The 72,089-nt window shown below is 34.4% G+C and overlaps 4 protein-coding genes across 7 annotated transcripts; 1 reads left to right on the forward strand and 3 right to left on the reverse strand.

Moving 5' to 3' along the window:
* Window positions 1-318: 318 nt before the first annotated feature.
* On the reverse strand, window positions 319-18,348 carry LOC116123051 (polyadenylate-binding protein 7-like; the record flags this gene model as incomplete). The annotated part of the gene is made up of 8 exons (XM_031408842.1): window positions 319-447; window positions 540-680; window positions 1,161-1,237; window positions 1,337-1,423; window positions 2,002-2,098; window positions 17,611-17,699; window positions 17,819-18,063; window positions 18,149-18,348. Coding segments are annotated over 8 exons (1,065 nt in total), but the record flags the coding sequence as incomplete, so codon positions are not given.
* A 1,768-nt stretch (window positions 18,349-20,116) lies between these two features.
* LOC116123052 (aspartic proteinase-like protein 2) lies at window positions 20,117-25,876 on the reverse strand. Its single transcript, XM_031408844.1, has 10 exons — window positions 25,452-25,876; window positions 24,895-25,024; window positions 24,521-24,771; window positions 24,192-24,419; window positions 22,535-22,697; window positions 22,258-22,331; window positions 22,069-22,165; window positions 21,517-21,577; window positions 20,799-20,870; window positions 20,117-20,578 (listed from the first exon to the last, which is right to left on the reverse strand). Exons 1-10 carry the CDS (start codon window positions 25,688-25,690, stop codon window positions 20,403-20,405), a joined length of 1,491 nt encoding a protein of 496 aa, XP_031264704.1. The 5' UTR covers window positions 25,691-25,876; the 3' UTR covers window positions 20,117-20,402.
* An 8,327-nt stretch (window positions 25,877-34,203) lies between these two features.
* Window positions 34,204-37,599, reverse strand: LOC116123044. Of its 4 annotated transcripts, none has more exons than XM_031408833.1 (9): window positions 37,434-37,599; window positions 37,273-37,313; window positions 37,129-37,192; window positions 36,800-36,976; window positions 36,248-36,319; window positions 35,054-35,077; window positions 34,785-34,960; window positions 34,571-34,689; window positions 34,204-34,401 (listed from the first exon to the last, which is right to left on the reverse strand). In XM_031408833.1, exons 1-8 carry the CDS (start codon window positions 37,560-37,562, stop codon window positions 34,572-34,574), a joined length of 801 nt encoding a protein of 266 aa, XP_031264693.1. In that variant the 5' UTR covers window positions 37,563-37,599; the 3' UTR covers window positions 34,204-34,401; window position 34,571. The 4 variants fall into 4 exon arrangements, with proteins under 4 accessions (XP_031264693.1, XP_031264692.1, XP_031264695.1 ...); XM_031408832.1 differs by having other exon boundaries at window positions 36,788-36,976; XM_031408835.1 differs by lacking the exon at window positions 35,054-35,077.
* A 13,977-nt stretch (window positions 37,600-51,576) lies between these two features.
* On the forward strand, window positions 51,577-54,259 carry LOC116123056 (MDIS1-interacting receptor like kinase 2-like). Its single transcript, XM_031408848.1, has 3 exons — window positions 51,577-51,974; window positions 52,084-53,670; window positions 53,821-54,259. Exons 1-3 carry the CDS (start codon window positions 51,581-51,583, stop codon window positions 54,201-54,203), a joined length of 2,364 nt encoding a protein of 787 aa, XP_031264708.1. The 5' UTR covers window positions 51,577-51,580; the 3' UTR covers window positions 54,204-54,259.
* Window positions 54,260-72,089: the final 17,830 nt, after the last annotated feature.

Consider the following 72,089-nt stretch of genomic DNA (forward strand, 5'->3'; position numbering starts at 1 on the left):
TTCTTGCTACCCAGTTCAGCCTAATCACTTCCAGTTTTCAGCCACTGTTTTTCATCATCTCCAGTCGTCAGAATGAAAACAAACACTACCAACAAAAATCCCTTAGCCTCTATCACTGGGCCCATGAAAGACTAGTCCCAACCGGACACAGACTCGAGCCCGATTGGGTCCAGTCCCTGCCCACTTTTAGATTTATACAACTAATGAAGAAAGATTCTAATTTTAGAAATTTTTAAGTGTTATTTGTTGAATTAGAAATTATGAAGTGCCCTCTTCTTCCATGACTAGAAGAGCTTCTTCTACTTGCCACTTGTGAAGCTAAAAATTATGTTCTAAGACTCGAGCAGCTTCTTCCACTTTTGAAGCTAATAATTCCAGAGACTCTAACAGAACAACAAGCTTGAAATTATCAATCTCTAGAAGCATTCCTATTATCTTCGAAGAATCCTTTATAATAAAATAATGATTCTATAATAGAAAAAATAAATTACTTTGAGAAAATAAAGATATAACAAATGATCGTTTAATGCTATTTATACCTTGATTTTCTTCACAAGTGGTAAGAGTCTTTCCCCTAGGATATCCTTTCTTTTATTGGGTGAAGCTGCACCAAGCAAACTACTTATATCTTCCGATAAGCGCGATTCATTTGTGATCAGCTTGGCTAAGTGAGTATTCCTCTACAACATCCATAATTAATAGCACATTTTATAAGGAATAAAATAGCATATTAATAATACAAGCAACACAACGTTATATTCATATAATGAAATTAAATAATTAATATCTGTAATGGACCATATAAACTATTGTGCATTAATGGCAATACTAGATAATTACCACCATTTCTGTTTATGTTCATCCTTCTAGTAGATCTAGGAACCCGCAAAATCAAGGTTTAGTCTCATTAAAAAATATAAAGCCAAGTGTTATATATATATATTACCATTGGAAGTGGACGAAGAGGAGGTTGATTGTGGCTCGTCAATGGAGCAAATCAATTAGGTGATCTCTATCCGGTGAAGTTTGGGGGTTGGGGTTGGTAAACTTGTACTGGTGGTAGTGGTGGAAACGGTAATCAACCGTGATAAAGCTGATTGTTAAATCTAGTAAAAGAGATGATCAGAGGGAGGTCCTAACATTCGTTGCCTTGCATATACTTGTTGCAAATATGTTTTTCTTTCCTCTTTACTTTGAGCCTTTGCCACATACGATGTCTTTCCATGGAATATAGATCCTACAAACAAAGTCAAGATCACATTAATGTAAATGAAAAAAAATAATAATAATAATGAAGAAAATAACAATAAAAAACATCAATAGTATATGAACATACCATTAAGTGTGTTAATGGCTTTGAATATGATGGCTTCTTCAGGGTTCGAGAAAGATATGAATCCAAAGCCTCTGCTGATTCCTTTATCTGTTCGCATAATTTTAGCAGAAGTGATAGTCCCACAATGACTAAAATATGCTTTCAGTTGCATATCATCAACATTATCATGGACGTTTTAGCAATATAGATTCAAACCCTGCATTTATTGGCAAATATATATAAAGCATGTTAATAAAGATCATTAGAGATGTCTTTGTAATTAACACTGACTTAGTCTTAGTTAGTTGAGCTATTATTCAAAGTGTAAATATTCAAATATATTTGAATTGGTCCTAGGATATTACTTAGTCTTAGGATATCTTATTTCAATATTGTATATATACGAAGCTTATCAATGAAGAAATGTGCCATTTTATTTCAACATTCTTCTTTATTATGGTATTAGTGCTAACTAATCCAATTCCTCAACTGATTTTTTTTTTTTTTTTTTTTTTTTTATAGTTTTCTGCCATTTTCTTACTGCCTAATTCAGCCTAATCACTTTCAATTTTTAGCAACTATTTTTCATTGTCTCCAGCCATCAGATTGACAACAAACACTACCAGCAGCAATCCCTCAGCCTCTACCACCATTCACAACACCAATAACTCCCACAAAACACTCACTAGCATCAACGTTGCAACTCAAGTTCCTCTCAAACTTACAAACAACAACTACATCTCCTGGAAGGTACAGTTCCACACTCTCTTCATCGGTTATGACCTTCTCGGTTATATCGATGGTTCAAAATCATGTCCAACAGCCACCACCACCCAAAATGACACCACCACACCAAATCTAGACTATACTATCCAGATTTGACAAGACCAACTGATTCTTAATGCCATCATCAGCACTCTATCTCCAACTTTAATTCCATTTGTTGCTCAATCCAAAACCTTTGGGAAGCCTAGACAATCCTAGCTAATACATATACAAAGCCCTCTGATGGACGTATTAGGCAAGTAAAAAGCCAATTCAAGAAGTTTATCAAGGGACCACACAGTGTCATCGAATTTCTTCAAACTGTCAAAGCTTGTGTAGATGAACTCGTTCTCCTTAGAGCTTCAGTTGACACTAAATATCTCATGAAGAAAATTCTAAACGGCCTCAGTGATGATTACAAGGAGTTGGTGTGAGCCATGCAGGCCAGAGATACTCCCATTGCCTTTGGCGAACTCCATGAGAAATTACTCAATTTTGAGGCATCCCTTCAAGAAACAAAACATGAGCCATATTATTTCCCAACTACAGCCAATCTGACAAGTCGTACCTCTGTAGGCTAGAACTTGTCGCCCCACTCAAGTAACAACACCATGGGCTAGCGCCCGTCACCTAATTCATGTAACAACACCACGGGCTGGCGCTTGTCGCCTAACTTTGCCACTCACCCCCCCATGTCGACAAACGCTAGGCCAAATTCAACTCCAAGAGATCATCCTCCCTGTTGTCCATATCTTGGTCTTTGTCAAATTTGCAAGACTCGGGGTCACACTACAAAGAGATGTCCATCTTTCCGCTTAGTACCGATTCAATCGTCCAACAACTCCAATTTGTCCACTACCACCACACAATCATGGCAACCACAAACTCAGTTTGTTGCCAATCTTACCAATACTCCATCGTGGCTCTTAGACAATGGTGCTTCTCACCATGTCACTTCTGACTTGAGCAACCTATCACTTCATGCACCATACACCGACACTGACGACATCATGATTGGAGATGGCTCAAGTCTTTCTATCACTCATACTGGTTTAAATTCTCTTCAAACTCCTTAAACAACTTTTACCTTAAATAATGTTCTTTGTGTACCAAGCATGAAAACGAATTTGATATCAATCTCTTAATTTTACTACAACTCAAATAATGTTTCAATTAAATTCTTACCATCTTCGTTTTTTGTGATGGAACTTCACACCGAGACAACGTAGTTGAAGGGACACACTAAAGATGGTTTATATGAGTGGTCAGTATCCACACCTTTGCTTGCTTTTTCCAGTATTAAAACCATCTCATCTGAGTGGTATCATAGATTAGGACATCCTTCTTTTCCAATTTTAAAGTATATTGTTTCCAGCTATCACTTAAGTTTATCTTCTTCCATGTCATCTGAATTTTCATGTAACGCATGTCATTGCAATAAAAGTAATAAATTATCATTTTCCCAATCTACTCTTGTCTCCCCTCAACCACTTGAAATCATTTCTCTAATGTCTGGACTTCCCCAATGATTTCACATGATGGATTTAAATACTATGTCATTTTATTGACAATTTCACTAAGTATATATGGCTTTATCCTCTCAAACACAGATCTTAAGTCAAAGATATATTCATCATATTTAAATCCATAGTGGAAAAACACTTCAACAAAAACATCATTACACTTTACTCTAATAATGGTGGAGAATATATCGCTCTTGCCACTAATGGTATATCTCATCTAACTACTCCACCTCACACACTCGAGCACAATGGTTTTTCTGAACTACGTCATCTCTTCATTGTTGAAACCGGTCTCACTTTTCTCTTTCATGTTTCTCTCCCTCTAATATATTGATCTCACGCCTTTACCACTACCGTTTATCTCATCAATCACATGCCTACTTCCACACTAAATCTCTCCTCTCCTTATGAAAGATATTTTCACAATACTCTAAGTTATTCCAAACTACGAGTCTTTGGTTGTCTATGTTACCCTTGGCTTAGACCCTATACCTCTCACAAACTAGATCTCGTTCTACACCGTGTGTCTTTCTTGGGTATTCCTTAACCCAAAGTGCTTATTTATGTCTAGATCTATTAACTTCTAAAATCTATGTGTCATGGCATGTTAAGTTCATTGAGTCAATTTTTCCCTTCACATCTCTCTCTAGTCAATTCTCTCGTCCTCAAGCTAGTACCATTACCACTTGGATTCCCCCACCAATTAAAATTTCTTCTACTACCGTGATATCACCACTCACTACACCATCTGAAGTTGAAGCTTCCTGGTCGCCCCATTGTGATTTTCCATCCATAACCACCTTGGCCGGCTCTTCACCTACTACAACCTCTATTCATACTCAACCTACTTCCAATGAGCCAACACCAACCCATAACCCACCAATGCCCCAACCACCTCCTACTCAGTCTATGACCACCCGAGCTAGAAATAACATTCATAAACCAATTCAAAAGTTAAATCTCAATACATAACTCTCCCCATCCAATGACTTAGATCCAACCACTGTGACCCATGCACTCAAATATCCAAAATGGCATCAGGTCATGTCTGAAGAATATGATGTTCTTAATTCCAATGAAACCTAAGAGCTAGTGCCTCCTAACTCTCGTCACAATGTTATTGGTTGTAAGTGGATTTTTTGAACTAAGCGTAATTCTAATGGTTCCATTGACAAGTTTAAAGCTCACTTAGTTGCAAAAGGCTTTCATCAACATCCAGGAGTTGACTATCATGACACCTTTAGTCTTGTGGTCAAACCCACCACTGTTTGTGTTTTTCTTACACTTGCTGTGAGTCGTGGGTGGTCTCTCCAACAACTAGATGTCAACAATGTCTTCCTCCAAAGGCATCTCTCAAAAGTTGTATATATGTCTCAACCACTAGGTTGTATTGATCCAGATCATCCTTCCTATGTTTGTCAACTTTGGAAAGCCATTTATGGGCTCAAGCAAGCTCTTCGCGCTTGGTATCATGAACTTTACACATTTCTTATTGAATATGGTTTCAAGATTTCTCATGCTGATACATCCTTTTTTGTTCTTAACATTGACGGCCACATCATCATGTGTCTCCTCGTTTATGCTGATGACTTAATTATCACTGGAGACAATGATGAGTTAGTCAATCAATTTGTGGCTCTTCTTGCTCACCGGTTTTCTCTCGAGGATCTTGGGTTGCTAACCTATTTCTTGGGTGTGGAAGTTGTTCCAAATAAGCATGGCTTGCTTCTTTCTCAACGATGTTACATCTTGGATATTCTAGCTCAAACACATATGAGAAATACAAAATCCGTTCTCACGCTTGTGCTGTAACACCCCACTTGAAATACGTAGCCACTATTTAAGGTATGGCCTAAAGGGTTACTGAATTACCCCTAAATGAGCTTGTAGCTTATTCATGTTGTTTGGTTGGCCCTTGGTTGAGTTTATGTTTTGGGTTGATTGAGTGTTTACCCTGGAATTGATCAAGACTTAGTGGATTTTAAAGTTGCAGTCTTCGCCGGGGCGAAGAATAGTCTTTGTCGCGGCGATGTTTGCTCCGTGTTTGGCGATGTCGGTTCTGGAATGTTTCACCGGGGCGACGGGAAGTTCTTCGCCGCGGCGACGAGACGGCAGAAAAGTTTCTTGAGGTTTCTAGAGAATTCTCCATAGAGATAAAATGACCATTCTACCCCTAATTAGCAGGAAAAGTGGGGAGTAAAATGCAAGGAAATTTCATGGAGAATAGTGTAAAATGGGGGTCAGTTTGTAAAGAATTAAAGGATAGAGGTGGAAATTTCAAGAAAGAGTAAGGGCAAAATGGGAAAGAGTGTTTATTATATGAGCTAATAAGGGTTGAGTTCTCAAAACCCATTCATTTCACCCATTTCCACCGCCTCTTCATCTCCCATTTTCTCTTAATTCCTCACTCAATCTTCCAAGGGATTTTTGAGAGTTTTGAGTTGGGATTTGACAAAGATTTGATTCTAAGCAAGAAGAGGTAAGAATCTCTACTCTAGATATGAGTTTTATTTATGTAAGTGTTAAGTTCTTACTAAGTTTATGCTTAGAAAATGAGGGAAAACTAAGGTCCAACAAGAGTAGAGAGTTTTAGTGGAGACTACTCAAGTATGAGGTGAGTAAATCCAACTCAAGCTAAAGCTTAAGAAATTCTTAAGTAGAGATTTATTTATGCATGTATATATGATGCTTGTTGAGAAATTAAGTAGAGATATATGTCTACTTGTTGATAAATTGAGTTGAGAAGAGTATTTATGTTATGTTTGTTGAGTATTTCCTTTATGGGAAGTGTTAATGTGTGATGAGTTTGAGACGAAGTTGGAGGAGATTGAGTAGATATTTTAGGAGTGTTCTTCTATTATAGGAACCATGTCTATAGTAGGGAGTTTCCTCCCATTTTGGATGGTTAAAAAGAGAAGGAGAGTTGTAGTTAGAGAAGAGTTTTTTTTGTATGCACATGAGTTGCTTGATGAAATGCCTAAATGAAAACATGTTACCAAACTGCCCTGTCACAGCCGTGACTTTCTCAGTGATTTTTGGGCATTTTACGGATTGAACTGGGTTGAGACCAAAACATCAAAGTTGTAGCCCTATTTTTAAACTTTAAAAAACCTTAGCAATCCGATGTGTATAACGCAAGTTATGCCCTTTTTAGTGTGACCTGTGCAGAATGACGATTTTGGAACAACATTACATTTGGCATTTCAAAAGTGCATTAATGAGTATGAACCATCCATATGCATTAATTGTGCATTGAGAAGTAGCTTAAGAAAGAATAGAGAATGTTGAGCATGAGCTACATTATGAGTACTAGCTTAAGAGTAGAGAATTTTGAGTATAAGCTATACTATGAGTAATAGTTTGAGTGAGAAAGAGTAGAGAATGTTGAGAATAGCAACTCTTAAGAGTAAAGAGAATGAGAACACTCTGATAGTAGAGAGAAAGAGAGATTGAGCACTAAAAGAGAGAAAAGTGCTACATAAGAGAATAGAGTAAGTTGTGTGATGGGGAACCTGTGAGTGACGAGTAGAGTCACGAGAGTGGGTGCTTTGTGATCCCCAGCCGTGCCTCCAGTAAGATGGGGCCGTGACATTCAGAGAGAGAGAGAATACACTCACATGGCCAAAGGTTCCGAATCCATGCATGACTAAATCCGATCGGTAGCGAAATGAGCGGAAGTCATGTAGAGTGGTAGCGCCCAGCCGTGCCTCCGGTCAGATGAGGTCGTGACATTCCAATGAGTAAGAATGAGAAAGAAAAGAAATAGAAAGAATAGAGATGAGAAAAGCTAAGAGTTAAGCTATATCATGAGTACTAGCTTGAGAAAGAGATGAGTAAACATGAGAAAGAATAAGAGAGAGATAAGAGCATACAGTAGGCTATGCGATGGGGAACCCGTGAGTAATGGGTAGAGTATTTCCGCATGTACGCCGCATTGAGAGAGCGGCATGAGTATGAGATAGAGAAGTGGTGTAGCCTGTGAGAGTGCATGCGGATGAGGGTTATACCCGAGTACCCGAGAGAGAGATTATACACTCACATGGCCAAGGGTTCCGAATCCATGCATAACCGAGTCCGATCGGCTAAAATAAGGAGAAGTCACGTAGAGCGGGAGTGAGTCCCGACCGTGCCTCCGGTAAGATGAGGTCGTGACTACTAAAGAGAGTTAACAGAAAAGAATTATGAGAAAGAGAAACGGAAATGAGAATGAGATAATAGAGAGAATTAAAGAATGAGAAAGCTTGAGAAAGCTTGAGAAAGCTTAAGAAAGAATGAGATAGAATGAGAGAGTTTGAGCTAGTAAGAATAGAGAGTAGAAGAAAGAAACATGCAATTCTTTTGTATTAGTTGCATGTACATCTCATACATGCATGCACCATGATTTCTTCCATGGTTAGTGAGAGTATGACGAGAATAAGAGAGAGAACCATGATTTTTCCTTCATGGTAAGTATGATGAGAACAAGAGAGAACCATGATTTTCCTTCATGGTGAGTAAGAATAATAGAAGAATTAGAATAAAGAGAAAGAAAGAATAAAAAGGGCAGAACAGAGTTAAAGGAGAATAAAAGTATTAAAAAGAAAGAGAAAAACAATGAGAATTAGAAATAGAAGAACGGTAGAGTAAGGAAAGAACCAAAGAGCGAGTTGCGGGGACGGGTAGTAGAGGATTTACTTACTGAGCATTGTTGTGCTCACCCCGTTGTTCTTCTCTGTTTTGCAGGAAATAGGAGCAGCGGCCAGATGGACGTCGAGGAGCGAAGAGTATTGGCACCACTGTCCACCAACTATGATATTTTGTATTAAGTAGAAAGTTTTTAATACATATCCTTTTGTATTTGTAAAGAATTATATTTTATGAGTAAAGGAAATTTTGAGCCCACTATTTTTCATATGCTATGTATATCTATAATTTATATAGTATGTATTATAAGAATAGTATTAGAGAGCAGGTGTTACATGTGCCGACTAGTCCTTCTCTCATGCTAAACTCTGGTTCTTCCTTGTTTGATCTTACTGAGTAAGTCTCCAATATCTTTTACTTACACGGCCTAACATTGCCTTTGTGGTTAATAAGCTCTCTCAATACATGCACCGGCCAACAACTAAACATTGGGTCTTTGTCAAACGTCTCTCACATATCTTTGTGGTACGATGAATGACGGCTTACAACTTTATCATGATTCAACTTCGCCATTACATGCCTTTTCTAATTCTGATTGGGCCGACAATAAGGATGACTTCTCCTCTATAAGTGCTTACATGGTGTATCTTAGACGAACTCCAATTTCATGGAGTTTTAAGAAGCAATGCATTGTTGCTCGCTCATCCATTGAAGCTAAGTAGCATTCAGTTGCTTCCACTACTGTTAAGCTTAATTAGGTATGTTATCTTTTGAATGATCTTGGTGTTAAGCTTGCTCATTGTCCGGTGATTTATTGTGATAATATTGGGACGACTCAAATTCGTTCAAATCCTGTGTTTCATTCGCGTATGAAGCATGTCACAATTGATTTTCATTTCATTTGGGATCAGGTCCAGAATGGATCACTTTGTCTAGCGCATGTCTTTTCCGAGGATCAACTTGCAGATGCCCTTACCAAGCCTCTTCCAAGGGCTCAATTTTTATCTCTCAAGTTTAAGATTGGACTCTTTTCTCGAGCTCCATCTTGAGGGGGCATAATAGAGATCATTAGAGATCTCTTTGTGAGTAACACTAACTTAGTCTTAGTTAGTTGAGTTATCATTCAAAGTGTAAATATTCAAATATATATAAATTAGTCCTAGGATATTATTTGACTTAGTCTTAGGATATCTTATCTCAATGTTGTATATATACGAAGCTTATCAATGAAGAAAGTGTGTCATTTCATTTCAACCTTCTTCTCTCTTACATACATCCATAAGAAAGTGATGATTGAATCATTTTCATTACCTTTTGGGAACGCTTTTTAAACATTTGGATGAACTTGTATCGTTCCATACGTGTTTTGACAAACTTGAGGAGGCGGAAAGAAATCCTGCTGACGACAAAAGAAAAATCATCCATGCGTTGAACGATTACAAGAAACTTGATCTTACCAAAGAAGAACTTGAATTCGATAAAGTAATTACCCTATATATGTGTGTGTGTGTGTGTGTGTGTGTGTGTGTGTGTGTGTTAAACTGTAGGTCTATTATGGATATCATATCTGGTTAATAGATATTGGATATGGCCCAAATAAGATTGAGGTCTAGACTAAGAGCTTCAGACATTTCGAGTTTGGGTTTGATAGTCTAGGCCCATTTTAGCCCTTTAGTCAAAATATCTAATCTGCCCACCACATTAACAAAATAAATTTATATTATTCGATTTTCAATGATTTTGATTGGATTATTAGAAATTCATTCAAATAAGGAAAATAACTTTTATTTTAAGAATGTATTTTCATATAATATTACATTAAAGACAACAACATATGTAAGTTAAAGAATCAACTAATATATCATTAAAGCTTGGTGTTCGCTTTTATAAATGGGAAGTATACTTCTTTAGTCTCCATCTTTTATCGTAGATAGGGGTATAATAATATTTAAAAAAAAAATATTAACAATGGTTCATATTTATACTCAAGAACTTTACAAAGTATTTACAAATATGTTCATTATTTTGCTCAAGATTTGAAATATTTTAATATCTTTTATTTGTATAAAGTTATAAGTTCTAAAAACATTTAAGAAACTAATATAAACATCTTATTTGATTAAGGGGGTGTTTGTTTGAGCTTATGAAAATTAGCTTATAAGCAACAAGAAATTAGCTTATAAGCATTTGAAATTTTAAGCAATTACGTATTTATTAAATACTTATAAATGATGATAAGTAGTTAACTTGTTTGATAAATGTGGTTTATAAATATATTTTATTATAAATGACTAAAAAGGGTACTACATTAAACATGTATACTATAGAATTTTAAAATTAAATAAGGATAATATGGTAATATACTGGTCAAACCAGTTTATAAACAGAGTGCATATAAGCAAAAAAAAAAAAAAAAGTACCTCCCCCCCCCCCCCCCCCCCCCCCCAACTTATTTTTTTTTTTACTTATAAGTTCAACTTATAAGCTCAAAAAAGTTATAACAAAACATGTCAGTTTAATTTTAGAGCTTATAAGCTAGTTTGACCAGCTTAGAGCATCTCCAAATGACTCTTTATACTACACAACTCTTTATTATAAAGAGTCTATCCATAAAAACAAGAGTTCAATATGCTCTTATCTTTAAAATATAAATTAGAGAGTGAATTTGCTCTCCACATTTAGAAAATTAAATGTCACTCCTATCCTAATTTTAATTAATAAACTACAGGTTCCTATATATTTTATTTAATTATTTCTCTTCCATTAAGTCTCTTTTAAAAAATAAAGAGCATTTTCATTAAATTTAAAAAGTCTATTGGATTTGAATAAAAATTGTGTTCTTATATTTAAAATAATAAAGATGCTCTATATTTATAAGAAAGATGCCCTTTAAAATAAAGAGTACCATTAGAGATGCTCTTATAAGCTTAGACAAACATCCCTAAGTTCTAATAATTTATTGGTTGTATAATCAATTTTTCATTTAAAAATAAATTTATAACTATTTCCAAAATATTAAACTTATATAAGAAATTTAAGAATTCTCCAAAATAGTATAATATATATATAATAATAATAATATAATAATAAATAATATATATATATATAGTGTTCGGGTCAGTTTACACCCACCTCGACTGATCTTTAAACGAAACTATTCCACAACAACTCACCGTCGTGATATATTATATATATATATATATATATAATATATATATATATATATAATTATATATATATATATAAGTGTTCGAGTCAGCTCACACCTACCTCGACTGATCTTTAACGAAACTATTCCACAACAACTCACCGTCGTGATTTCTAAAGTAAGTCATTAGCAAACATACTATCTTTGTGCCTAGTGGAGAATCAAACTGGGAATAGTAATTATATTTGCTTTGGGTCTAAAAGGATATGATATATAAAAATTAATTAATGTTGTAAAGTAAATATCATGTAATTTTAATGATTTTTTATTTATTTGTGAACTTATAAATTCTGAATACCTAAAATTCTTTTAATTTGTATTAAAACCGTAAATATAAAGCTTTCAATACAAAAAAGAAGAATGATTTTTGTTTTTTACAATTACCTTAACCTAAAAAGAAAGTGGTGGAGAATAATGTCCTTTCCCATTTACAAGTCATAAAATTGTAAAGACAAAACAATTGAACATATTATAAAATTATGGTTAAACTTACACGTATAGAATGAGATGTGACAAGTAATGTTTGAAAATGTTACAAATGTATAGCTGTAGTCAAAATAATCGACTAATAACATCAAATCATAGACCAGCAAAACTTGACTACCATCTATTAACTTTTATAAATTCATGCTCATTAACTCCTAAATTAGTCAAATGCGACACCTATATGACAATGGGTGACAAAATTACAATTTTTTCCCTGAAATTTGGCTTGACCCTTTAGTCTTATTGATTTTTTTAGTAACATTTTGGTCCTTGTCATTTAGGGGTGCAGCCGAGCGAGAAGCTCACGCTCAACTTGGGTCGAACTATCGAGCCGAGCTTGAGCTTGAGTAGTTCATATATTACACAAGCCAAGTATTGAGCCTATAAGTACTCAACTCTCAAGTTCGTGAGCTTAAAAGGGCTTGCATAAATATATCTCAATTTCACCACATGCCTTAACCCCTAAGTCCCAAATCCCATTCACCAGACAAAACAAAACACCCTAATTTCTCTTATGCTATATAGCTCAACCACGCTAACTCCTAACTCAATTGTGCCTCGCCACGCCCATATATGACAATGGGTCATAGAGAGAAAATAATAATTTTGTCCCTGAAATTTGGCTTAAGACATTGTAGTCTTATAGGATTTTTTTGTAAAGTTTTGGTCCCTGTCATTAGGGGTGTTCAAAAGAACCAGTTGGAACCAAAATCGACGGGTACCCTGGGTTTGGTTCCGGTTCCTACCCAGAACCAATTGTCAATGGGTAGGTTCCAGTTCCAAATTTTTGGAATTGTTACTGTGCGGTTCTGGTTCCGATAGTTAGGAATCAGAACCGGAACCAGGAACCAAGAACTGAGACTAATATAAAATAAAATAAAATATTAGGGGGTTTAATAAAAACTTTTATAGAAAAAGTAATGTGAATACATTTATATTTATATTTCAGAACATTTAAAGTAAGTTGGTTTGACTTTTGAGAATCTACCTTTACAAAATAATGGAGTTTGTAATTTTGAATTTATAATTTGTAATTTTATTTTTGTTAACAAGTGCCAGGTGGGGAGGTATTTGTAAGTTTTTAAGGGTTTTTTTACCATTTTAAAAACTTTTGGGGGATCATAAATTTTAGAGGGTACCCGGAACCGGAACTGGAACTGTTGTTGCAGGTTCTGGTTCTGGGTACCTAGGAAGTGGAACCGTCGGTTCTGGTTCTGGTTCCAAATCTCAAGAAACTGTCGGTTCCGGTTCCTTCAAAAAGTGTAGGGTACCCGGAACCGAACACTCCTACCTGTCATAGTGTCATTAGCAAACTTTAGGGGCGAAAGGGTTACTAAAATATTTTACAAGATTAAAGGTACTAAAGACAAATCTTAGGGATTAAATTGTCATTATTCCCGCCACTGGGAGATGAACAGTATAAAGTGAAGGGAGAGTTTGGGCCTGCTGAGGGACTCAGGGTCCGGGACGGTGATGATGTGAAATGTTCTCACGCGTTGAGGAGCTTGGGAGGTTAGTACTCATTAGAAGACAAAGTTGTTGATGTCAGTGGGTCCCATGTGGGGCTTTTAAGTGATGTATGTTGACCGTCGATCTCTCAGCCACGCGCAGATCTAACGGGATAAGTTAATAGTCAAACAACTATATTGATAGGTCTCTTTGACCACACCGGAAACATGCTTTTTTTAAAAACTAATTTCCTAACTTTGACTGGCCTGTCACTTCGATCGAGGCGCTCTTCGTTGAATATCGAGGTGTCCTACAAAATTACCATTCTAGACATCAACCCTTCCCCAATTTTCCTTCTCGCCCATCTCTTGAGAATGACCAAACGGACCTCCTTAAAAGTTAAAATCCCGTTGCCCTTTTTGAATATTCCAAATTGTTGAAGCTTGATTTTGGATGCCAACTACTCGCATGTACAAAGTACTAAAATAGTCTTAGAAATTATACGTGATGGATCCATGAGATTTAAATATGGAACTGAGACTATGTATGCTACAAAAACATAAATAATAGACTAAAAAGAGAGGTTTTTATTTAAAGTAAATCATACATCCACTATTATTTTATTATTCTCTGGTTATTTCTGTGATATTGTCTGTAACGCATACAAAGATGGAGAAATAATGAAGCTCAAATCTATATCTAGCTCTCATATGTCTAGCCCTCTTTTCGGGAAGAAAATTGTCAATTTATACATCTTTGATATTAATGTAATGAGTGTTTTGTAAGTTGTCTTGACACATAGAAGACTCTCGTCCATTCATTTTTTGAAATGAGATAAGATTGGTATGAATATCTTTGAGACGGTATTAGCTTGATAACTAGTATAAAAAGATATTTATTGAACTGACATAAATGTGGCTTTTTAAGCAAAGCACAAATTAATTATGATTAATATACTAATTATTCAAAAAAAAAAATCTTTAATTAAACGTGGAAATAATTTTTAAAAGAGAAACGGGCAGTCCGTGCCCGTGGTGGTAAGTAAAACAGGGAGAAAGGGAAATGGCAAGGGGGAGTAATAAAAAGAGGGAGGTGGAGGGTAAAATGGTAAAGTGGGAAAGTGTAAAAGGCAATTCTGTTGTGGATAAAATTGTAATTATGATTAATTAATTGAATCCGGGTTATGGTTGGTTTGACCACTGCTGAATGGGCTCCATTTCTCCTCTTCTCTCTGTCTAATATTCTTTCATCTTTTGTTTACTTTTTCTCTCTCTCTCTGTCTCTCAAAAACTCAAAAAAAAATTAAAATAAAAAATCTCTCTCATTCACTTCTCATCTTTGACTTGTTTAAAGCTATTTTTTCTTCTCATCTAATCAAATACCACAAGTTTTTGGTTTCAGTTTCGCCGTTTAGTGTTCCTTTTTATCGCCTCAGTTATTAGACTTTGTAGTTTTGACCAAACTGAGAGGCGGGAAAGAAATCCTGCTGACGACCAAAGAAAAAATCATCCATGCGTTGAACGATTACAAGAAACTTGATCTTACCAAAGAAGAACTTGAATTCGATAAAGTAATTACCCTATATATGTGTGTGTGTGTGTGTTGTGTGTGTGTTGTGTGTGGTGTGTTAAACTGTAGGTTATTATGGATCATATCTGGTTATAGAGATATGGATATGGCCCAAATAAGATTGAGGTCTAGACTAAGAGCTTCAGACATTTCGAGTTTGGGTTTGATAGTCTAGGCCCATTTTAGCCTTTAGTCAAAATATCTAATCTGCCCACACATTCACAAATTTATATTATTCGATTTTCAATGTTTGATTGGTGGATATTAGAAATTCATTCAAATAAGGAAAATAACTTTATTTTAAGAATGATTTTCATATAATATTACATTAAAGACCACAACATTGTAAGTTAAAAGAATCAATAATATATCTATAAAGCTTGGTGTTCGCTTTTAAAAGGGAGTATACTTCTTAGTCTCCATCTTTTATCGTAGATAGGGGTATAATAATATTTAAAAAAAAAATATAACAATGGTTCATATTTATACTCAAGAACTTTACAAGTATTTAAAAATATGTTCATTATTTTGCTCAAGATTTGAAATATTTTAATATCTTATTTGTATAAAGTTATAAGTTCTAAAAACTTAAGAAACTAATATAAACATCATTTGATTAAGGGGGTGTTTGTTTGAGTTATGAAATTAGCAAAGAACAAGAAATTAGGATTATAAGCATTTGAAATTTTAAGCAATTACGTATTTGTTAAAATACTTATAAATGATTGATAAGTAGTTAACTTGTTTGAAAATGTGGTTTATAAATATATTTATATTTAAAATGACTAAAAGGGTACTACATTAAAAAAATGATACTATAGAATTTTAAAATTAAAAAGGATAAATGGTAATATACTTGGTCAAACCGTTTATAAACAGAGTGCATATAAGAAAACAAAAAAAAAAAAAAAAGTCCCTCCACCCCCCCCCCCCCCCCCCCCCCCCCCCCCCCCCCCCCCCCCCCCCCCCCCCCCCCCCCCCCCCCCCCCCAACTTTTTTTTTTTTTATAAGTTCAACTTATAAGCTCAAAAAAGTTATAAACAAACATGTCAGTTTAATTTTAGAGCTTATAAGCTAGTTTGACCAGCTTAGAGCATCTCCAAATGACTCTTTATACTACACAAACTTTTATTATAAAGAGTCTATCCATAAAAAACAAGAGTTCAATATGCTCTTATCTTTAAAATATAAATTAGAGAGTGAATTGGCTCTCCACATTTAGAAAATTAAATGTCACTCTTATCCTAATTTTAATTAATAAACTACAGGTTCCTATATATTTTATTATTAATTTTCTCTTCCATTAAGTCTCTTTTTAAAAAATAAAGAGCATTTTCATTAAATTTAAAAAGTCTATTGGATTTGAATAAAAATTGTGTTCTTATATTTAAAAATTAATAAAGATGCTCTATATTATAAGAAAGATGCCCTTTAAAATAAAAGAGTACCATTAGAGATGCTCTTATAAGCTTAGACAAACATCCCCTAAGTTCTATAATTTATTGGTTGTATAATCAATTTTTCATTTAAACAATAAATTATAACTATTTTCCAAAATATTAAACTTATATAAGAAATTGATAAGAATTCTCCAAAATAGTAATATATAATAATAATAATAATAATAATATAATAATAATAATATATATTATATTAAGTGTCGGGTCAGTTTACACCACCCTGACTGATCTTTAAACGAAACTATTCACAACAACTCACCGTCGTGATTATATATATATATTAATATATATATATATATATATTATTATATAATTATATAATATATAAGTGTTGAGTCAGCTCACACCTACCCGATGATCTTTAAACGAAACTATTCCACAACAACTCACCGTCGTGATTTCTAAAGTAAGTCATTAGCAAACTACTATCTTTGTGCCTAGTGGAGAATCAAACTTGGGAATAGTAATTATATTTGCTTTGGGTCTAAAAGGATATATATATAAAAATTAATTAATGTTGTAAAGTAGAAATATCATGTAATTTTAATGATTTTTATTTATTTGTGAACTTATAAATTCTGAATAACCTAAAATTCTTTTAATTTGTATTAATAACCGTAAAAATAAAGCTTTCAATACAAAAAAGAGAATGATTTTTGTTTTTACAATTATACGCTTAACCTAAAAAGAAGTGGTGGAGAATAATGTCATTTCCCATTTACAAGTAAAAATTGTAAAGACAAAACAATTGAACATATTATAAAATTATGGTTAAACTTACACGTATAGAATGAGATGTGACAAGAATGTTTGAAAATGTTACAAACGTATAGCTGTAGTCAAAATAATCGACTATAACATCAAATCATAGACCGGCAAAACTTGACTACCATCTATTAACTTTTATAAATTCATGCTCGTAACTCCTAAATTAGTCAAATGCGACACCTATATGACAATGGGTCACAAAATTACAATTTTATCCTGAAATTTGGCATAACCCTTTAGTCTTAATGATTTTTTAGTAACATTTTGGTCCTTGTCATTTAGGGGTGCAGTCGAGCGAGCAACTCACGCCAACTTGGGTCGAATTGTCAAGCTGAGCTTGAGCTCTAGCAATTCATAAATTACACAAGCCAAGTATTGAGCCTATAAGTACTCAACTCTCAAGTTCGGAGTTTAAGAAAGTGATGATTGAATCATTTTCATTACCTTTCGGGAACGCTCTTTAAATTGAAGGCGTAAGATTTGTCTACGTTCAACCTTCTTTTGTGCCCTTGCAACATATAAAACCTTCGAGCCTGCATGGCATTATGAATTAAGTGTGAGAAATATATAGTAGGCAAAGGCAATAGTTGTTAAAAGAAGTATTATGTATTGGTTTATGAAGGGAACACTAATTTAGGGAACACTAATTTACCAATTTGTTTTCCATGCATACACTCTTTTGCTCTCATGGCATCTTCTGCAATTTCAAAATTAACAAATCCGAAACCTCTCGACACCCCATTTACATCTTTTGTGATAACAAGGCTGGTTATCTTTCCGAATTCGGAAAATTTCTCTGCTAGAACTTCCTCACTTATGTCATCTTCCAAATTTTTTACATATAAATTAGTGAACGATGTATCTCGATCATTTCTTCTGACCAAGTGAGCAACATAACTGCAAGGAAATACTTTAACGTTAGGTAAAAAAATATGTTTGAGGAAGAACAATCCAAATTTTTTATTAATAATTTTGCACTTACAGTTCTTTCCCTTCAATTGTAATGCCATTAAGCTTTTCAATGGCATTCTTTGCAGATTCTTCTTCAGCATATTGTACAAAACCGTATCCCTTACTGTCTCCCGCTTCAGATACGGCCACTTTACATGACAGTATAGTTCCATGCTCAATAAAAATTTCATGTAATTTCAAATTATTTATTGAACTAGCCAGGTTCTGCCAATTACATTGTTATTCAGTTAATATCATATAGTGAAATTCAAGAACAAAAGGCCGAAAACAAATAGGTTAAATAGACAAAAGTACTATGTATACCTTAACAAATAGGTTGCCAATTCCACTATTTCTGACTTCAGAATTGGGCATTGACCACATGACTCTCATCGATTTACCATTCACCACTTTGTAGTTAAAAGTGTTAATGGCCTCGGTGGCTAATAAAAAGATTGCCAATAACCAATAAGAGTTAGGTAAATAAATTGATAACATTCCACTTCAATAGTAAGTGGTTCAATAGATATATAGAACAAACCATTAAAGAAATAGCTTCTGGTTTCAGTTAGCCCTCACTGAAACAAAATTCTGCTCCGTCACTGACAAAACCTCCTATCTATATGACTATATATAATAACCATGCAATGCTAGATTAATTAAAGAGAGGTTAGTTAATATTAAGAAAATAATATTTCATGCACATACGTACCACTCTCAAGGGTGTTATAATTGACGTAGCCATAGCAGAGCGATAGTTTTTTAAGGGCGTCCTTGCAAAGAACAGCAGTGTGAAACTCAGGGATGCTCGAGAAGGTTTCGATGAGTTTTTCTTCAGTCACGCTAGAATCAAGATCCCCAACGTAGAGTGAAAAAAGGGTTGCCGTGCTTGTAATTGGTTGGTCTGACATTCTTCAAGAGTTGAAAGAGAAATAGAAAGTAGGGAAGATAATTGTAAGAAAGAGTGTAAATTTATAGGAAAAGAATTATGTATGTATGAATTGGTATTGTTTTAGAATTGTAATTTTAGTTTAAGAAGAATTTTAAGGGCGCCAAAACATCTTAATCCTTTACAAATTACAAGTGTGTGTAAATTTTGTTTAGTTAGTTTAGTTTGGACAAGGATTCTTATCTTTAAGAGTTCAACAGTTTTTCGATTAGAATTCTAATTTTAATAATTAACCGCAAATAAAGTCAAATCCTAAATTACTATAATTTATCAACATAAATACAATACCCCATTTTCATAATCTAAAGAGCATTGTTGTTTATTAGGATTACTTTAAAATTTTAAAAGAATTTGTATTAAAAGCATCTTTAATAAAACCTTTCCAAAAGTAATTTTAATCATTTTCTCTTGAATCCACCACAATTCGTTACAATATGTCCAATTTTAGGCTAATATATATTGAAATTTTTTATGTGAGGATTAAAGGTGAGCATCTAAACACTCACTTTTGATAGTAGAGTTTGTGAAGTAAGCGTCTAGACGTTCACCTTTGTTTACACGTTAGAAATTTTAAGATATCCTCATCATATATATATTATTCTTAAAAGCATAATCCCATATATAGAAAAAATAGTTAAAATTAATTAAAAAAAAAAAAAAAAAAATGAGATGGGTGAGACTTCTTGATATAGAAAAATAATGAGATGCATGCCTGTTGTAGTTAACTTCATCCCTCTTTCTTGCTTGTTTGTATTTGGTAAAGGATTAGATTGACAGCATAAATTAAAAGAATACAATATCAACTTTATCATCTAATAATATTATCGATCCAATAACATAACAATCTATGAATAAATCAGTCTATCAAAGCTTGTAGTATACGTTTGAGTGGTACAGAACATATCAACTATCTAAAAGTAATTTGAATTCATTATCAATTCCAACGAATCTAACAAAGTTATTGATGTTTTGATCCAATGATTCAATTTCAACATTTAATTTCACGAAATTCTAACTTTGTTGCTATTAAATGAATATGATATAAAACGGTTTGAAGAAGTCAAAAGAACAGAAAGATTTTGTATAAATTGATTATGCTGTTAAACCAATGTTCCCTTATAAATCTAATTTACAACTCTTGCCAATGAAATAAATCCTAACCCTACATGGCTGATGAACATACATATATTCTAAAGAAAAATTAGCCACAATTAACACCCACAAAATTAATGACATATGGGCCTGCCCATTGCTATAATAATAAACCGGCCGGAGAATATACAACGCAAAGAAAAAAAAAAAGAAGAAAATGGTATTAGACCTCCGGCAATTCATGCTACAACAACACAAACCTGCCAAGCATCAGTATATGCAGTAGGAAAGCTATCATGTTCATTTGTATCAACTTGTGAGGTTGAGGCCGTGGTGCAGTGTCGCCGCTCAGCTGCCCTGCGTTTACATATTCACTTCTACCTGTATTTGTAGCGGTAGATACATTGACTGACATTGAACCTAGTAAAATACATGTGTAAACACATTAAATTAGGGCAACAGAGATGGACATGAACTATGCAATTTGTTTTAACATTCCACTTAAACAAATGATCAGTTAAAACATTTTCAAGTTTTCCACAAGTGATCTCCTTATAAAAAATATAGTAATGTTATGGAGTGAAAATTGCTTTTAGTTGATCAACATTTAATGCCAATTCTAGAGGTCATTGAAACTTACAATCATAGTTAGCCCATCCAATTCTTTGACCAGCCAGATCGTAGACAACAATTTTGTCTTTCAGAACTAGATCTGCAAAACAGGAGATGAACAAAGTTAGTCCCAAAAAACAAAAAGCAGGTCCAGCTTAAATATAACCAAGAAAACACAAATGGAAAGTAGGGGCCACATAAAACTTGACATGAAAATTTCTTGGTCATGCAGCTCAGAGAAATAGTTAAGATACACCAGCATAATCAAAATAAGGAAAGAGGTATTCAACATATTCCATCTCTAATGATGATTAAAGGAAAATTCTTTATTTCTTCCTTGTGGAAGATCCCGGCAACAGAGCAAACAGACAAACCAATAAGATTGACAAGAATTCTTCTTTATGGACCAGGAACAGAGCAAACATACCAACCAATGAGATTGACAACTGGCCAGTGATAGCAAGGCTGAACTACTAGAACCATATTACGAAAGGAGTTTTCTTTTTCTGAGAAAACATTTCTTTGGGGTATGCATTATGAGACAGGTCAGCTAATTTAGGTATATGGTACCAAGCAAGAAAAAATTGGAAGAGCGTTTGACAATACGTTAACATCAATAACTAGAGGTTAAACCAGAAATTTGAAGAAAGTCAGAACTCAGAAAGTTAACAGATAAACTATAGCCCAAATGAGATGAGATCTACATATGCATTAAATCAGAAACATTATTTGTGTGCTGTCAATACCTCCCAAAATTGTTTGACCCTGAATCTTTTGAAAGCCAATGCACCACACTGCAGCACCACCCTGTAACCAAAATTACCCATGTCAATTTAAGCATAAACTGTATTTATGTAGGTGTCTGGAAGGAGATCAGACTTCAACAACAACAACAACAATAATAACCTGTCTTTATCAACATGGAGGTGTTGGATTTAAGCATACACATGCCTAAACCAACATGAATTCAATGGCAATATGAAGAGAGATGAGAACAGGAGATTAAATTTTGCATGGAAACAAGAAAAAAGAGAAATAATATCAAGGTGACCACATTGAGTAGGTGAAGATGGTGCATTCAATGAACTGGTAGATGAAACTTATCAGAGAAATAATTGTGAGTTATAGCTGAAGTATATATTACATATATAAACCAAAAAATATAAATGCAACTGAATGTTACTCTTGAACAGAAACCCATCTTGTATCAATTCAGCTTCCAGGCATAGATGATAGACAGACAAATCCTCCACAATTTTTCAGAAAGAATATATATACAAACATATAAATGCACTCACAACAGAATTCTGCTGTATAAGGTAGTCTTGAGGATTTAAAACTAGGGATGCGCCTCCAGCAAAGTTGAAGCTAACTTGAGGAAATATGCCAGCAATACTGAACAGAATGTAAAATAATAATTAAGAGTTAAGGTTGTCTTAATATAATGAGCACTCAATGAAAAGAAATTATAAATCTAAATAGCAAACCTGGTGGTGACAATAAAACATTGATTTCCCTTGGAAAGAATAGAGCGTACAGGTTGCAAAACAGAACTTGTAATCTGCACAGCAAGAGCATATTATAAGTCAAACTTTGCCTGAAGTGAGTATTTGCAGTGTTTCATGATCATATTAAATTCCAGTCTATTTGCTAGGAAAAGTTAACAAACATAAAATATCCATCTTAAAATATTCAATTAAAAATATTCTAATTACTGTTCAATGTATCAAGTGGAAAACTAATAATTTCCTCACTGTAACTTACAGCATTGACAAGAGGATCATAGGCATCTGCAGTAAGGTATGCCAAAGTTGTCCCTGTATCAACTATAGTTCCTTTGTTGCTTGATGTTGCAAACACAGATGGATTAACGTCCAAAGGTTGGCCATTGACAGAAATGCTCTGCAGATTCAGATTATAATGAGGCCTGAAATTTTGAACATTCAATTGGTTAGTCAAACTTACAGCAGTCAATAATTTTAAGTTCCATATCTTCATTCATTAAAAAAGTAAGAAGATCCATATTACTAAACATGTCAGAATCAAAATGAAACTCACTCACTATAGTTGTTTACATATTTCAGAATCATAGCCAGGAATTTAATTTTCTTGTTAAAACTGCAAATGTTCAACAGACAAGCTTCGATATTTTACCCATGTTTGAAAGAGTGTCAAGGAAATTATTTTAAACCAAGCGAAATTATTATTTTACTCATACATCGATTCTGTTTGTTTGTTTCCCTGAAATAATATTGTTATTTACCATAGTTCACGATTTGTCCCCATCCCTTTCATATGAAAAAAGATAATATTTTTATTCAATTATTTCCACACAAATTTACATTATGTTTCATGCTTATATAAAGAAAATTATACACAGAAAAAAAATTATGGAAACAAGAAAGAAAGCAAATCAATAAATGGCAACAGGATGCATCTAGTCAATCAAAATCTATGGGTCCATTGCAAAGACTATGCACTAACTGTTGAAATACAAGGAGATTTATCAATATAATTATATGAATTACAGAAATAATGCCCCAGTTAGTGAAACTACAGTATCAAACAACAAAATTATGGGCCAGATTTTCCTTTATCCTTTTCTTTGACACCCTGACAAGCTACTACAAATCAATTCAATGAAAACAACATTGCAACTTATAGATGTAAACATTTGGTTAACAGATAGCAAGAGCCACAAACCTTTTGACAGAATAGAAGATGCCTAAGTGCACTATGAACTTATAGTACAGGGGCAAGCTAGAAAATAATTCGGTGAAATATGATTGTCTCAAAGCATCACATGACTGTGAAAAGAACAGAACAAGCTACAATTCCAAATAAGAGAAGATAACTTCAAAGAACCTCAACCTCACGGAAAATATATAAGCTTAAAAATGTTTTTTACAGGTGATTGGAGAGACATAATGTATCCATTGGCTTACAATTTTCTTTCACTAATCCTTTCTCCCAGCCGTCGACATAAGCTAATTCAGAACAGTTTTCATTAAAGGATCATTTGAAACAAAGATAGAAGTTCCATTTTCAAAAGCCAGACACAAAATGCAAGATGCTATTGAAATTACCAATTAAAAGTTGTTAATAAACAAGTAAGAAGAACATATTTCATCCCAACTATCTCTTCATGTTCCTTTAACCTTAAGAGCAGTTTGTAAAAAGTCATAACAGCAGTACACAGATGCATCATGTGAATATTAATAAGATGTTCAGAACTGTACAAATAAATGATATAGGTCAGTTTAAAAAGCAGCTGCTGCTACAATGTGAAAATGTCTTAAACCAAACACAAAAACCATGCTACTCATCATAATTCTATTTTTCATGACTAATAACAAAATTCTATCATGAGAAACAAATAGGAAATGAAATGTATCAATTTTTTTTAATGAAAAAAACATACTGTGATTGGACGAGTGGAGAATAAACTATATTCGGTTCCACAATCTCACCGAGGACCAATATACCCCCACCGGCACTATCTCCTTTCAAGCAGTGGGAGAACACTCTTGGTGTTAATCCTGATGAAGCAAGCTGTGAGATAACAGACATTCCCTGTTGCCCAAATCCGAAGATCCCATCCACTGCTCTATCTGATTTTGTCAAGTCCCCGGTCTGCAAGGTGCTACAGCTGTTTCACAATCGGCCAAGAAAGATTGATTTCTAAGCTCCAACCAACAAGACGAATGAATAAAACTATCATCTTAACCTCGACAGATTCATGAAGCTTACCCAAAGACAATTTGAGATGAAGAATTTGTATTCACAGAACCCTGAACAATAGTGTCTAAGTGTAACAAATCTGCTACATAATAGCCAGAAGTCCCACTGCCATCTCCGTATTGGAACGTGTAACCACACTGATTTTTCTGAGAAGAACAGACAGAATCTGCCGATGTAAGTCCTAAACTACATCTTGGGTCTGAACAAGAAACCAATGAAGCAGTTGATGAACTCTGAGGATCAAAGAAATTCAACTGAATCTGTATGAAAATCAAGCAATCCAGTTGAAAAATGTTAGCACAGAATTGGTCCAATTGATTCATGAAATTTGGCCAAATTGACAATAAATGGAAAGTTTTACATATAAAGTAATCGAAATTTACTTGGAGTCCACTGGTTCCTGGGCAACCATTGCAGGAGCTACAACTGACCCATAAAACATCACTCCCAGTATCTATCTGCACGTTAAATTCTCTTGGTGGAGAACCCAATTGCACTTTTGTGTAATAAAGCCTAAACAAACCAAAAAACAATCAGTATATAGCCAATGAAAAGACTAAATTTAATCAAATTATCGGAAAAATGGAAAGATATGAACAAGACGAAAGCCATAGCAAACAGAAAGGTAGAAAACAAAAAACCTTCAAATCTCATTGATCCATCAAATTATAATAAATCTGTATAATAAACCATCTTTCACTCAACAAACAACAAAAACATATAAAAAGAGAAAAAAAAATATCATAAACACAATTATATAACATTAAAATCTCAAGAATTAACAAACACCCACTAAACCAAAAATACCAAAAACATGAAAAAGTCGAAAAGTCAAATGCAAACCCATATTAGAAAACCAGATTATCACTAAAAACAAAAACAAACCCATTTCTCAAAATTCAACAAAAAGAAGAAACAAGTGAAAGCATAACAGAATTACCCAACAAGAAATGGATCAAAGGTCCCGGCAACAGGAAAATCAACGACCCCACCTGAAGACTGTAACAATCTACCGTGCCTCTTCCTGTCACGAGCTATAAGCTGAGCCAACTGGAGCTGGTGACTCGGCGGAATCGCTCTCTCAAGCGTTAAAGTCGTTGGAAAATGACTCAACACCGACCCCACATGAAACAACAACATAAAGGCGATCATAACTCCGAGAGAGAAAAACGCCTCCATTTATACAAGAAAGAATGTTCAAACGGAAAAGTTGAAACTGGTGTTGTGAAAACTTATGAATTTAGGAGGCAAAGATAGAAGTTGTAGTATTGTGCATTTAAAAGAGGGAGAGACAGGAGAAGAGAGAGGGGGATTTGAGAAAGAGTTGATAACACAAAAGTTTTTCGAAAATGTCAATGGATTACGTTAACGTTATATAAATAAATAAATATATATATATATATATATATTTATATGTAAATGGATGTGAATTGTGATTGTGAAGGCGACTGTGTGGAATTATTTATCTTAATGAATTGATTTTGTGTCTACTTTTTTTCCCGTGTTTTGAGAGACGAAGAGTTTCACTCTGAGCTTCCTGTTTGGTAACTACTACTTGCATTGCAGTGGCGTACTTATACGCCCTTTATTTTATTTTTATTACTACATTTTAGAAAACTGAATAAAAAATACCTCCTTTAGATTTAGCCATACACCAGGGAATCCAAGGGTTTCTAAGTGACAAATTTCCCAATTTTTTAGAATGTACCATTTTATCCTCAGATTATAATATTAAAAATAATAACTAGGAATAAAAAAATAGATTATAAATTACTTGTTACTTTTAAATTCATCAATTTTTCATTTAAATCATGATGGTGTCGTATATGTCATAATTTTTTTCCTTGTATCATTGATTGGGGAGTTTTGTAACTCCACGAAACCTTTAGTTCTTTGGAATATCACTAAACTGAAGGAGGTATGTCTGGATCCGGTCCTTTAAGAAGAGAATCTCCTTCTCCACTACTTTATTCATAACGAAAAACATTCAAATCTGTGTGAAGATTTCTTTTTGAATGGTAATTTGGGAACCTTATTATTATTTTTTTTTTCTTTTTTGGATGAAGGGATGTACGTTCAGTTTATGCACACTTCACCAATCTCTCCGATAAAAACTTCAATAATTATTCCTATTAACACCACCTCTTGATAATACATTCAAGATTTAATACAAATTAATTGATTATGTGTATTGTAAAAGTTAGTTGAAAGGTATATATTACTTAAGGAAGGGTATTGACTAGTGTTAGATTAAAATTTGAGTTATTTAATTTGAATTAATCACACAAATTGAATTACAACCACTAAACTTAGGGGGTGTTTGTCTAAGCTTATAGCTGGTCAACTTGTTTATAAGCTCAAAATTAAGTTGACCTGTTTGTTTATAACTTTTTTGAGTTTATAAGTTAGCTTATAAGAAAAAAAAAAAAGTTGGGGGGAGGTACTTTTTTTTTTTGGCTTATAAGCACTTTGCTTATAACTAGTTTGACCAAGTATATTACAACATTATTCTTGTTTAATTTTAAATTCCATAGTATGTCCTTGTTTAATGTAGTACCTTTTTTAGTAATTTTATAATAAATATACTTATAACCACATTTTACCAACACACGTCAATTACTTATCAGTCACTTATAGTACTTTAACCAAACACGTAATTGCTTAAAATTTCAAATGCTTATAAGTTACCTTTTGCTTATAAATAATTGTTACTTATAAGCTAATTTTCATAAGCTCGGACAAACATTCTTAAAATAGATTAATTAATGTTTTAATAACACTTATTTATGAAATTTATTATTTTCTCATAATTGTAATTAATCAGAAACGCGACTCGTCATGAACAAACGTAATTTATCATCTCACATCATAACATCTTTAATCAAGGGCGGGCGAGAGGGCCACCACAGGCCACAGCTTTATCAAAGAAGGGGTCCCCCAATTACCCGCCATACATCGCATCACCATTCAAACAAAAGCCAAGATCTTCCAAATTCCTCTCTTCTCTTCTCTTCTCTTTACCAGAAACCAATGCACAATTATTTCACATTTTACTTTAACTTTTCTGGTCGGCCTCTATTTTTTTTAAATAACTAAAATATATTTGCTTAATTATTAAACCATCTTTAGACGCCCACCGCTGCCCTGAGTTATCTTTTCTGCAATGACTGATTTACCCCTATAAGTTTTTTCAAATTTTCAAGTGAGTTTTGAAAAAGTAATGGAGGATATGGGTGGTATTTTGGGAAAAAAACTGGAGGTAAAAAGGAGAAAACAGGTTGAGATAGGAGAAGTGGCGTTTTCGAGATTTTGACCAGAAAAGCCGCAAGAGGAATATAAATTGAAGCATGTACTGGCTGTTACGGACGCCAGGGTACCCTACATCAACTTTTTTATAATTCATTTATTATTATTTGTGATTCCAACCATGTTACAATTATTCCATCACAAGAAAATATTTGTGCACGTTATATATCTTTTTGACTGCACATAAACAATATGATAATGATATGATAATCTCAAATATGGTTTTTTTTTATTTTACGAGAAGACATTATTAGACTCTTCATGTTAATTCTATAAAAACAATAAGAATTAGGAGGTTATAATGGACAAAAACCTAATTACAGTAACGTTATTATAATTTATTAAATGATATAAAAAATTATATTTGATAAAAAAAAAAATCCTCTTAATTATCTCATTACTGCTTGGGTTATATTAATAATAACATGATTAAGGGGATGTTTGTCTGAGTTTATAAGCTAACTTGTTTATTTATAACTTTTTTGAACTTATAAGTTGAGCTTTTAAGAAAAAAAAAAAAGTATTTGAAAAAATAATAATAATAATAATAAGTTAAAAGGGAGGTACTTTTTTTTTTTTTTTTTGGCTTATAAGCTAGTTTGACCAAGTATATTACCACATTATCCTTGTTTAATTTTAAAATTTCATAATATACTCTTGTTTAATGTAGTACCATTTTTAGTCATTTTATAATAAAATGTATTTATAAGTCATATTTTACCAAATATCATAATTGCTCAAAAAATAATCATTAACAATATATTGGGTTTGACACCAAAGTGGTGATCATCAAAACCATACTAATTTTTGTTGATTTTAAATACTCATTAACAATATATTGGGTTTGACACCAAAAACAAACATTAAGAATAAAGAGATGAAAAAGCCAAAAAGAAAAAAAAAGAAAAGGGCTTGTCTTGTAACTGTCATTAAATCTTAATTTTTGAGTGGTAAAGTAAGAACCCATTATATAGTATAATTTGAATTGACTCAAAAAGGCAGTCTATGAGTTGGTTTCTTAGCAACAAAGAGAAGAAAAGTCTTTATAACACACTCTACTCAAAACCTGGTGTTATATAACAACTATATAATAAAACGTGAGTTTTATATTATGTAAAATTACCCAAGACTACAGTCTGATCTGGCCACCACCACTGGTCGTCGTTGCCAGAATAGTACGTGATTGGCCAGATCGGTGCACGACTGATCATATTAGATTGGTTGTGCGTCGTTCTTATAATTATCGACGGTTGACAATCATTTTGGGTGGTTGGGATGTTTTGACTAATTTTTAAACTTTTATTATGATTGAGATGTTTTAGCTTAATTCTCAAACGTAGAGGGTTAAAAAAAATAGTTCAAACAATAATAATTAATAATATTGTTATTATTATAATAATATTAAAAAAGAAAGGCAATTCAGTAAAAGGATTCTCTCCTAAATTCTTTTATTTCTCTCAACCAAACATATTAATATAACATAGTCAACCATTTATTCTAGTTTAACTAAACATATTTAATAAAAATTTCTAGTAATCCTCACGGTAATCCTATTTTCTTGTTAATATAATATTCTTAGTAATACAATATTTCCTAAATCAAACGCCTTTTTAATAGTCAGTTAACCTTTTATTAAGTCAAATGACTAAAACAGTAGTACTTGGAAACAATTGTCCTTCAAAATAATAAACTGAAATCACAGGGACTAAAATAACTCCGCCAGACTGAAGAAATAAAAGATAAAAAAAGGGTAAATTCTTAGATTGACATCTAATTAGTTTAGGTTGGATTTTGTTTCCTTGAGTGGCAGTTCGGCGGATTACAGCCGTTAAAACGACGTATTATTGAGTGAAAGAGAGAGAGAATTCAGATTTCAGAATTAGGAACCAAACAAGAAATGGGGAAGGAAGCTTCCCTGTTATTATTTAAAAAGAAAAGGACAACTTTCCCTTTATATACAAACAAAACCCAAATGAGCCAAAAATGGAGTTGTTTAAAGCTTGGTTTATCTGAATAGATATCTCTACTTCCACGAAGCTGAAACTTGGTCCATGCTCTTCTATTTCGTTCCATTCATTTCATATCTTTCCATTTTATTATTTTATTTAACAGATATGAGACAGACCTGAGGAATCTGTGCCAGTTTCATGCAACATTTTATTTTTTATATTCTCTCACATTCATCAGACTGTTGAATTATTAAAAAAAAAAAAAGAAAAGGGTTTTTCAAATCTTATAATTCTCAAAGTCTGAAGCTGGCAAATATAGCCACAAGTGTGAGACACATGAGATTTGGTAATACGTCATGATCCTTAATTAATTGAATAGATAGGTATTTTGACTGTAATTTATTGTTTGTTGTACCTTCATTTACTACAGTCTTTCATTTTTTGTTTTTCCAGTAGAAGTCTATTTTGGCAGGCTGCAGCTGAATTGCTCCATGAGAACGATGGGTTTTGGGTCAACTATATATTATAGTATTCAAACATTGGTTTGCAAAATTATTTTGTTGATAAATATTTTTTATATTATTTTTTGATAATTCATTTAAATATTCTTTGACTTTAAAAGGTGAAGCCTTAATAATGTTTGTAAAATTATTTTGTTGATAAATATTTTTTATATTATTTCCTGATATTTCACTTAAATATTCTTTGACTTTAAAAGGTGAAGCTTTAATTTTTACTCTTTTATAGGAATCGTTACTTCTCTTAAAGGTAGATGAATTGACTCTATCACTTCATTATCTTTTCCTCTTATGATTTTCTACTGTTTTGTGTTTGTTTGGACATTGATTGTTTTTTTACTATCAAACCATTGGAAGAAAGGTATAAGAATTTGGTGTGTTTTCATAAAGTTGTAATAATTTCGTTGAATTAGATCTCTTTCTTTTTTGTTAAAGTTTTTGAAGAATGTTTCTCTTAATTCTTGATTATCTTTTGAATGAAAATCATTTCTTAAGAAGGTTTTATCAATATCAAATTTTTCAATAATGTTTAATTCTGGCAAATATGTCATTTGGGAATAGGTTGGAGACATTCTTTGTGATGTCTCTTCCCCATCTTGTTGGGAGGGTGTTTGAACTGAATAATAAGATTGTGGTATTGTTGAGGAATTATCAATTCCTTGAATATTTGTTTTAACCTGGCTAGGTCTAGGAGGGTATTTTACTGAACAAGAAAATCTTCTTTGTTCAAGAGGTTCTTTGGGATTTAATCTGGATGAGGATAAGTGTGAGTCATCAAAACTTATTATTGGAGGCCTACTAAACCTAATCCGAACGCTTCCATCGAAATTTTCAGTCATGTTTTCAATTTCTGTATTTTGGATTGGTTGAGCTAAAGGTTTAGGAATTCTCATTTCTAAAAGAATGACTGCGTTAGCTAATCCCCAATCCTTTGGTAAAGTTATTTGATCCCAATTGATTGTTTTAGGAACTGTTATGTTTGATCTTGTTAAATCAGTTTGAAATAACATTGTGTGGCCTTTTTGGTCATGATTAATGGCTCTAGTTTCAAAAGCTGATTACATTACTTTATATTGGATCCTATAAATGGCTGCTATAGGGATGGTTTCCGGTTTTAAGTCATAATTAAACGTTTTAATATTTAAAGTTAAAACGTCTAGTATATTTTGGTCATCTAAGCAGACTGCGAAATTAGGATAACAATTGAAATAAATTGGTCTATTGGACAGGCTGGATTCTATTGTTCATAATAGAGAATCTCTAAATCTTAGCCATATACAATCTCTTAAATAGGCAAAGATGGCAGTGTCTAAGCCTTCAATGCTTAGAGGTTTGATTCCTATTTGGACAAGTCATATATGAAGATAATTATAACTCTTTTTGTATTTTTTAACAATTTCCTTAGATAATAGTTGAGTGATTTGAGAAGAATTGTTTATCTTAAGAGTTTTTTTTTCTGTTTTAATTATGTATTTTGATTTGTTTAAAGGGTTAACTCTATTGAGACTTGATAATTTTCCTTTTTTGTAAACATCTGTTACAAAAATTTTGGGAATCTTCCATTTATTAAAATGTTTTTGTAAATCTTGAGGTCTTATGACCTGTTTATCTTTTTGTGTACAAGCATGACTTGTTTAAATTATGTTGTCATTTTGATCTATACAAATCTCTTCTTGATGAACAATTTGTTCATCTCTAGTATTTGAACTGGAAGTAGACATTGATCTAGAAAATTTTTCCATTTTGTATATTACCTATTTCTTTCCCTACAGTGGTTGATCTAAAGGACTTACAATGGTAAAATCCTATAGCCCTACACAACCCAAAATGACTCGGTACTCAAAATAATTAATAAACAAAATTTTAATAATCCTAAATCCCTGCCTCCTCCCTGGCTCTTATATCAGAGGGAACATGGTAATCAGTGTGTTTGGGTCACCTTACGTACACCTTAACTAATTATCAAGATTTATTAAATATCTTACAAAAATTCAAAAGATTAGATAACTACAATGTTATTATGATAGGTGACCTTAAGGTTTGAAACAAAGAATTTAAAGAAAGAAACAATTTACGCTAGTCCAAAAGACTAGGTCAACTAGGATTTACACTTTTGAATTCGACAAACATTTATATATAATTGATAAATTGGGAGGATTTTTATGTTTAAAAACGAGAATATTATTCATCTTGTATCATCCCAGTTTTAAAAGCCCTCTTTGGCTATTTATTATTTTTTAATGTCTATTAAGATAAGGGGATATACCTAACTTTAAATTACAGGACTTAAGAGTAGTAAACCTAAATGCAATTAACTCCACCAGAAACCTCTATCAAGAGTGAATATTTCAACATTTCAGCCATGTTGAAATAATCTTGTGAAGTTAATTCAATAATCAGGATTCATGTGTAACTATCGTATGACATAATTTTTATGATATTATATCAACATTTAGAGGTGATATTAGCAATCCAGTAAGTAACTTGTTGCGTAAGACCGTTATTATTCAAATGGAAGAAAGAAGAAAATCTGGAAGAAAAGATTATAAATTCGCCCAACCATATTGTGACATAATGACATTTGATATACATCTTTGATCTTACCTTTACTTTTGACCAACTTCAGAATTAATCTATTTTATTTAGCTTCCTATCGACTTGTCACATCATGCATTTAGATAATAAAGGCCTAGTTATAAAACTTTATATTGTTGATATATGCACATAAAACTTATCTGAAGAAAACTAGACTATATATAAATTTATTTGAGTCAATTAGAAATAAATATATTATAATGGTTTGCCACACCTATTCTCAAGTTTTATTTATGAATGAATTTGTTCCAAAAATCACGTGGAAATGAATCTTTCAACAGCTGGATGAATATTAATTGAGTTAGCTTGAGGTTTTTCTTGAGTTGATTGAGTAAAGGGCATAGGACTTCCACTAGATACACCACTTATGCTCAACTTTTCTTTTAAGGCATGGGCCTTAGGAAGGATCGTCTAAAATAATCAACGAATTAAATCTATTATCGTTTATTACAAAAGAAAACACAAGTCATTTTCTATTGAAATTAGTCAAATTACTTAGGGTTAGGTAGGATGTTCTACTCCTTTGTTTATGGAGGGAAACCAGAGATATATTTGTATTATGCATTTAAATAAAAACAGTAATGTTAAGTCCACAATCCAATCTCACAACATTTTCTCACAACTCCGACGTGATATCTCGTAATTGATCAGTTTGTAATAGACAAGTGGACCCATAATAAGCAACAACATCTTTTTATAGTAACCAATTAAGCTATCTACTCAACAAATGGCTAAAGCTTCCATGGGCAAAGTTAAACTTTGTAGCTGGTTTCTGATCTTCCATGTTATTGCTTTTATGGTTCCCTACTGGTCCTTCCCTTCAACTTTTTTCTTTTTATTTTATTAGCATTTTTTTGTTTAAAATTCTGGGTACATTGGGTTGTTCATTGTATTAGCTCCTCTTTTTTCTTGTTTAAAAGGATCTTTGTTTGAAGGAATCACTTCCAAGCCTCATAGAACAATTCAACAACTCATTTTATATCACACAAATACAAATCAGATTTATTGCCTTTCATAAAAGAGCTCTATTGTCTCCTTTTAGAGGAAAAATGTAAAAAAGAAGAGCACAACTCTAGCCTCTTACTCTGATGCCAAAAGTAGTTGGAAAAACCAAATTCAAAAAAGTCAAAGTTGGTATGTGAGGAGATCGATCCCGAAACCATTTTATTTTCACAGTATGATTATCTTCTCCAGACCCTTTACCATTCTACTTGTATGTTTTTTCATTGAAAGGCCTAATGTTATGATTGATTATTGATAATTTTCCCTAAAAATGTTACACAAAGTACTATATTTGTACCCAATGTTGAACAAAAGACAGAAATTAGAAAAAGAATTCAGAGTTTTCAAAATATTTCACTCAACTCTAAACGTAATCAGTTTTTTATTTTCTACCAGTTGCTTTTAGAAATTATAACTCAGGACCTCTTCAACAAAATGGAGTCCCCACAGAGGTTTAAATTCCCATCCTCTCATTGTGCTTAAAATACTCAAGTTATTGCCACCTTCTAGCGAATTTTCACTGCAAACAAACGCAGAGTATAAATTATGTTCTTTGACAAAAGGAAAGTTGTAAACAGAAATCTTTTCCACAGAATATACAAAACTTGACAGGACACTAAATTCTAGAGTCTTGCTTGTTGAACTCAAGATGATCTAAAAGTTAAGAATATGCTATGTGCTTTGGTTACCTCATTCCTCTTCTAAAAGGAGTGATGTACAAGAAAGAAGAGATGATAATTCCTCGGGTGTTGAAGATCCGAACCCTTGCCATCTTACTCTACCAAATTTGTCAAGAAGGAAAATATACCTGTAGGTTGACAACATTAAGAGAGCATAATTTTATAGCTAACAACTAAATTTGTCAGGCCATAACACAAATTATTAAAAACAAAGCTTCTATACCCAGTCAAAAGGTTCAGTATTTTAAGTTCTTTTCTCAAGTCATAATGGTCACCGAATGAATAAACAATCTGCCTCTGGAGCACATTCTTCCCTCCATCATTAGATTTCCTCACTGCCTTTAGAAACATCCTCTTAATTGGACTCAAACATAAGTACCAAGAGTCTATAAACGACACCTGAAAGTAGTGAAAACTTGGTTATTAAGAATTCGATACTTATATAAGTTCTAAGAATCAGTTGAATGATATCACTGGAAGCGTGATTCTTGCCATCCTCCTGTCTATAAACGGCACCTGAAAGTAGTGAAAACTTGGTTATTAAAGTTCGATACTGATATAAGTTCTAAGAATCAGTTGAATGATATCACTGGAAGCGTGATTCTTGCCATCCTCCTGTTAAGAAATATTCCCAAGAATGCTTAAGTCACACATAACTCCAGGCCATTTATTATGAATTAAATAAGACCATAATCTACCATGAATTTGTCACTTCGCTCCATAGCATTCCTCAAATTACTAAAATATAAATGTAAAATTTACATGTAGCCATATTTAAAAATAACAATTACACAAACAAACAGAATGAAATAGCCACAAAGGGAGGATAAATTTTGCAATAAAGATCACTTTCATGTACATAAAAGGCGTTAGTAATTATTAGCTAAGGGGTTAAAGCCAGCAATGGAAAAATAAGCAGATACAGCTAATGGTTTCCTATGAGGAAAAAGGCGATCTTAAAGCATCACTTACGGAGAAAAAAATTATATTTAGATCATGATGAAAATGAAAGGAAGCTGGATAAGTCGGAAATTGAAAACAAAATTAGCCTCGTAGTGACAGCAAGATACTTCACCAGGGAAGGCCTTTAAGTGAAATCTATAGGTAAAGGTAGGACTGCACTGAACTGGTAGAAAAATTGTCTAAACAGATGAACTAATAACCCCCAATCCAGCAGCCCCAACAAAAAAGATGAAAAATGAAAGAAGGAAAACAATTTCAAATAATAAATAAAAGATACTGACTTATCATGTATCCTTTTTTTTTTTTTTTTCCTTCTGTTTTAATAGTTCATAAATCTCTCAACATGTGCATGAAATTGAGAACTATGGCCAGGACGCAAATCTATGTGATAAATGCTAGGTAGGTAGCCCAAGGGGATTGGGAGCTTGGAGCTCTTACATGAAACCAAGGGTTATATCATTTGACACTGTTGGGTTTTATCACGGAAATCAATAAACTGATATAACACACATCAAAAGAGTTCAGACATACCACAAATTACTATGACAAGTTATTAAGGGCATCAAAAGAGTTACAAGCGACTATAACTGATCATAATTGATTCAATTCTTTCTCTAGAACCACAATAATGGAATACAAAATTCCGTTGTATCTTGAGCACTAAGCTAGAACTAGTAAGGAAATTCTGATCAATACCTGCATGAAATAATAAAGCAAATGTACCTGATACAGGTGAATATTTTTTGAATTGCCAAAAGCTTCAAGAAAAGGTGTGCTCCAGGAATTGACCATTGCCTGCCAACAGAGAAGACTGTTATACATAGCAGTAACAGTTGCAACAACCCTGCCTTGTAAACTAAAGTTCCAGTTGAGGTTGTCAAACTGGGATCATAAGTTAGATTTTTTTCCTTTACTATCAAGGATGGGAGGCAAATCTTCAAGTTTAGACCACACAATTTTACAAACCAAAACAAAACTAATAACAATTTATATTAGTGTATTGGAAGCAATGCTTACAAGTATAGACTATAGCTTGCAACTCAAGAAAAGGAGGTACGTCTACCTAAAAAGTCTAGTAATGTGACTCTAATCATTGATCCCTTGGTTCGACTTATAATTAGCAAATTATACGGTATATGTGACAAATTTAATCATTTTTAATAACTTTACTCTTTCCTGTTCCCCATTTCAACTCATAGTAGTTTCATTCTCTTTATTTTAACTTAAAAAGCAACAATTGTGTTTAAGGTGCATGATTGATACCTGTGAACTTGCCCGAAATGTGAGACATAGTAAGGAAGCTTTAGGGATAACTGATTTGTCAACACCAACTACATCTCCACCGGAACAGACTGGCAGCTTTAAAGTTTTACCATCCGCGTAACTAACATCCAAGTTAGGGAACTTTACAGCCGCCATTACTGGAATGATAGTTTTATTTGCCACAGCAATCTGCACAAATACCACTGCACCATCAAAACAAGAAAAAATTTCAAATTATAATTCTTTGTCCTTTTAATCTTAACTCAATAGAAATACATTAATTAGATTACATGGAATGTAAATAAGGCAAGGCTTGTTGACTACAATATGATATTTATTACCTTTCCGCCATGTTTCCTTAGCTCTTTAATGTCGCCGAAGTAATCTCTACTCATCTCTTCTTTACTGCCATAAATCACAACATAAAGTATTAATATAATTTCAATATGCTATCAACTTAAAAAAAAAAAAAAAAAAAAATTTACATCTTAGCACGCTCTTTCTCCTTTGCTTGTTTGTCCCAGAACTGCATTGAAAAAAAAGAAAAAAAGAAAAAAAAGCCCATAAGCAAGAATGTATGAAATGAAAATATAGACGTAGCGATTACGAAAACAAAAATACATTGACAAGAAAAGAAGGAAAGTACTTGCTGGATGAAGAGGGTTGAGGATTGCTGAGGAGGAAGACAAAAGAGATTGTGTTCATAGCTGAAGAATTGGTTTGAAGTGAGTATGGAGGTTCTTGTTTGTTTTATGAATCGATTGATTCTGAACATCTTTGACCCGATTTCTCTCAATTCAACCGTAAGAACAAACGAGTGAACTTGTGTTGTGAAGGTCGGCAGAAGCAGTAAAAACGAAACGAAAGGATCGGTTCATGCGACCGGTGTGGCATGGCCCAAGCCCACCTCTTTGTTTTTATGTTGATCCATCCAATTTGATAAAAGCCCAGGAGATATGTGTACTGGGCTTATGGATCTTTGGATTAATAGATCTCATTGAATCCGTCCATGATTATTTCTCAATTACAATACGAAAAGTTTAGTCTCAATTAAATTGATCAATATCTATATTACTAGATACATTTATTTTATATTAAAAAAGTCTCTTTAAATCTCCTTTTAATATCGAAAATAGCTTTGTTTAATTAGATTTTTCTGTTTGCACTATTTTTTTTTCCAATTTCAAATTTAATTAGGTTTTTTGTTTACTCATTTTTTCTTCAATTTCAATCTTAATTAGGGTTTTTGTTTACACAATTTTTCAATTTCAAACTTAATTAAATTTTTTTATTTTTATAACCCTTTTTTTCAAGTTCAAATTAGAAACTTATTTTTCTTTCTTTAGATTCAATTTCTTCCCCTTGTGTATTTATTTTCTCCATAACTTTAGTAAAATATTTTCATCAAACAAAGAAATATTTGAAACTAAAAAAAAAAAAAAAAAAGGGTTCAATTATTCAAAAAAAAAAATTAGAGCATGGATTTATGTAAAAATTAAAGGTTAAAAATTAAAAAAAAAAAAAAATATAGAGTATGAACTTATTTAAAATTATTATGATATTTCTAGTATTTTTCATTAAGGTTAAAATTGTTAATATATATATAAGTGAAAAATACTAACCAATTTGATGGGGGCTAAGAATCAATGCCCTTACAATATTCATGTGATTATGTCTATCATAGTGGAGAATAGGGTTGGATCCCGCACTTGGTCAATATCAATTCATGGATACATGTCTAACTTGTTCTAAGTTCTAACTATGAAATATGAATATTATGATTATGACTAATCACTAAAATTACACCAATCACTTAAGACGATTCAATCAATCAATTTTTTGATTGAGTGTAATTATATTATTGTGATTGACAATCACCCAAAATCACTCAATCAATCAATTTCTTGATTTAGTGTAATTACATTATTTTGTTTCCTTATTGTATAACTGAACTTTTGTATGAAAATAATGTGAAGCCAAAACTGAGTCATTTCATTTAAGTTCATTGGTGTAATTCTAGCCGTCAGATCAAGACAGATCCAAGGGCTGATATTTACTGAGATGGGCATATATAAAAAGAAGCAACAGTGGTGTGAATAGACGGCACGTTTTTGTTAATCCAAAAATTAGGGTTCATGAGAGAAAAAAAATTAGAGAGCAACTAGGGTTGAGTATTTTCTGGATCTTTCTGGGTATAATTTGCATAGATTAGAAAGAGGGTTGCGTTTCCTTCGTGAGGCTAGTTTTTATCCACTGTTTCTTGCAGATTATTGAGAGATTCTTGAGCGAATAGGCCTAGGTTGAGGGTTGATCTGTTTTGGCAGATTTGTATGATTGTCTTCTTGTAATCGTTGGATATTCTTTTAGTGCTGTGAGTATCCGTATTTCGGAGCTCAACGTGGATGTATTCTATCCAAGATTGGATAGACGAACCACGGTAAATTTTGTGCCTTGATTCTTGTGTGTGTGGTCTTTTGATCTTGAATCTTGTTTGTGTTTGTTTGTGTTGTGAATTGGTTAATTAGGCTTAGGTTATAACAGTGGTATCAGAGCCAAAGTTCTAAGGGGTATTTAGGTTTAGAAATCGTTTGATTTTTTGACGAATTTAAAAATTAGGGTTTGTCAATTTGGGGGTTTTTCGATTTAAAGGTTCCTAGATCATTAGGACTTCGAATCTTGCTGAGTCTTGGGATTAATTTGCAGGATTAGGTTACAAACACAAGGGATCGATGAAATTCGTGCAAAATCGAAATTAGGGTTTTGTTAGGATTTGGGGGTTTTTCGGATTAAAGGCTTATAGAGCTTTAGGGTTTCGAATCGTCCTTGAATCTGGTCGAATCGATTAGTCTGAGTCACAAACACGAGTCAGGGGAGAAATCTTGGTATTGTCTAAGGGCTGTAGTAGTCTTGTCACTTTCGTCTTGTTTGTGTCTAGCTTTGTTTGATAAGTTTAAGGGTATCTCGACTGGAAAACCAATAACCACCTTAAAAACTGCCTGGCAGTACTTGGCAACCTCTGGTGTAACAATGCCATGTACACCTTAGACTGTCTTGCCCCTTGTAGTCGTATTGTTACTTTTGTCTTGTTTGATAAGCTTAACGGTATCTCGGCTGGAAAACCAGTCCGCCTTAAAAACTGCTTGGCAGTACTTAGCGACCTCTAGTGTAACAACGCCACGTACACCTTAGACTATCCTGCCCTGTCATTACAATACAATGAGCACTACTCGTATGGAGATCTCCCAATACGATGGGAATATCGATTTTAATACATGGAAAAAGAAGATGAAGGCTCTACTTTCACATAATAAGGTAGGGCTTGCTCCGGAAAAAGACATCACCAAGTGGTCTGAAGAGAAACTGGGAAAGAAGACAGAAGTTGATGAGGAAGCCTATAATCTAATCGTAATGAATCTGTCCGATGCAGTCCTGCGAAAGGTAGATGGCATGGAAACACCACTTACACTCTGGGGTAAACTCGAATCCCTCTATTCCTTACGGTCTGCTCCTAACTTAGCATTCCTTAAAGGAGCGTTATTCTCTTATAAAATGGATGTTACTAAGTCTGTAGAAGAAAACCTTGATGAGTTTCTTAAGATGACATTAGTGTTGAAAGGAACAGATCAGGAGTTAGGTGATTCTAGTTTAGCGATGATACTGTTAAATTCATTACTTGATGAGTATTTGGTGGTTAAGAATGCTTTACAATACACTAGGACAGTCCCCAGTGTTGACCTGATTATAGCTGGCCTGAAATCTAGAGAATTGGAGTTAAAAATACAGAAAAGGAATGGGAATAACTTGTTTGTCAAGATTAGGACAGACCCTGGACAACTAGGAAGGGATAGTAACAAAAATTTCCAACAACACATGAACTCTAAGACTAAAAAAAAGAAGGAAAGAATAACAAGTTTAAGGGACAAACTAGGAAGTGTTTTCACTATAATAAACCATGCCACCTTAAGAAGAACTGCTATGATTGGATAAAGAAACAAAAACAGCACAATACAGAGAGTAATTTAGCTAGCACTAGCACTGGCATTGAAATTTCAAAAGCCCTCACTGTCTCAAACCAAGCCAGCAGTAAGGAATGAGTTCTAGATTCGGGATGCACCTTTCATATGAGCCCAAACATCCAATGGTTCCAAAACCTTAGGAAAGGAGAGTTAGAAACTGTTTTCATGGGTAATAATCACTCTTGTAAGGTTCAAGGTATAGGAAATATAACCATTAGGTTGAATAATGATAAAGTCATCATGTTAACCAGAGTAAGGTATATACATGACCTTAAATGAAACCTGATTTCCTTAGGAACATTGGTTGAAGCTGGATGTAGTTATAAGGCAGAAAAAAGATCCATAGTTGTGTATAAGAATAATGAAATTTTCCTTGAAGGAGTCAAACAAAATGGGTTGTACATTCTGTGTGGTCAACATTGTGCATTCACTATAAATTCTGCTTTATCATTTACTAATCTGACTGTTGCAGAGAAATGACATTTGAGACTTGGCTAGATAGGCCAAAAAGGTATGACAATGTTAAGCCAACAAGGCTATTTTGGTAAGGAATCCATATCTGAATTAACTTTCTGTGAAGTTTGTGTGTTGGGAAAACAGCACAGAATGAGTTTCCAAAAGGGAACTCATCTGGCTGAAAAAGGGTTGGATTATGTACATACAGATCTTTGGGGTCCTGAAAGGGTTAGAACACATGGAGGGAATTGCTATTTCCTCCCCATTATAGATGATTATAGCAGAAAGGTATGGGTGTACCTGCTTAGGTCCAAAGATGAAGCCTTAACCAAGTTTAAAGGCTAGGAAAACCTGGTTGAAAACCAAGTAAATAGGAAGGTGAAAACATATAGGACAGACAATGGCTTGGAATTCTGTAATCTAGAGTTTGACTCTTACTGTATAGAAGAGGGAATCTTGAGGCATAGGACAGTTAGGGGAACCCTTCAACAGAATGGGGTTGTTGAGAGAATGAATAGAACCCTTATTAAGAGGGTTAGATGTTTCTTATTCACAGCTGGTTTACCAAAAACCTTTTGGGGGGAAGCACTAGGTACAATAACCTATCTTATAAATAGGAGCCCTTCTAGCTCAATAGATTTTAAGTGCCCTGAAGAAAAGTGGTCTGAAAGGAGACCATCTCTTGAACACCTAAGAGTCTTTGGATGTGCTGCATATGCACATACCAGAGATGGAAAGTTAGAGCCAAGATCTCTTAAGTGTATTTTTTTGGGATATCAAGAGGGAACTAAGGGTTATAGGCTGTGGGAGAGGGCTGCCCTAGGGGTTAGGGTAATTGTTAGTAGGGATGTGATTTTCAATGAAACAGTTTTTCCTTGCAAATTTGGTACTAACAGTGCAGATAGCTCATAAGAAGAGTCTGAAATTTCTAGACAAACTGGGACAACTCAGTTTGAGGTGGAGCCTGAAACTAATCCTGATCAATACATCCAAACAGATGAGACTGATCCACTTGAAGCTCAACCACAACAAAATCAAGAGCAGGAGGATGAAGATCACCCTACTGACAATGCTGAAGTGGATCAGCATGGTAATCTGGCCCAATATTAGTTAGCCAGGGACAGAGTTAGGACGGAGATCAAACCTCCTGCAAGGTACAACTATGTTGACCTGATCTATATAGCACTCCTGGCCGGTTCAAAGATACATCGATCAGAAGCCAACACTTACGATGAGGCAACGAGTTCAAGGGATAGAAAAGAATGGGTGGCTGCTATGGAGGAAGAGATGGAGTCATTGCACTCAAACAAAACTAGGACACTAGTTCTAAAGCCAAAGAATCAGAAATTGGTGGAGTGCAGATTGTTGTACAAGCTGAAAGAAGGGATAAATGAATCTGACCCACCAAGATTCAAAGCAAGGTTAGTGGCTAAGGGCTACACTCAGAGGGCAGGTATTGATTTCACTGAAATATTTTCTCCAGTAGTTAAATTTAAAACTATTAGAATCATGCTAGCAATTGTTATTCAATATGACTTAGAGATAGAACAACTGGTTGTTAAAACTGCTTTCTTGCATGGTGAGTTGCATGAGAAAATATTAATGAGTCAACCTGTAGGCTTTAAGGATAAAAAACTGCTTGATTATGTATGCTTACTGAATAAATCTCTGTATGGACTTAAACAGTCCCTTAGACAATGGTACAAGAGGTTTGATGCATTCATAATAGGAAATGGATTCACTAGAAGCATATATGATAATTGTTTCTATTTTGCCTGTATGAATAACATGCCAATCTCTCTTTTGCTATATGTAGATGACATGTTAATAATTAGCAAGTCCATGTCTCAAATTAATGCTTTAAAGGCCAAATTGAATACTGAATTTGATATGAAGGACTTAGGGAAGCCAAAGAAAATACTAGGAATGATGATTGATAGAGATAGAAGTGCAAATACTCTTAAACTCCATCAATCCTCATACTTACATAAACTGGTCTCAAAATTTGGTATGAAGGAATCCAAAGCAGTGACAATGCCCTTAGCAAACCATTTCATACTTAGTAAGTCACAATCCCCAAAAACAGATTCAGATGGGCTAAAAATGGAGAATGTCCCTTATTCTAATGCCATGGGTTCTGTAATGTATTCCATGATATCCACCAGACCTGATTTAGCATATGCAATATCACTATTAACCAGGTTCATATCAAAGCCTGGAAATGAACATTGGAATGCTTTAAAATAGTTGATGAGATACATTAATGGCACTGCTCAAATTGGTTTAATTTTCTGTAAAAGATATACATCACTTGATCTGGTTGGGTATGTAGATGCTGATTTTGCAGGTGATTGAGACTTTAGGAAGTCCACAACTGCTTATTACTTTACACTGGGAGGCAACTGTGTTAGCTGGAAAGCACAGTTGCAACCTCTGGTTGCACTATCCACCACTGAAGCAGAGTACGTAGCAGTTTCAGATGCATTCAAGGAAGCAACATGGTTGCAAGGGATTCTGAAAGAAGCTAATCTGTTGAATGGCACAACAACAATTTACTCTGACAGTCAAAATGCTATCCATTTGAGTAAGAACCTAGTGTATCACGAACGAACAAAACATGTGGATGTCAGGCATCACTTCTTCAGAGACCTGATTGCAAAGGGAGAAATTAATCTTTTGAAGGTGCCTACTGAAGAGAATCCAGCGGACATGGGAACCAAAGTGGAGACCACAGCCAAGTTCAAGCACTACTTGAACTTGCTTCACATCATATAAACACTTTCTCTTGGAGCTAAGAAGAAATATGGGATAGCTTACTGCACTGAAAAGGAGTCCAACAATGGAAAAGAAGAAAGGAAATAAATGAAAGGAAGAAAGTTGGCTTCAAGGTGGAGACTGAAAATAATGTGAAGCCAAAACGGAGTCGTTTCATTTAAGTTCATTGTTGTAATTCTAGCCGTCAGATCAAGACAGATCCAATGGCTGATATTTACTGAGATGGGCATATATAAAAAGAAGCAACAGTGGTGTGAATAGACGACACGTTTTTGTTAATCCAAAAATTAGGGTTTGTGAGAGAAAAAAAATTAGAGAGCAACTAGGGTTGAGTATTTGCTGGATCTTTCTGGGTAAAATCTGGGTAGATTAGAAAGAGGGTTGCGTTTCCTTCTTGAGGATGGTTTTTGTCCTCTGTTTCTTGTAGATTATTGAGAGATTCTTGAGCGAATAGGCCTAGGTTGAGGGCTGATCTGTTTTGGCAGATTTGTATGGTTGTCTTCTTGTAATCGTTGGATATTTTTTTAGTGCTGTGAGTATTCGTATTTCGGAGCTCAACGTGGATGTAGTCTATCCAAGATTGGATAGACGAACCACGGTAAATTTTGTGCCTTGATTCTTGTGTGTGTGGTCTTTTGATCTTGAATCTTGTTTGTGTTTGTTTGTGTGGAAAAAGAATGTGAAGCCAAAACGGGGTCTTTCATTAATTTCATTGGTAATTCTAGCGTCAATCAAACAGATCCAAGCTGATATTTACTGAATGGGCATATATAAAGAAGCAACAGTGTGGTGAATAGCACGTTTTTGTTAATCAAATTAGGGTTCATGAGAGAAAAAATTAGAGAGCAACTAGGGTTGAGTATTTTGTGGTCTTTTCTGGGTATAATTGTAGATTAGAAAGGGTTGCGTTTCCTTCTGAGGCTGGTTTTTTCCCTGTTTCTTGCAGATTATGAGAGATTCTTGAGCGAATAGCCCAGGTGAGGGTTGATCTGTTTGGCAGATTTGTATGTTTGTCTTCTTGTAATCGTTGATATTCTTTTAGTGCTGTGAGTATCTCTATTCGAGCTCAGTGGATGTATTCTATCCAAGATTGGATAGACGAACCACGGTAAATTTTGCCTTGATTTTTTGTGTGTTTCTTTTGATCTTGAATCTTGTTTGTTGTGTTTGGAATTGGTTAATTAGGCTTGGGTTATAACAGTGGTATCAAGCCAAAGTTCTAAGGGGTATTTAGGTTTAGAAACGTTTGATTTTGACGAATTAAAATTAGGGTTTGTCAATTTGGGGGTTTTTCGATTTAAAGTTTCCTAGATCATTAGGACTTCGAATCTTGCTGAGTCTTGGGATTAATTGTGAGATTAGTTACAAACACAAGGGATCGAAAATTCGTGCAAAATCGAAATTAGGGTTTTGTTAGGATTTGGGGGTTTTTCGGATTAAGGCTTATGAGCTTTAGGTTTCGAATCGTCCTTGAATCTGGTCGAATAGTTTATCTGAGTCACAAACACGAGTCAGGGGAGAAATCTGGTATTGTCTAGGGTTTGTAGTCTTGTCACTTTCGTCTTGTTTGTGTCTAGCTTGTTTGATAAGTTTAAGGGTATTGTGGAAACCATAACCCTTAAAAATCTGCCTGGCATGTACTTGGCAACCTCTGTGTAACAATGCCCATACACCTTAGACTGTCCTGCCCCGTCATTACATACAATGAGCACTAACTCTATGGAGATCTCCCAAACATGGAGAATCGATTTTAATCAATGGAAAAAGAAGATGAAGGCCCTCCTTCACATAATAAGGTAGGGCTGCTTGTGGAAAAAACACCAAGTGGTCTGAAGAGAAACTGGGAAAAAAGCAAGTGTGAGGAAGCCTAAATCTAATCTAATGAATCTTCGATGCAGTCCTGCGAAAGGTAGATGGCATGGAAACACCTACACTCTGGGTAAACTCGAATCCCTTATTCCTTACTCTGCTCCAACTTAGCATTCTTAAAGGTTTCTTCTCTTATAAAATGGATGTTACTAAGTCTGTAGAAGAAAACCTTGATGAGTTTTTAAGATGACATTAGTGTTGAAAGGACAGATCAGGAGTTAGGTGATTCAGTTTGGCATGATACTGTTAAATTCATTCACTGATGATTGTTGTGGTGAAGAATGCTTACAATACACTGGACAGTCCCAGTGTTGACCTGATTATAGCTGCCTGAAATCTAGGAAATTGGAGTTAAAATACAGAAAAGGAATGGGAATAACTTGTTTGTCAAAGTAGGAAGACCCGGACATAGGAAGGGATAGTAAAAATTTCACAACACATGAACTCTAAGACTAAAAAAGGGAGGAATAACAAGTTAAGGACAACTAGGAAGTGTTTTCACTTAATAAACCATGCCACCTTAAGAAGAACTGCTATGATTGGATAAAGAACAAACAACACATACAGAGTAATTTAGCTAGCACTAGCACTGATTGAAATTTCAAAGCCCTCATGTCTCAAACCAAGCAGCAGTAAGGAATGGGTTCTAGATTCGGGATGCACTTTCATATGAGCCAAACATCCAATGGTTCCAAACTTTTAGGAAAGGAGAGTTAGAAACTGTTTCATGGTAATATCACTCTTGTAAGTTCAAGGATAAGGAAATATAACCATTAGGTTAATAATGATAAAGTCATATGTTAACCAAGTAAGGTATATACTGACCTTAAATGAACCTGATTTCCTTAGGAACTTTGGTGAAGCTGGATGTAGTTATAAGGCAGAAAAAGATCCTAGTTGTGTATAAGAATATGAAATTTTCCTTGAAGGAGTCAAACAAATGGTTGTACATTCTGTGTGGTCAACATTGTGCATTCACTATAAATTCTGCTTTATCATTACTAATCTGACTGTTGCGAAGAAATGTTAAGACTTGGCAATAGGCAAAAAGGTATGAAATGTTAAGCCAACAAGGCTATTTTGGTAAGGATCCATATCTGAATTAACTTTCTGTGAAGTTTGTGTGTTGGGAAAACAGACAGAATGAGTTTCCAAAGGGAACTCATCTGGCTGAAAAAGGTTGGATTATGTACATCAAATCTTTGGGGTCCTAAAGGGTTAGAACACATGGAAGAATTTATTTCCTCCCATTATAGATGATTATAGCAGAAAGGTATGGTGTACCTGCTTAGTCCAAAGATGAGCCTTAACCAAGTTTAAAGGCTAGGAAAACCTGGTTGAAAACCAAGTAAATAGGAAGTGTGAAAACTTATAGGACAACAATGGCTTGGAATTCTGTAATCTAGAGTTTGACTCTTACTGTTATAGAAGGGAATTTTGAGGCATAGGAAGTTAGGGGACCCCTCCAGAATGGGTTGTTGAGAGAATGAATAGAACCCTTATTAAGAGGGTTAGATGTTTCTTATTCACAGCTGGTTTACCAAAACCTTTTGGGGAAAGCACTAGGTACAACATATCTTTAAAATAGGAGCCCTTCTAGCTCAATAGATTTAATGCCCTGAAGAAAAGTGGTCTGAAAGGAGACCATCTCTTGAACACCTAAGAGTCTTTGGATGTGCTGCATATGACACATACCAAGATGAATTAGCCAAGATCTCTTAGTGTTTTTTTTTTGATATCAAGAGGGAACTAAGGTTATAGCTTGTGGAGAGCGCCCTAGGGTTAGGGTAATTGTTAGTAGGGATGTGTTTTCAATGAAACAGTTTTTCCTTGCAATTTGGTACTAACAGTGCAGATAGCTCATAAAGAGTCTGAAATTTCTAGACAAACTGGGACAACTCAGTACGTCTAAAGTAAGAAGCAATAAAACAAACAGCAATGCACTTTCTATCCTGTATATATAAAAATCTCCATCAATAATCAAAATAAAAAGAAAAAAGAAAAATTGAGCAGGGATATCCAATACCAATCTCCACTTGCCTATCTCAAGAAAATGAACATGCCAAAAATTCAAGAGGGAAAGAGATATTAATTAACACAACAGAGGACAAAGAATCATCCTTGGTAGATTCTTTTCATGTTCAAAACTAACTCAATTTCCGACGAGAGACTTTAAAGGAACAAAATGAGTTAAAAAGACAGGATGACATAACTATTTCTTCTTACTGCTTAATATTTTGGATCGATTAGGATTGTTGCAATGATATAGTGAGATGTGTCGTCCGATAAAGCCGAACAATATCGAGAAATTACTTCAGAAAATGTTGTTTTATTATGATTAATTTTGTTACTAATACAAATTACATATCCTAATAATTTCTTTTCCAGCTGAAGAAGTCATAGAAGTTCGCATCCAGGAAAAAAAACCAACCTTAGCTTTCTCCATTTGCCAATCTAAACAAAGCGAAGATTGCACCTTGCAAGTTAAAGGAATTGGACGGAGTTAGGGCTTAGGGGTGGTTTTTTACTATTTCTCTAAAAAGTGTCATAAGTTTGTCATTAGCAAAAATTGTGGGGTGGTTTCCGATATTCTCCCATATTCAATGTGAAAGAAAGGATAATTTTTTTCACAATTAAGTCACGTCATGGAGAAGATGAAGAATAATAGTATGTGAAAAACAATCCAACAACATATAAAGCTTGACAATTAATAGTATGTGAAAAAGACCCGCAGCAACAAGCACATTATGAGATTGAATTATTTGTACAACTTCTTATTTGAAACCGTGTAGGCCAATCTATATTCATTTACTTTGCATTTAATAATTAGTAAATTTATTCTATTTAATTTCATTAAATTCGAGATTTATTATACTTATTAATTAATTAGAATATACATCTTTTAGTTTCTAAAACTTTTTCTGATCAATAGATATGCATGTCTAGGTAAAAATATAACATCTGAATAGAGACATTTAATTAACCTGATATATGTATGTGTGTGTGTAACTTTCTAAAATTATAACGAATTGTTACAGTTGACAACTTGCTCCGAAAGGACTTTGACTCTAGTTGTCTACTATATGTATATATATTAATATTCTTATAAAAGAATATATATATATATAATCATTAATGGTCAATACTTAATTGTGATATGGCGTACACGGTTTCAAATAAGAAGTTGTACAAATAATTCAATCTCATAATGTGCTTGCTGTTGCTGGTCTTTTTCACATACTATTAATTGTCAAGCTTTTCACGTGGTTGGATTGTTTTTCACATACTATATATATATATAGAGGGGTGTTTGGTTCTGGGTACTCTGGACTTTTTGAAGGAACCGGAATAGACGGTTCCTTGAAATTTGGAACCAGAATAGGAACCGACAGTTTCGGTTCCTAGGTACCCAAAACCAGAACCTATAACAATGGTTTCGGTTTCGGTTCTGGGTACCCTGTAAGATTTATGACCCTCCAAAAGTTTTTAAAATGGCAAAAAAACCCTTAAAAACTTACAAATACCCCCCCACCTGGCACTTGTTAACAAAAATAAAATTACAAATTATAAATTCAAAATTACAAACTCCATTACTTTGTAAAGGTAGATTCTCAAAAGTCAAACTAACTTACTTTAAATGTTATGAAATATAAATATAAATGTATTCACATTACTTTTTCTACAAAAGTTTTTATTAACCCCCCTAATATTTAATTTTATTTTATATTAGTCTCGGTTCCTGGTTCCTGGTTCCAGTTCCTAACTATAAGAATCGGAACCGCAAAATAACGGTTCCAAAAATTTGGAATCGGAACCTATCCATTTACAATTGGTTCTGGGTAGGAACCGGAACCAAACCCCGGGTACCTGTCAGTTCCAGTTCCAACCGGTTCTTTTGAACACCCCTATATATATATATATATATATATATATAATCATTAATGGTCAATACTTGGAATTGTGATATGGCCTACACGGTTTCAAATAAGAAGTTGTACAAATAATTCAATCTCATAATGTGCTTGTTGTTGTTGGTCTTTTTCACATACTATTAATTGTCAAGCTTTTCACATACTATAAGGAGATTATTACTTAATAGAGGTATAGTTACAAAAATTTTTTATTTTATATTTCATGTTTTAGTAGTATAGTATTAGGATTTAAATTCATATTTTAATAGTGTTAGGATTTCAAATTCAACGCTTCAATTGCCTACTTTTGATACGGATAGAATATCATGTCTTGGAACTAGAAAATATAAGTGTCCTTGATGGAATTGTAAATATAGTTGTTGCATGGTCAATTGATGTGAAGCCACAGACAATTGTCAATTCTTTTAAACATTGCAAGATTAGGACACTCGATGTCAATGAATTGCAAGTTACAAATTAAGTGGAGGAGGAGAATCAAAGAGTTATAGTAGAATTGAGTGATTATATTTACAACTTCACCACACTAATCGAATGGATATTAATATATTTCTCGTTCATCCAAATGAACAACAAGTCATATATGCTTTATTTGAAGAATAAATCATTGCTACAATTAGACAAAAATAGAAAGGAAATAATCATGAGTATGTCAGTATGGAGATATAAAAAATTTCGTGTCAAAAAACTCTAAACATACTTGAGACGCTAGAAATATTTTGGCTTCAACAAGAAGATGTTCATGCTAGTGAGTAATGTATCCATAAGTTAAAAGATGTGGTATCAACTCTAAAGTATAAATCATTGTCTCAAACAACTTTAGATAAATATTTTTTTTCATCTTAAACCTTTAATGTAATATAGCATATATTTTTTTATAATATACAGATAGTTATTACTATAGGGGGGCAACTTTCCATAAGACGGGGATTAGAAAAATTATAATATATATTAATTTGCTACTATATTACATATGAATATTATATTTTGTATTATATATATGATAATATTATATTATGTCAATATACAGGATGTTATTAACTCTATATATATATATATATATATATAGTATGTGAAAACAATCCAACAACGTGAAAAGCTTGACAATTGATAGTATGTGAAAAAGACTAGCAACAATAAGCACATTATGAGATTGAATTATTTGTACAACCTATTATTTGAAACCGTGTAGGCCAATCTGTCCATTATTTGACTGGTGTGGTCCATCATATCACAATTCTAAGTATTAATCATTAATAATTCATTTACTTTGCATTTAATAATATGTAAATTTATTCTATTTAATTTCATTAAATTTGAGATTTATTATACTTATTAATTAATTAGAATATGTATCTTTTAGTTTCTAAAACTTTTTTTGAACGATAGATGTAAAAATATAACATCTGAGTAAAGACATTTAATTAACCTTATATATGTACGTGTGTGTAACTTTCTAAAATTATAATGAATTGTCTCAGTTGACAACTTGCTCCGAAAGGATTTTGACTTCAGCTATCTACCATATGTATATATATTAATATTCTTATAAAAGATCATCTATATATATTCTGGGAGTGTTTATTAAGGTCATAGTCTTCTCAAGTCAAAAAGAGGTTGAATTTGAGATAACAGAGCCATGCCCGACCAATTAAATGGAGGTTTAGCTACCTTCAAACTTATATATATATATAAACTTGCTTCAAGTAGAGAGAATATCTAGCTGAACCAAGCAGAAGGTTTTAAACATGGTGTTAAATTCCTTCATTTCAAGAGTGGTGGTCATATGGGCTACTATATTTACATGTTATTTTGCTATTAATATTTCTGATATAATGGTAGTCGCATCTGAATTAGAAAAGGAAGCTCTACTTAACACCAGTTGGTGGGATACCAGCAACAATATTTCAGATCATTGCGAATGGGTTGGTATCACTTGCAATTCAGCAGGAAGCATCACTGAGATAGATTTTTTTAGCTCTTATTACATAGAACGAGAGCTTAGCCGATTTAACTTTTCTTGCTTTCCCAACCTCGAAAGCTTCAGTATGGTACAGAGTTATCTCTCCGGAAGCATTCCATCACAAATTGGTGCACTTTCAAAGCTCAAATTCCTATCTCTATCCAATAATAATCTTACAGGTAGGCTATTGATTTTCTTTTATTTTTTTGGTTTATCATTTCAAATAAGAGGTGAATCCAATTAAATTGACAATTTTTTTTTTTTTTTAATTTGGAAATTAAATTGAAGGTATTATCCCTCCAAAAATTGGAAGCTTAAGCAATCTCATGAGACTGGACTTGTCATTAAACAAACTTGGTGGACCAATCCTTTCAACTATTGGTCTTTTGACCAAATTGACCTATTTGAATTTGTCTGGTAACAATTTTACAGGATCAATCCATTCAATTTTAGGTGATTTAACTAACTTGGAGCACCTAGATCTTTCTTCCAACAAACTTGGAGGTTTGTTACCTCCAGAGCTTGGCAATCTAAAGAATCTAACTTTTTTAGATCTGAGTCATAGCAACCTAATTGGACCTATTCCTTCAACTCTAGGACATTTAATTCATCTAACCTTTTTGTATCTTAGTCATAATCAACTCAACCACTCCATTCCATATGAGCTTACTCAGTTAGTCCATCTTCATTATCTCGATCTTTCCTCAAATTTCCTTTCTGGTCATATATTGAATGCAATTGGAAAACTCTTCAACCCTAGATATCTAAACCTCTCTAGAAACAGATTTGGCGGAAGCGTTCCATCAGAGATTAGTAACCTTCAAAGTCTTCATGTTCTTGATTTGTCATATAACTCACTCACTGGGAACATACCTTCTCAACTTGGAGAAATTTATGTCACCCAATCCTTATATATAAATCTTTCGCACAATAATCTTTCTGGAACCATTCCTAAATCACTCCATACAGTGTATTACATTGACTTGTCATACAATAATTTGGAGGGTGAAATTCCAATTGGTTTGCAATCTCAAGGACAACAACAATTTAGTGGTAATAAAGGTTTATGTGGCCTAGTTGATAGAGGCTTTTCCGCTTGTCCTAGTCTTACACCTTCTAAACCCCAAATGAAGGTCTCTCCTAAACCCCAAAAGAATGTCTCTCCTCTTCTTATAATTTTGCTTCCTATCACCACATTTCTCACCATCTTAATATTTGGACTCTTGATTCTCCTTAAATGTAAGGATGAAAAAGCTGAACCCGAGACAAGGGCAACCAAGGTTGGAGATGTGTTTTCAATTTGGAATTATGATGGTAAAATTGCATTTGAAGACATTATTGAAGCAACAGAGGACTTTGACATCAAATACTGCGTTGGAACTGGGGGTTATGGTAGTGTTTACAGGGCACAACTACCAAATGGCAGAGTAGTTGCTTTGAAGAAGCTTCACAATTTAGAAACTGAGGAGTCAACTTTACTCAACAGTTTCCAAAACGAGGCCCATGTACTGTCCAAATTACGACATCGAAATATTATTAAGCTTTATGGATTTTGTTTACATAAAAAATGCATGTTTTTAATTTATGAGTACATGGAGAGGGGAAGCTTGTTTTGTGTTCTACGCAACAATAATGAAGCTATTGAGTTGGATTGGAGTAAAAGGGTGAACATAGTTAAGAATATGGCACATGCTTTGTCTTACTTACATCATGATTGCACTCCATCAATTGTTCACCGTGACATATCAAGCAACAACATTCTACTAAACTCAAAATTGGAAGCATTTGTTGCTGACTTTGGGTTGGCTAGACTTCTAAATCCTAACTCCTCCAATAGAACCATATTAGCCGGCACTTATGGATATATAGCACCAGGTGAAGTACTATGTTACTCTTCTTATAAATATTTGTGATTCTTATAATTGAAGCAACATGTTTAACACATAGATATATTAATATTTTGAAAGTAAATTAGATGAGTATATCTTATTATTTCTTTTTAAGGATTTCTGGTTTTCTATGCAGAACTTGCTTATACCATGGTTGTGACTGAGAAATGCGATGTATATGGTTTTGGAGTGGTGGCACTTGAAGCATTGATGGGTTGTCATCCAGGAGAGCTACTTTCATCATTATCATCTTCTTCTACTCAAAATATGATGCTTATTGATCTGTTAGACCCACGCCTTCCATGTGTTATGGACACAATGGTTGTGCAGGATATTGCTCTTATTTCAAGAATAGCATTTGCTTGCTTAAGTTCCAAACCAAAGTCACGACCTACAATGCATCGTGTGTCTCAAGAATTTCTTAGCCGCAAGGCACCATTGGCAAAACCTTTTCATGAGATTTCCATATCAGAGATGAGAAACCAAAATATTTATGCAGTTGATGAATCTGAGGATTAGGCGTGGATGTGTTTCACAGTTCTGTAGTAACAATCTTGTACCAAGTTCTTTTATTTGGCCTCTTTTTTTTTTCTTTTTTCTTTTTTTCACAGGAGGTTTCAACATTTACATTTAGAAAAGTCATGGATTTCGTTTAATATATATAGTTTTTGAATGTTCAAATAGTAAATAAAACTTTTTCTTCGTCTTCTAGCCTCGACAAAATATTGTCATAATCTATCTTCCAAGTCTTAATTAAACAATTAATGAACAAAATGAAAAGATCAATAACTAATGATTTATTAGTTTGAAACTAATTAAGAATGCGAAAACGAAAGAAAAAAGAAAAAACTTGAGCAGGATTAAACACCAGTGTCCATTTGCCTATCTCAACAAAACAAAGATGCCAAAGATTCTCAAAATAAAGCTTTTAGCTAAACTTGAGAGGGAAAACGAAATTAACTCTTCTTTCATGATCAAAACTAGCCCAATTTTTGAACGAGACTTTTAAGGTTACAAAATGATGTAAACAGGGACAACAGAACTCCTTTTTCTTGGTGATTATTTAACATTTAGGTTTGAGTCTGAACTAACATCTATGATTGAATGACAATAGGCTTGGTTGACTAGTTAGGATTTCCACGATGATATGGTGCGAACATTTAAGGGTTAATCGCAACATATTCCAAAATCACTGAAAAAAAAAACGTAAAATACAAATATATAAAAATGATACATATCTGTAATTATTGTCTCATACACAAAGAATGTGAACCATGAGAGTTCTTGGACCTGTACTCAGCTCAACAAGGCTCACTCTATTCGGCTGCCCCATTTGCTTCCAAAGACACATGGTCCAAACAACAACCATTTGAATCTCATCAGTGGGAAAAAGAATCAATTGTTTTGTGATAACCAAACAACATAAGTTGAAATACCAGTATGTACCAAGGCAAATCAATGTTTTAAAATTTGGCCCGCTTGAACTGGTTTGATTGGGACCCGGCCGGTGAGCCGGGCTAGTTGAGGATAAAAAGTACTATTTTACAACTACCCACTTACACCCACTGTTGGACTGGTGTACTATAGCAAACCTCCGGTCCAACCGTTTTTTCTAAAAAACTGGGTCCCAAACAAAATAAACAATATATCCCTTAAACTGAAATTTCAATGATTCCTCCCCCCCCCCCCCCCCCCCCCCCCCCCCCCCCCCCCCCCCCCCCCCCCCCCCCCCCCCCCCCCCCCCCCCCCCCTCTCTTTTTATACGCCATTTCTCTGCACTCTTGGTCTGAAATTCTTCCACCGTGACTCCACTTTACCATCGATTTCCTCTCTTCATCGTGCAGGTGTGAACTTCCTCCTCTTCGTCATCAACTAGTATCGAGATCTCCTCTCTTCGTTGTCAACTGCTCCTCCCATTTCGCGATCTACTCTCTTTAGTCTTCACCGCCGATTTGGTCTATTCATCGTCGATTTCCTCCTCTTTGTCATCAGTTGTAGCTCATCTTGCCCAGGAACTGTCGTCTCTTCCTCCCATTTGAGCGATCGTGCCTCTTCACCGTCGAGCTCTATCTCTCTGACATCAACAATAGCTCATCTTTGCCAAGTAATGTCCGCACTCGTCAGTGCTTCCTTTGTTCTTTACTCCCTATCTACATTAAAGTATTCACTTTACTTCTATTCAATTATATTTGAAGCAAGGCATTGAAGGATTTCTGATTTCAATATCTGAGAATTTTGTGTGACAAATATGGTTTCAAGTTTCCTTTTCAGAAGTAATTCAGTGTATACAAACCTAGTGTTCAGTGTATTTGAGAATGTGCGTTTGACCACCTAATCATTTATGTATACAAACTTAGTGTTCAATGTATTTGCTAGCTAAATAAGAAATCAGCAATCGTTATGTACCCACATTACATTTGAGTATGTTGTAAAATGGCAACACAAAATTATATTTTGCTTTTGGCCGAGGCATTTCTTAATCCATTACACTTAGATTATAGTGATTATACATACTATGCATAGTTCCATAGTTCTATATATGAATATCTAAAGACCACAATTATTTTCATTAGCATGATGATGTTAGGAATTTATGATTTGGATCCTGATTTGAAATTTCTGGAATTATGGACTCTGTGAATAGTAACTTCGTTGATGTTAGCATACTGACGTCACTGGTTGAACTAACTGGTTCAACTGGTCGACCCAGGACCTGGCCAGCTTGCCAGGTTTTGCCCTAGGTTGGTTATTAAAACATTAAGGCAAGTAACTTCCTTGAATGCTTTTTAATGAGTTACAAGGAGACAAGTGTAAGACAGACCAAGAGAGACCAAATTACCTCTCCAAAGTCCAAACATCTCGCTTAGTTCAGGTGAGGTTATAAAATCACCTTCGGCTCCAAATACATCACGACTGATAAAGAACCTAGCTTTAGGATTTGTCAAAACTTCCTCCATATACTTTGCAATGGAGATTGGCCCACCATGGAACTGAAAACCTAGCAATTATGACAATCGGCTTCAAGTAGAAGGAGTAAGTTCACATGTATTGAAAAATGAATCATAGGAAACTCCATTGTAATCTTCTTACACCTAACCACATATTTTTAGTTTGATTATATTACCAACTTTGCAACCCATTTTGAATCATCTTTAACTCATTTCATAAAATCAACTATACCTATTGATCAAATGTGGCATGTTCTTGTATCAAGTCAAACTAACTGTATAACCATTTCAATTTCAAAATTTGCATTCACATGCGAAAAATTCATCTTGATAGCACAAAACATGCCCGTTAATGCTTGGGAGCTGCTTGGGGTTTCTCTATGTGATCATCTAAGTGTTTGACATAATGAGTGTTTAGGAGTTAAGATTCCAACAAGAAGAAGAAGAAGAAGAAGAAGAAGAAGAAGAAGAAGAAGAAGAGGATTGAGAGATGTTTTGTGTAGAGGACACGTAGAGAATTGGAATGTTGTAGTAAGTCGTCTAAGTAGCATTTTGTTGCAGTTTGATCGTCACTGTCAGTGGCTATGGCTTTTGTTTTGGTGGGAACTTACACAAACTTAACTAATTGATGTTGTTAGTATAAAAAACTATTATAGGCTTTAGCTTTCAAATGGGGATGTAGGTCTGATGGTAGAGCGCTCGTTTAGTATGCGAGACGTAAGGGGATCCAAATTTTTGTTTTCTATAATCACTTTTTGTTTCTTTAACCAAAAAATTTGAGGGTCGTGAAAAACTAAGCACACTGAACCAAATGGCAACTTTATAAATGGCAGTTTTCTTTTCATTAGGATCAAACTTTGAGATTAGAAGATGTTTACAATGTCTAGGAACTAATAGATTTCAAAGCATTCATATTAAGTTTGGCATGCTCATCGACTGATTCTATGTCCACTCTGATGGATCTCTCTGCATTTTTTGTTCTGTTGAAGAACATGGTATGTGTATAAAGCATGGAATCAAGATATAAATTTTCTTCAATTTCCACGAGTTGCTAGTTTTATTTATGGTACTATCTCCTCCTAATAATATATTAATATTACCTCCAGGAACACTTTTACAGCCTAACAAAAACGATTTCTCCCCACATGCTAATGTTGAAAATGTTAATTTGGGGGCAAGTGAATTGAGAAGAAGGAAAACAAGAGAGAATTCGAGAAAGAGTAATGTAAAGAATGATTTTTCATTGATTAGAAAATCTGTTACATTGCTATGTGTGTATATATATATATAGCTTATCCCATAACTGATTCTCAACTAGCTACAAGTCAGCATAACTGATTCTTAACTAATTAAGCTACCTCACACCTCACGTGTGCCAACTTGAATCTCAACACTCTCCCTCAAGTTGGCATCTTATGAATATTTTTCATACACAGCTTGGACATAAATTTTTCATGTTGTAACCTTCCCAAGCCTTTTGTCATTACATCTGCTAATTGTTCTCTAGTTGGTATGTACTTTGTAAGTATCAAGCCATTTTGATTTTTCTCCCTTATGAAGTGGCAATCTATCTCTATGTGTTTTGTTCTTTCATGAAACATGGAGTTTGCTGCAATTTGCAAAGCTGCTTTGTTATCATAGTAAAGCAATGCTAGAATTTTGGCTTCAACATCAAGTTCTTTAAGTAAACGAGTTAACCAAATCAATTCTGCAACAGTTCTAGCCATACTTCTATACTCTACTTCTACAGATGATCTTGCAATGGTATTTTGCTTCTTTGATTTCCAAGATAGAAGAGAATCTCCCATCTTAATGCAGTAACCTGACACTGATTTTCTACTTATAGCACAAAAAGCCTAATCTGAATCACAGAATGCTACCAGCTCTTTTGTACTTTTTGCAGACATAAGCAACCTAAGAGCTGGCTCCTTCTTCACATATCTTATAACTCGTAATGTTGCTTCGAGATGTGATTGTTTAGGAGACTGCATCTATTGACTTAAGGTCTGGACAACAAATGAAATGTCAGGCCTAGTCATGGTCAGATATAACAATCTTCCCACCATTCTCCTAAACATAATAGGATCTGTTGACAACTCATCCTTTTCATATGGTGGAAATTTCTTATCAAACTCATATGAAGTCAATTTCAACTTCTATTCAAGAGGGGTGTCAGCAGGCTTTACAGCAGATAATCCAACCTTTGAAACCAACTCAAGTGCATACTTTCTTTGATTCAAAACAATCCCTTCAGAGGACCTAGCAACTTCAATTCCAAGAAAGTATTTAAGATGACCAAGATCCTTGATTTCAAAATTGTCTTGCAGAATAATCTTCAACTGATCAATCATTTTAATGCAACTTCTTGTTATCAAAATATCATCAACATAGACAAGTAAAATGACTATGTTGCTTCCTTCTCGTTTGGTGAATAATGAGTAATCATATTTACTTTGCGAATAACCATTTCTGATTAGTGCTTCAGTAAGTTTGTGATTCCATTATCTACTTGCTTGCTGTAATCCATACAAGGATTTGAGCAATCTACAGACCATGTGATTCTCCCCCTGAATGCCAAATCCTTGAGGTAAAGACATATAAACCTCTTCATAGAGATCTCCTTGCAAGAAAGCATTATATACATCAAGTTGGAAGAGCGGTCAAGCATGAATTGAAGCTAATGCAAGGACTGACCTGACTGTAACCATTTTTGCCACTAGGGAAAAGGTCTATATGTAGTCGATGCCAGCTTGTTGGTTGTAGCCCTTAGCCACAAGCCTAGCTTTGTATCTTTCTAAAGTGCCATCAGAGTTATATTTCACTTTGTAGACCCATTTGCAGCTAATAGGCTGTTTGCCTGCTAGAAGAGGAACAAGCACCCAAGTCTTGTTGGCCTCTAATGCATTGATTTATGTCTGCATAACATCAATCCAATTGGAATCTTGAGAAGCTTCAGCAAAGGAAACGGGCTTCCTGATTCAAGAGATGGAAGATAAGAAACATCTATAACCTGGAGAGAGATGAGCATAGAAAACATAATCTGAAATAGAATAATGAGCAGAAGGTGTGATATAGTCCTGCAGCCAAATTGGAGGTTTGTGTGATCTAGTAGACCTTCTAACAGTTAAAGGGTCATGCATTGAAGTTGGAGATGAGGGTGATGTAGCTGAAGGATCAAGACCAGCAGAAGAGTCAGGTGAGTGGGCAAGAAAAGGAACAGAAGTCTCAGGCCTAAAAGGTGAATCTGGTGAGTGTGGAGCAAGAGATTCAGGGTTGATAGAAGGCAAAATAATAGGATGTAAGTCATCAAAATATGTTGTAGTGAAGGGATCATTTGGAAATAATAGGACACAAGAATGTTGTTTGATCTGAAAAGGAAATATGTGCTCAGGAAATTTGACATCTTGATTGATAAAGAAACTGAAATCTTGTAGGCTTAGTAACTTGTAACCCTTTTGTGTTGAAGAATATCCCATGAAAACTGATGGCACAACCTTGAATCCAAACTTGTCTCTGGAACTGACATTAGAAGCATATGTCAAGCACCCAAAAACCTTGAAGTGATCAACAGAAGGAGTAGAACCAAATAGAATTTCATAAGGTGAACTGCCCTAGAGCACATCAGTAGGAAGTCTATTAATGATATAGCAAGCTGTGCGTATGCATTCTCCCCAATATTTAAGTGGAATAGAGGCCTGAAATCTCAAGGCTCTAGCAACACTAAGCAAATCCCTATGCTTCCTTTCTACTACCTCATTCTGCTGAGGAGTGTAGACACAAGTACTCTGATGAATAATCCCAAGAGAAGTGAAGAGTGCAGTACACTAAGAGTTAAGAAATTCTAAACCATTATCTATTCGAATGTATTTGACACAAGCTGAAAACTGGTTCTTGATAAGAGTAAGAAAACTCTTAAGATGGGCTATAACTTCATGCCTGTGTGTCATGAGAAAAACCCAAGTAATCCGAGAGTGATCATCAACTATTGTAAGGAAAAATTTATGATGATTATGTGTATGGGTATGATAGGGTCCCCACACATCCATATGCAACAAATGAAAACAAGCAGAAGCTCTTGTGGTAATGACAGGAAAAGGTTGTCTTACATGTTTGACAAGAGGACAAATGTCACAATGAGAATCAACATCAGAAACAGAAGATTTTATTCTAGAAAAATATTTCAGTTTTGCATGTGGCACATGGCTAAGACGTTTATGCCAAAGCTGGCTTACAGAAGCTAAACAAGAAACAGGCAAAACATTATTTAAGGCAGAAGTATTAGCCATTGAGTCATGAGAAGGCATGAAGAAGTAGAGGCTCTCTGATTCTTTACCAATCCCCAATATTTTGCCATTGGAGAGGCCCTGAAATATGCAAAAATCAGGATAGAAACTAACAAAGCAAGATAAGTCTTTGGTGAGCTTTGATATAGAGATCAAATTAAACTTGAAATCTGGTACAAATAACACATTAGTTAGTTTCTGATCTGGACCAATGTGACAAGATCCAATATGTGTCATAGTTGAGTGATGTCCATTACGTAGCCTAACTGTAGAAGGAGAAGTTGTCCCCATCAAGTTGCTAAGAGTGTTTAAAGAAGCTGTCATATGGTGACTAGCACCTATATCTAATATCCAGTAGGTTCCATGATCTAATGATGAGAAATAAGAGTAAATACCTGCCACATTGACATGTGCATCACTTGGAGGTAATTCCGGTTCCTTTTGAAGCAATTTCAATATCTCTGCATACTGTTCTTTAGAGAAAATTGGAGCTGCTTGAGTTCTATTTGGAGTAGCTATAGAATTACTGTGATCAGATGATTCAACAGTGGTAACATTACTTGCTAAAGACTGAGTAAAATTCTTTATTTTGGTGAGTTTAAAGTCAGCAGGGTAGCCAATAAGCCTGTAATAGTTATCCTTTTTGTGTCCTCTCACATGACAATGCTCACAAATTATATTCCAATTTTTCTTAGGTTTAGTTGATTGCTAGTTTGATGATGAATAGAGAACTGTTGGCTCAGATGAGGACTCAACAATAGTAGCAGTGGTTAAATTCCTCTGACTTTCTTCAGTAACAAGCATATAGTAGGCTTGGTTAACTAATGGCAAGGGTTGCATCATGAGAATTTGACTTCTAGCATGCAAGTAAGATTCATTTAAACCCATCAAGAATTGGAGCAGCTTTGATTCTGCATGTGATCTACATAAATCTTTGACATAGAGCACTCATATGAAGAAAGTTGGACAATAGATGAATACTCATCCCATAACAATTTCAGTTTAGAAAAATATGTGGAAATAGATGAAGTTCCCTACACTAAGGTCACAGTTTCTCTATGTAATTGAAAAATTCTGGATCCATTCACTTTATCAAATCTTTCTTTTAAGTTTTTCCTCACCAAATGTGCACTTGAAGCATAAACAATGCCACTTAGAAGTTCTTTTGTAACTGAATTCATGATCCAGGAAAGAACTATAGCATTACACCTATCCCACTGATTGTGTAAGCTAGCTGGAAAACTGTTTTTTGTGCAAGTTCCATCAATAAATTCAATTTTATTTTTAGCTATAGTGCTATTCTCATAGATCTGCTCCATAACGAGTAGTTATCTACACCAATCAATTGAAAAGAAACAAGAATAGCACCTGGAGTGTCAGAAGGATGCAGGTAAAGTGGATGACTAAAGTCAATTGATGAACTTGATTGATCATTTGAATTATTCGAAGAAGATAACATTTCTCCATCAGTTGTGTTAGTAGCAACAGCCATTTTGATTGAAGTAAAATGATCTTGATCGAAGAAAAGGAGATCAGAAAAGAATCTTCAAGCAAATGAAGTCCAAAAAAAAAATCTGGTGAAGATCAGCAGTGATTAAAAGACAATGAAGATAAAATAAGCAGAGTGAAATTGATTGAATTTCTGCAAATTCTCAGAGTCTTCAAGCCCTAAAATCTAGCTCTGATACCATGTTAATTTAGGGGCAAGTGAATTGAGAAGAAGGAAAACAAGAAAGAATTCGAGAAAGAGTAATGTAAAGAATGATTTTTCATTGATAAGAAAATTTGTTACATTGCTATATATATATATATATATATATATATATATATATACACACACACACACGCACATAAGCTTATCCCATAACTGATTCTCAACTAACTATAGGTCAGCATAACTGATTCTTAACTAACTAAGCTATCTCACACCTGACGTGTGCCAACTTGAATCTCAACAGAAAATATCAGTGATTTGCACGCCTATTGGATTGGTGGTGGACAAGATGAGTTCTACCTGACTCTGCTGCCAACACTCTGAGATTAGTGCCTCTTAATGTTGACCAGGATTTGCTCCATTTCCAGGTATGTATTAGTAAGATCACTAGAAGATATTTGCTTCCTTTTTTGATAACGTCTGTCCTGAAACCTATGGTGGGTTGTTTGGTGCTGGGCCGTGGGCTTTTTGCTGCTTAAAGGGCAATTTGTCTAGGTAGGTTGCGTGGGCGTTGTGTGTGGGCTGTTGGCATGGGTTGGTTGTGTGAGCAGGTTTCGCAGATGCATGGGCCGACTGCATCAGCCTTCTGCTCTGTTCTGCATGGACTCTGTTGTGCGAGGTTCGTTTAAGTGGGTTGGTTGTGTGGACAAGTTGATTGGGCTGGTTCTGTGGGAAGTTTGCGTGGGCTGGTGGCAGCAATTTTTTTCTTCATTGCATGGTCTCCCCTTTGGGTTCTGCAGAGTTTTTTAGGGCTATGTGGCCTTTGGTATTAGGCCTTTTTTTTTATATTAGGATAACTTTCTTGGGGTAGTTTATGAGATTCTCCCATATTCAATGTGAACGAAAGAATAACTTTTTTCACAAGTCATGGAGAAGACGAAGAATGTAAAGGAAAGAATAATTTTTCTTATAAAGCAAAAAAACAGTCCAACAATGTCAAAAGCTTGACCATTAGTAGTATGTACCAGCAGCGGCAAGCACACAAAAAGTATTGACCTATTTATATATGATTAGACCAATCATTAATGATTCATTTACTTAGCATTTAATAATTGGCATATTTATTCCATTTAATTTCATTAATTTTGAGATTTATTATACTTATTAATTAATTAGAATATGAATCTTTTCCATTCTAAAACTCATACTTCTATGTTTATACTTCTCTTCATAATCATCCAACTTTAATTCATTACAAACTACAATCTAGGCTTAGTCCAACTTTCTTTCATAAGCACTTTTAACTCCTAAGAGTTCAATANAGTTAAATATTTGCTAAGCCCTTAACTTCTGAATTCTGACACTTTAATCCACAGTTTATAGTTTTCATTTATTTTGTTATATGGGTTAATTTGGTTATATCTCATCAATATTATACATTGAATAAAACATAAGAACGCTACAAGTTCTGCCAAAGGGTAATCTATTTTTTTTTTTTTTTGTAATTAATGTGTCATCATTTTATTTAAATGTCAATACCACATATAATGGCAATTCACTTATAATATGAAATTTGGGATAAAATAGAATTGGGTTAGCAAAAAAGTGGAGTCAATGTAATACACTGTAAACTGCATGAACTGTCTTCATCTTCTTGTAGGTGCCCTGCCTGTGAAGCCCCAGGAAGTACAACCCCATGAGCTAAACCACATTACCCCATCAGCCAAGAGGAAGCCTAAGGCAATTGCCTTAGTTGCGAAGCCCTTGCATCGGGCATTGGGATTAAAAGGTGACCATGAATCATCCTAGTTAATTTCTTTCATGTTCAAATTCATGTTATTAAAAGCCAGGAGATTTTAGAAGCCAAAAATTCCAGTAGTTTAATGTTCTTAAGCTTTGAGCAGGCTTGCTTGTACTTCTTTTATCTTCTTTGGATTACGCAAAAATCGACGTTAATGGCAAGGACTTAGATTATATCGTGAATCTTACTCTTGATGGTCACTTGTCCGGCTGATGGTCATACTGTTCTTGTGGAAGTGCATTGGACAAGATCATCAAGGATCCATCCTAATGACAAATGAGCCCAAAAGACTTTGACTTCAGTTGTCTATTTCAATGTTAGTGCATGGAATATCATGCACTAGCTTGTGTTGTTGGTGGCCATTAAATTCCACTGACTCGGTTTGCTATGCCGTGAAGTTTTTGCTGGATGATTTTGTAGTTGGTCAAGATGTTTTTGTGGAAGTGCATGCATTTTATGAGGACGTTTAACATTCTAACTTACCCAAAAGTTAAGCTCAAAAGACCTTGACATTTGAAAATGTTTGATATCATCACATATGGTTCTACGAATATTTGTGTCATAAAAAAAAAAATAGTTATTTTGTGTACTTTCTTGTTTCATGAGGAGTACACATCTCGTCATCATTTTGCTGAAACTTGTAAGATAAGATTATTTGGTGTCAATATTGATCCATTAGACACCTTGCAAATATAATCTTCTGTTCCCCTTTTTATTTCCACTTATCAATTTCTTCCTAACCCTAAGCCAGGCAATTCGGAAACATAAATTTATCAATATATTTGATATCCTGGGACTGCCGATCTCAGTGCATATGTTGATTTTTCTTCTGTTAGGCATTCTGCTGAGGAAGCCTCAGGTGCAGAACCTTGTCATTTGGTTTTGTTAAATTCTTCCTTATTGAAGTACTTCAAGCATGAAAGCGAGTAATGAAGATAATTATCATTGTTTTCCAACATGTTTTCAGAGAATGTGTCTGTCCATGGCCCGATTACTCAGTCCCAGTTTCTTGGTTCTCATGGAATAAATTTCTCAGTGAAAGCGCTACTACAGAACTGCACAGAAGAGCAAGCTGAGTCTCTAAGGATGGGATATTGGTGTCTTGTGGGTGACAGTGAAGCTCCCTTTTGGGAAGGACCTGATGACCATCTATTGGAATGGGTACCCGGTATTTGGCAATGGCCATTGTCAACAAAAAGCAGGTGTTCCAGTTCCATTTCAATGAAGTTTGAATTACCATGACAGTTTTGTAAAGCTAGCTACTTTAAGCTTTTGTACTTAGTAATTTATGCTCTTACCAATAAATTTAAAAGTTTGTATTTCTTATGAGTATGTTACCAAATATTCCTGCAATATTGAATTGAAGATCTGATTTTGTCTTCTGGGTCACCTTTTAATATATTACCTTTATGATGTACTTTTTGGTATTTGCTAAATCATGTTTTACAGAAAGTTAATCACCATTACATATGAATCTTAGATCATTCTGTTGCTTCAAGATTCACTCTATGATAATTACTAATTCAATAGCGTTGCGGCATCAATAATATAATTCAGTCTTGTCATTTAACAGGATATTAAGAGTCAGCTGTTCCACAAAAGATATATTCATCTCTATATATGAGCTATTCCACAAAACAAAAATCCAAAATGGAGCAAGAAAAGCTAAGTATATATCCGAGAAACCAATAAATTCCAAACTAAGAATACTAAATATGAAGCATGCAATGTAGGAGTGATTATAAAGCTCTGGATGTTGAAGGGTGAGGCAGCATGGAGGAGGTAGTACTCCATACTTTTAAGGCATTTATCTCAGAGATTGGTAGAGCCATCTTCACTATAGTCGAAAGAATCCTCTCTGTGATCAAATATATCCTCTTTCATGTTGGCGATATTCCCCGCATTCACCCTCAAGTTGGAAATCCTCTCTCTATGTCTTGTCTCAAGTTGGGAATGTCGTCTCTCAAGTTGGTAGCTTCACTCTGTGTACATAAAAAGATTACAGAACTAAATTTTATCAGTTACAAGTTTAACAACTAAAACAGGAAATAGCACCAGAACCTGAAAATCCTCTGCCATTATTTTAGGCCTTTTTCTCTTCTTGGATTTTCCGTTTGTCTGTCTCACTTATCACATACTTTCCTAACATCGCAATCTTGGCTTCATCATCAAGTTGAATTTTCCATTTGTTTAAGTGAAATTCGTAATTGAGAGAAAAATAACAGAAAAACAAAGCTTCAATTTCGTGTATTTGATTGAATGAATGGCAATACAGTTAGAATTTGCTACTTAAGTGAATCAGTAGCTCAGAGAGTGTTTAAAGAGACAAAGGGGAAAGTGATACAGATATTCGTTCTCTTTAAGAGAGAAACACAAAACGATAGCGTTTTGTGTTTGCTTAGTTAATATTTGCTAAGCCCTTAACTTTTGAATTCTGACATTTAATCCACATGCCCACTCAAATCTAACTCCCTGGTCCAGGTTTCCATAACCTAGCATTTTAATCCACATGCCACTCAAACAAATTGCCTCCAAAAAAAATTTTTGTAAGTTCTTCACCAAAAAAAACATTCAGCAGTAATCAGAAGACCAACATTCAATGTCCATTGCTTCAATCTTCACCAGACTACATTCAGCAAATCAGGAACTGCAACTAATCAGTAGTATTTTTAGCAAGTTCTTCACTAAACCACATTCAGCAGTAATCAGGAATTGCAACTGTATCAGAACATTTCACTTCTTTACTAAAACACATGCAGTAGTAATCAATGAACTGCACTGCATCAGAACATTTTACAAACTAAACACCAGTAACACACAACTTCAAAATACATCTGTCCAGTGCACCTGACCAAAACACTGCATCAGAACTGCAATTGCATCAGAACATTTTAGCAACTGAACACCAGTAACACACAAACTGCAGAATACATCTGTCCAGTGCAACTGAACCAAAACACTGCAACTGCATCAGAACATTTTAGCAACTGAACACCAGTACACACAAACTGCAGAATACATCGTCCAGTGCAACTGAACCAAACACTGCATCAGAACTGCAACTGCATCAGAACATTTCGGCTTCTTCACTAAAACCACATTCACAGTGATCAATGAACTGCAACTGCATCAGAACATTTTAGATGGACTACACTAGATTAAAACTGCATCAGAATTTCAACTTAACACCAGTGAAATTCACAAGAACAAGTGCACCAGAATCCATCATCCAGCAGTCACTATCTAGAATTTAACATCCAACAGTCACTGCAACTGAAGAACACCAGTAAACACCAATCTTCAGCAAGCAACAGAACAACACACACAAACTTCAGAATAATTGCACCAGAATCCATCATCCAGCAGTCACTACACTAGAACTTAACATCCAATGATCACTGCAACTGAGAACCACCAGTAAAACACCAATCTTCAGCAAGCACCAGACAACACCACACAAACTTCAGAATACATTGCAAACTTCATCATCTATTGAAGCACATCTGCAGATTTTTTAAACAAAAAAAAAAACAAACTGCAGAATTCATCAACTTCTCAAATTCATACAAACTACAATCTGCAGGAATCATTACAGCAGATCACTGATTTCAATCAAACATTTCAGCAGAAAATAATTCAGTAGAGCATTTAGCTAGAACAGGGTAACTAAATCACAGTAAGTTTTTCCTTCAATTCTTGAAACTGAACTGTAGAGAGTGCCTTTGTTAATATATCAGCAATTTGTAACTTTGTAGGAACGTATTGAACCAACAATGTTTAGCCAATACTTGATCTCTTATATAGTGCGCATCAATTTCAATATGCTTAGTTCTGGCATGAAATACAGGATTGGCAGCCAAGGCCCCTGCACTAAGATTGTCACACCATATAACAGGTGCCTGAGGAAAACCAGCCTAATTCTGAAAAAAATATCTTCAACCATGCAACTTCAGTTGCTGTGTGAGCTAGTGCCTATATTTACGTTCGGTGGGACAAAGCAACTACCTTTTGTTTCCTCGAGCTCCATTGAATCAGATTGGGACCTAAGAAGATACAATATCCACTAGTAGACCTTCTATCATCAAGATTGCTGCCCCAATCCGCATCAGCATAACACTCAACGTTTAAAGAAGCTGCTGGCCTAAACTGAAGGCCATGATTCTGATTCCTTTGAGATATCGAAGAACTCTTTTGCATGCTTGCCATTGTATTTCTGTAGGAGCTTGCAAGTATTGACTTAATTTGTTAACGATGAAACTGATATCAGGTCTGGTGAGTGTGAGATATTGCAATGCTCCCACTGTACTTCTATACAAAGTTGGATCCTTAAAGCATTCACTGTCACCTGCAACAGCTTGGTACCTACTGCTAATGGTGTAGAACAGGGTGTGCATCTGCCATTCTTGTTTTCACCAACAAGTCAGAATATATTTAGTTTGTTTAAGATGCATACCCTGATCATTTTTAACAGCCTCATACAAGAAAGTAGTGAACTGAACCAAGCTTTTAAGTGAGAATTGAGCATTAAGATCTTTGATCAAAGTGTGGATAAAATTTGTGTTCCCTCCAGTTATCAAGATATCATCAACATATATAAGAGATATGTCTTTTGATCACCTTCTTGAAAAATAAACAAACTAGAATCTGCCACTGAATTTTGAAAACCTTTACTCAATAAAGCTTCCTTTAACTTGTCAAACCAAGCCCTAGGTGCTTGTTTAAGACCATACAAGGATTTTTCTAACTTACAGACAAAACCAGGATACTGAGGATGCTCAAAGCCTTCAGGTTGTCGCATGAATACAGTTTCATTCAGATGTCCATTCAGAAAAGCATTATTGATGTCTATTTGCTGAATATCCCACCCATTTGTGACAGCCAATGTAACAACTATTCTAATGGTGGAAGGTTTAAAACGGGCTGAATGTTTCAAAATAATCAAGCCCTAGATCTGCTGAAACCCTTTAGCATCAACCTAGCCTTGTACTTTTGTAGAGATCCATCTTGATATACTTAATTCTAAATACCCATTTATTGCCTACAATATTCATATCACCAGTAGAAGGCACTAAAGACTAGGTATTGTTCTTAGTAAGGCTGTAAATTCATTGTTCATTGCCTCTTGCCATTCAATACTTTGTAAGCCTCTTTAACAGCATGGTTCAGGAACACAAGCAGGGAGGAAGATATTAAGCCAAGTTTTGGTGGGGAGAACTCTGGGATTTGGTTCTTGTTGTCATTGGATGTATTGTGACTGACTAATAGTGGGCCAGCAGTAGACTGTGACAGTTTAGGACTGCTTCAGGTTGGCAGTGGAAAGGACTGATTACTGGTAGAGTTGTGAGGAGTAAGGTAGAGTAGGAAGTAAAATCCACAACTAAAGGACAATTTTGAGTGAGTTTGATAACTGAGATTGAGAGTTTGAACAGGAAAATATCATTTCAAGAAAGGGCTGTAAAGAGGTGATTTTGAACGAGATTGTATCAGAGATAGGAGAAGAGGATTTAACTGCTGAGGTTGAATCATGCTGATCATTTGCTGAGCAGAATTCGAAAGACCACAAGATACAGGGGCAGGTAGAGATCCATCAGCAGAGGTTGTATCAGCAGAACTTGAGGTTTTAACAGACTCAAAAGAAAGCTAATTATAGGTGTGGCAGTATGAGACTCTACTGAAATGTTGGAGTAGAGTTGATAGATTAAACTTGTCATCAAAGGAAATTTCAGCTCATTAAACTTAACATTTGGTGTGATATAAACTCTACCATTAGAACTTAAACATTTGTACCCTTTATGAACCAAACTATATCCTAAGAAACACATTTTTCTGAATGAAAATTGAACTTATGCTGATGATAATCTCTTAATAAGGATAGCAAGTGCAACCAAAACTTTTAAAGTAGAATAAAGAAGAGAATTATGAAATAAGAGTTGATAAGGAAAATAAAATTCAGAACAGAAGAGCATTCTGTTAATTAAAACACTGCTGTATCAAATGCATTCCACCAATATTGCAAGGCATTGAAGCATGAGCAAGCAAAGTTAGTCCAGTTTCCACCACATGTCTAGCTTTCTCTCACTCCTACCATTTTGTTGATGCACATAGGCACAAGAGTGTCTAAACTGAATTCCACAACTGGTTAGATAAGAAATAAGTCCTTTATACTCTCCTCCTTGATCAGAATGTAGACACTTAAGTTTGGTGTTGAATTGTCTCTCAACTAAGTGATGAAATCTAATAAGGGTGGATCTACACTTCACTTTAGTCCTTAAAGGGAAGAGCTAGGTAAACCTACTAAAGTCATCTATAAATGCACATAATCGAAATCCTTCAACAGACATTATAGGGTTGGTCCCCAAACATCACTGTGCACAAGTTCTAAGGGAGAAGTAGCTCTTGAGTGAGAGAGGGGAAAATTATTCCTATGCATTTTTCCTAGTGACAAGCATCACAAAAAGGCAATGTAGATGATATGCTGGAGTTCTTAAAGGTGGGAAGTTGTTCCATGTTTTTGTGAAACACCTCAGCATGAGGGTGACCAACTCTTTTGTGCCAAAGTAAAGCAGGGTTACTGGTTTTAACTATGCAGAGACTAGGCTGTTGGACAGGGTGCACTAAGTCATGCAATTTAGAGTGTAATGTATCATTATCAAATCAAAAATGAATAAAGAAGTAGTATGTAACAGACCAGCAGATGAATATTTAGTTTTGTCAAGAGCAAGTGAAGTATCACAAGTGAATGAAATGCAGTGCATCTATTGTAGAATTATTAGAGATTGTATCATTCAAATTATTAGCATGTAGTTGAGCAAAATGTAAAGAATGCAAAGAATCAAATCAATGCACACAGTAGTAGAATGTAAGGGAACAGAATGGCATTGAACTGTATTTTTATTATTCAGCAAAGAATACAATTATTAGAAGTAAATCAGCTACATGAGATTCATTGTTATTCTTAACACATGTATAAAAAGGGACTGACTAGAACTAAGTTTTGACTGTACATAGTTGGAAACTTCAACAGAATCTAAACTGTCTGTGCTGTTTTTGGAAAAACTTCAACAAATCCTAAACTACCTAATGTACTCTTGGCATTAGTGGATTTATTGGATGGAACTTGAGTAGGAGACTTGGAGCGACTAGAAGGTATTAACAGGTGGAGACAGTGAGGAAAGGCAGATGGAAAATTCATTGATACAACCCAGCTTTAAGATCTCCCTGCAGCAGCACTTGATTGGTAACCTTGTCCTTAACCACACAACATTCAGCAAAAATTCAACCACAACATTATTATCCTTGGTAAATTTGGAAATGCTAAGTAAATTTTTTGTAATACGAGAAACACACAACACATTTTTCAAATAGGATTTAGATTGCAATGTACTAGGTAAGGGAAAAACCAACATGTGAGATGTTAAGGAACTCACCACTGCCAACCTGAAGCTGTTTCTAATCCATCATAGCTCCTACTTGCACTTAATTGGTTCAGGTCTGAAGTACAATGATCTGTTGCTCCAGAATCCTAATACCAGGCTGGATCTTGGATGGTAGTTGAGTTGTGTGAGTGGGAAAAGGAGACAGGTTATTTGGCAGGGAATGGGGAACAGCAAAATAGGCTTGACTGGGAGCTGAAGATGTTTTGCTGATTGGGAATTGAGGAGTGTTTGCTGACTGGATTGTGTTGAGCAGGTAAATTGTATGAGTTTGTGTTTGTTGGCT

This window comes from Pistacia vera, unplaced genomic scaffold (genome assembly GCF_008641045.1).
Source record: "Pistacia vera cultivar Batoury unplaced genomic scaffold, PisVer_v2 Contig14, whole genome shotgun sequence".
Classification (NCBI taxonomy): domain Eukaryota; kingdom Viridiplantae; phylum Streptophyta; class Magnoliopsida; order Sapindales; family Anacardiaceae; genus Pistacia; species Pistacia vera.

Bases quoted from the DNA above. Each gene is read 5' to 3' on its own strand.
- LOC116123052 (XM_031408844.1), bottom strand. From the start codon at position 25,690: ATGGAGGCGTTTTTCTCTCTCGGAGTTATGATCGCCTTTATGTTGTTG. The intron at 20,871-21,516 runs GTATTGACAGCA...CCTGTTTTGCAG, and splicing joins GGGTCAAACAATTTTGGGAG to ATCTAGTTCTGAAAGACAAA. The intron at 20,579-20,798 runs GTAAGTTTCAAT...GTATTTTACTAG, and splicing joins TGGATGGGCTAACTATGATT to GTTCAATGTCAGTCAATGTA.
- LOC116123044 (XM_031408832.1), bottom strand. From the start codon at position 37,562: ATGTTCAGAATCAATCGATTCATAAAACAAACAAGAACCTCCATACTC. The intron at 36,977-37,128 runs GTAATAAATATC...GTATTTGTGCAG, and splicing joins TAAGGAAACATGGCGGAAAG to ATTGCTGTGGCAAATAAAAC. The intron at 34,961-35,053 runs GCAAGAATCACG...CACTACTTTCAG, and splicing joins CGTTTATAGACAGGAGGATG to GTGTCGTTTATAGACTCTTG.
- LOC116123056 (XM_031408848.1), top strand. From the start codon at position 51,581: ATGGTGTTAAATTCCTTCATTTCAAGAGTGGTGGTCATATGGGCTACT. The intron at 51,975-52,083 runs GTAGGCTATTGA...ATTAAATTGAAG, and splicing joins ATCCAATAATAATCTTACAG to GTATTATCCCTCCAAAAATT. The intron at 53,671-53,820 runs GTGAAGTACTAT...TTTTCTATGCAG, and splicing joins TTATGGATATATAGCACCAG to AACTTGCTTATACCATGGTT.